Source organism: Somniosus microcephalus, chromosome 3 (genome assembly GCF_052327205.1).
Source record: "Somniosus microcephalus isolate GS21.2 chromosome 3, FLI_Smic_1.0, whole genome shotgun sequence".
NCBI classification, from domain to species: domain Eukaryota; kingdom Metazoa; phylum Chordata; class Chondrichthyes; order Squaliformes; family Somniosidae; genus Somniosus; species Somniosus microcephalus.
The window spans coordinates 79,292,024-79,364,112 of record NC_140989.1 but is presented as its reverse complement, the minus strand read 5'-3'; the positions used below and the strand labels follow the sequence as shown (position 1 = coordinate 79,364,112).

At 43.5% G+C, this 72,089-nt stretch overlaps 1 protein-coding gene across 1 annotated transcript; it reads left to right on the top strand.

The window, feature by feature from the left end:
• The first annotated feature begins 39,847 nt into the window (after positions 1–39,847).
• atf3 (activating transcription factor 3) lies at positions 39,848–70,335 on the top strand. Its single transcript, XM_085981261.1, has 4 exons — positions 39,848–39,985; positions 62,362–62,600; positions 62,777–62,884; positions 69,518–70,335. The coding sequence occupies exons 2-4, from the start codon at positions 62,370–62,372 to the stop codon at positions 69,713–69,715; spliced, it is 537 nt and encodes a 178-aa protein (XP_085837387.1). The 5' UTR covers positions 39,848–39,985; positions 62,362–62,369; the 3' UTR covers positions 69,716–70,335.
• Positions 70,336–72,089: the final 1,754 nt, after the last annotated feature.

Sequence of the window (72,089 nt, the reverse complement as noted above, 5' to 3'; positions counted from 1 at the left end):
AACGATACAATGGGGTGATCTGGAAGGCAGTTATGTTGGCTTTGACATCCCGGAACCTTAAGAATACACAGTGGGAAATGATACTGCCTGATGCCCTGCATTCCATTAGATCATTGCTTTCAACGGCTACTAATGTGACCCCCCATGAAAGGCTCTTCAACTATCCGCGGAGATCCTCTACGGGATATTCGGTACCTTCATGGCTTACTATGCAGGGACCTGTGCTGCTCCGACGCCATGTTAGACTGTCAAAGTATGATCCTTTAGTGGAGGAGGTGGAACTATTGGAGGCAAATTCCCAATATGCTCATATTCGATTCCAAGATGGGAAAGAAAGTACGGTTTCAGTTAAAGACTTAGCTCCTTGTGGTGGCCAGCCCTCTCCTGAGGACATTAACAATAGCCATAATTCAGATAATGTTGATGTCGTCACAGATACTATGAACATTTCCAATCCTATTGCAGACACTTACAATTCTCTCAGTCTGCCCCCGATGGATGTTCATGACCCTCCCAGTCTACCTTCTAATGGGACTTCCAATCCGGAAACCGTTGATAATCGGGATATTGATAGCCTCCCTGCAGAAGATATTTCTGTGTCTCCTGGTGTGGGAGGGCAAGGAACTCCACCAAGGCTAAGAAGGTCGACACAAACAAGATATCCGGTCGATCGATTAAAAATGGACTTTTAAAATAATTAATAATTTAATAGTAAAATTTTAAAATTGTTGAAGGCATTATACATGTATTGCTCTAGTCATAAATAACTAATTGTAAACTGTAAAGGCTACCTAGGTTGAAGTATATTTTAAAAGGAGGGGTGAATGTGGTGATTATTCTTGTTTTATAAGAAGCATTGTAATTGGTTGCCTGTTTTCCTGCCTTGAGATATATGCTGTAAGCTTATTGGTTAGTTGATTCCATGTGACCTGTGGTGGCCATCTTAAATTCAGTTCTCTACAGCTTGGTTGAGACTGGGTGCTTAACATGTACTGCTGGTTTTTTAAGGTTAATAAAGCCTAGCTTTTGAAAGGCAAGCTACTCTTTATTTCACAGGAACAAGGATGTCTTGCTGCAGTTGTACAGGGCCTTGGTGAGACCACATCTTGAGTATTGTGTGCAGTTTTGGTCGCCTTATCTGAGGAAGGATGTTCTTGCCATGGAAGGAGTTCAGTGAAGATTCACCAGGCTGATACCTGGGATGGCAGGAATGACGTATGAGGAGAGATTGGATCGATTGGGCTTGTACTCGCTGGAGTTTAGAAGAATGAGAGGGGATCTCATCGAAACTTATAAAATTCTAACAGAACTAGACAGACTAGATGCTGGAAGGATGTTCCCGATGGTCGGGGAGTCCAGAACCAGGGGTCACAGTCTAAGGATAAGGGGTAGGCCATTTAGGAGAAAAATGAGGAGGAATTTCTTCACCCAGAGAGTGGTAAACCTGTAAAATTCTCTACCACAGAAGGCAGTAGATGCCAATTCATTAAACATATTCAAGAAGGAGTTGGATATATTTCTCAAGGCTAAAGGGATAAGAACATAAGAACATAAGAAATAGGAGCAGGAGTAGGCCATACGGCCCCTCGGGCCTGCTCCGCCATTCAATAGGATCATGGCTGATCTGAACCTAGACTCACGTCCACTTCCCTGCCCTCTCCCCGTAACCCCTAATTCCCTTATCTGCTAGGAAAATGTCTCTCCATTTTAAATTTATTTAATGTTGCAGCTTCCACAGCTCTCTGGCGTAGCAAATTCCATAGATTTACTACCCTCTGAGTGAAGAAGTTTCTCCTCATCTTAGTTTTGAAAGGGCAGCCCCTTATTCTAAGATTATGCCCCCTAGTTCTAATCTCACCCATCAGTGGAAACATCCTCACCGCATCCACCCAATCAAGCCCCCTCACAATTTTATATGTTTCGATAAGATCGCCTCTCATTCTTCTGAACTCCAATGAGTAGAGTCCCAACCTACTCAACCTTTCCTCATACGTCAACCCCCTCATCTCTGGAATCAACCGAGTGAACCTTCTCTGAACCGCCTCGAGAGCAAGTATATCTTTTCTTAAATATGGAAACCAAAACTGCACGCAGTATTCCAGGTGTGGCCTCCCCAATACCTTGTATAACTGCAGCAAGTCTTCCCTGTTTTTATACTCCATCCCCCTTGCAATTCCTGATCACCTGCTGCACCTGCATACTAACTTTTTGTGTTTCATGCACCAGGACCCCCAGATCCCTTTGTACTGTAGCACTTTGCAGTTTCTCTCCATTTAGATAATAACTTGCTCTTTGATTTTTTCTGCCAAAGTGCATAACCTCACACTTTCCAACATTATATTGCATCTGCCAAATCTCTGCCCACTCACTTAGCCTGTCTATGTCCTTTTGCAGGTTTTTTATGTCCTCCTCACTCACTGCTTTCCCTCCCATCTTTGTATCGTCGGCAAACTTGGATATGTTGCACTCGGTCCCTTCCTCCAAATCGTTAATATAGATTGTAAAGAGTTGGGGTCCCAGCACTGACCCCTGCAGAACACCACTAGTTACTGATTGCCAGCCTGAGAACGAACCATTTATCCCAACTCTTTGTTTTCTGTTAGATAGCCAATCTTCCACCCATGCCAGTATATTACCCCCAATCCCGTGATTTTTTATCTTGATCAGTAATCTTTTGTGTGGAACCTTGTCAAATGCCTTTTGGAAGTCCAAATACACTACATCCACTGGTTCCCCTTTATCCACCCTGTATATTACATCCTCAAAGAATTCGAGCAAATTTGTCAAACATGACTTCCCCTTTGTAAAACTATGCTGACTCTGTCCTATTACATTATGTTTATCCAAATGCTCTGTTACTGTATCCTTAATAATGGACTCCAACATTTTGCCAACCGCAGATGTTAGGCTAACTGGTCTATAGTTTCCAGCTTTTTGTCTACTTCCCTTCTTAAATAAGGGTGTTACATTAGCAGTTTTCCAATCTGCTGGGACCTTTCGTGAGTCCAGGGAGTTCTGGAAAATGATCACCAATGCATCCACAATCCGTACCGCCACTTCTCTCAAGACCCTAGGATGTAGGCCATCAGGTCCAGGGGATTTATCCGCCTTAAGTCCCATTATTTTACTGAGTACCATCTCCTTAGTGATTTTAATCGTGTTTAGCTCCCTGTTTGTCCAGTTTTGGGATATTTTTAGTGTCCTCTACTGTAAAGACTGATACAAAATATTTGTTCAGCGTCTTTGCCATCTCCATGTTCCCCAGGGACCAGGTACTGAATTTGGATGATCAGCCATGATCGCATTGAATGGTGGAGCAGGCTCGAGGGGCCGAATGGCCTACTCCTGCTCCTATCTTCTATGTTTCTATGTAATCCCAATCAAATTGAAATATATTTTTTAGTTTCAGTATGATCCTAAAGCTCTATTAAAACAATGCTCCGATCTCACTAGAAAATCAACATGTTTGCGCTGGAGTGATTAATCTTACTAGCGGGTCATCTGATATTTCGTGGTTTCGGGGCTTATGTCAGTATCACGTGGAAACGCAAACACAGTGAGTCAGCAGCCTCTGATGCAATCTGCACAGTTAATACCGGTACACCTTTGGCAGACAATGATAGAGATGATCTGAGTCATGTTATATAGTTGTCACAATACTAATAGGTATTAATTTCCACATTCCAATTTTTATCTAAAAGTGGTCTCTGAATCCAATGGACACTGTTGCCTTACAAATGATAAATATGGACAAAGAATTGCAAATGTGGCAATAATGTGAATTCGACATTAAATGTGCATTGTTACTGACCAGTCTCGTTTAAACTTCTCCAATTTATTGACTTTCCTACCTCTGAATTTTCTCGGTATATTTGCAATAGTGCAGAGTGTCCGATTACAGTAAACACAGTCTGACTGCAGCACGTCATTTTTTTAATTGCATTTTAATGTTTTACTTGTTACTTTCCCTTCGATCCATGACAACACTCGTTCCCGGCCTTGTCTTGGGATCAATACAATTTATTATCTTTCAACAGGTCCTCGTGCCTTCACCGGAATAAATGACGTCAGCTTTTATCGGCTTTAACATTAAACAAGGTTCGGTATGAGTAATCGGTTTTACGAGAATCAACGCGGCGTATCGAAAGTGGAAAGAGTATTGTTGCCCTGCCTCACTGTACCTCCGAGCGCTGCCTGGATTCTTGTCAGTTTCATTACTTGTAAATATCCAATGGTGATTGCAGTGGCAATTTAATTAACATCTTAAATCCGGCCATTTAATGAGTTGGTAACAATTCCCCCAAACGAGCGAGCGCCTCCTGTTCCAGGAACACAAACGTGACGTGACGAACGATTGCGGGAGTTCATCATTTTCAGACCTTTAAATCACTGTTCATTTATTAGCAATCGGTTCGGAAAATACAGAAATTGAAAACAACATCATACCCTGAACTTGAACTGACTAACTTTATCACGTGGAGAGTTACAAACAAAGACATCCCAAGGTGCTTCAAACAAGAAATATTTGCAAATTCGCAGAATCGTCAGACCGTCTAAAGAGTGTAGTTTTTATCCTTACGCCTGTATGTTTCTGCTTTTTACAGTTGCTTTCAAAGCTACTCTTATAGTCACATAAGAGTTTAAACAAGACAATTTGCATTTATATAGCGGCCTTAACATATAGTGGCCAAGGCGCTTCAGGCAAAATTGCACCCAGAAGCAGAAATTAAGCGGGGTGACTGAAAGCATGGTCAGAGATGGGTTTCGAGGAGGGTCTTAAAGGAGGGAAGACGGTGGAGAGGCAGAGGGGTTTAAGGAAGGAATTCCAGACAATCGGAAAGGGGGAGGGGAGGTTGGATACATAAGAGGCCAGAGACTGAAGAATGAAGAGTTCTGGGGGTGGAGGTCTATGGAGAGTGGGATTTAAACACAAGGATAAGAATTTTAAATTGGAGGTATTGGGGGACCGGAAGCTGATGCCCGTCGGCAAGGACAGAAGTGATGGGTGAGAAAAACTTGGTGCAGGATAGGATACGGGCAACAGAAATTTGGATGAGCTGAATTTATAGAACACTAGCTGGGGGGGCCCGGCGTTGCCAAGGCTTTTTTGTAAAATGGCAGTTTACAGGGCCGCGCGGTTGACGGCCGGCCGCTGCCGCTCCCCCGCTCTGTGTCTCGGGCCGAGCGGTTGTCAGGCCCGGCCCGAGTGACCCCAACTCACCTCCCGCTCTGGCGGGCCGCCGCAGCTGCCCTGCTTGCTGTTGAGTAAAAGCAGTGAAAAAAATGGCGGCTATGTTTCGGGAGGCTGCAGGATTAGGTCCCGCCCACACAAGGAATGAAACGCCCTCCCGTGACGCACCGATTGGTCAACCATCAGGTCACTGAACTGTAGGATTGGTCAACCATCACGTCACTCAACGCTAATGAGCGGTAGGATTGGTCAACCGCTAATGAGCAGATTTTTGAACGTTTTTTGTATACTGTCCGAACAATTTTTGTCTGACCAAAAAGTAAATATGCCTATGAGACTCCCCTAATCATAAGCTTTCTTTTGATATAACATATGTGTAGATACGCTCTATAACTTTTGAGTGTATAGCGGACAGACAGACATACAGACAGACATACAGACAGACAGACATACATACAGACGGACGGATCCTTTTATATATATATAGATGGAGGATGGGAGGCCGGCCAGTAGAACATTAGAATAATCAAACCAGGAGGTGACAAAGACATGGATGGGGGTTTCCGCAGCAGATGGGCTATGGTCAGAGTGGAGGTGTACAGTGTTACGGATGTGAAAGTAGGCGGTCTTTGCGATTGGGAGGATATGGACTCGGAAGCTCAGCTCAGGGTCAAGTAGGATGCTGAACTTGCAAACAGTCTGGTTGAACTTGAGACAGCGGTTTTCTTTCTTACAATCAGAGTTTTGGATTCAACGATTTGAAACAGGAAGAACACCAAAGTGTACATTTCTAATATTACTTTGATGACTTACCCTGTAGCCTATTCCACTAACTGTTGTGGATGATGCATTTTTAGGACTCACTGCTGATTGTTTTAGTGATGTCACCGCAGTAATACTGCCAATAAGTTGACATTTTTCCCCATGTGTAACATATGATTCTTATCTACGCTGGTATGAATCACTGCTTTGACTGTGAGAAGACTATTAATCATAAAATGTGAATTAAAAGGATGAATGACCTGTTTCTGCTCTGTAACATTCTACTGTTTGTCGTGTCCTGACACCAGCTGTGGCTGCCTCAGTTGGTGCTGGAAAGAAACAACTTCCACAGATAGGTGCACATGACAACAAGAGGCTAGACTCGATTTTCATCTTTAGTAACAACACTGCAGCAATAATCATTTAAAGAATGGGGTGGAAAGACTACATTGACCTTTTTATCTCAGGGTTTGCTTTCAGTTCATGTGGCTATACCTCTTGACTTCATTGTTTTCTTGTAATCATTCATAGCCCGTCCACTGTTTTCCCTGTATATTTTAACTGGTTGGTGTTTCTATGGCATCACAAGTATCTTTTCACAGTTCTCAGGAATTAACTCTGTGGGAGGAATGATGACACAGTGTATCGGTGCTCCACTGTTCTGCACCATGGACCAAAGCAGGGACCTCTGATCTTCGCTCTGTCATCAAAAACAAGGAATGAGCAGAGGACGGGATTCCTGACCTTAAGGAAAGTTACACCATCTAAGTGAAAGGTTAAAGTTTACTTTAGGATGTATAAACAAAGCAGTGTCATGTGCGTTTGGTGTTTTTAGTCTGAGAGATTAGCTGAGTGGCAGCAAGAGGGAATGTATGAAATTAGCTTATCTCTGGTCCTTTCGAATAATCAGGGTCGACTGCAACCAATATGGTGGGTATGTTGTGTTTAATCAGAGTTTAAGACGGATATAACACACTAGTTATACAGCAAAAATATACGACCATGACAAGTAGTGGATACTGGTCCAGGTCGGATAGAATGGCTGGCATGCACGGACAGCCCTTCTCTCTCTCTCTCTTTGAACTACCCAAGAGTGTTAGACCAGAGTCAGCATGTATTCACCCTCAGGAACTCTCCACTCCACTGTCTGTGCTAGGGGTTTTTCAGGTCTTTTATACTCTTTTTAGGGGTGGACCTGGGGTAGAATATGGACAAGACCATTTATCCTATAGAGGTTCCCCTCAAAACAAGGTGCCCAATGGTATTTCAAATTCTTTGTTTAAGCCATGGAAAAAAGGCCAATCCTCATATTATCTTCCACCTGTCAGGGGTGCTTGCAGCCATTACACATGGTTTCTGTACCTAACCAATAATGGCCTTACAGTATGCTGAGAACTGTTTTCCCCTTACCTCATCCGGCCCTGTTCTCTCCAAAGCTAGAGTCTCTTATCTCATCCTGCCTTGTCCTTCCCAGTCTAGAGTCAGCAACTCAGACATACCAAGTTCAGCCTCAGACTTCCCCAGTCATTGTTCAAAGCTGTTCATGCAGCTAGCTGTGCAACTAACTATTTCAATTCATTATCAGACTATTGTACCATGAAATGAATCATTAAATTCCCAAAGATATCCTCTATTCTATTTTCACACACTGGTTAACTTACACATCTTAGCAAGCAGTTTTGTTCAACAAAGTTAAAATCCCAACTTAGTATTATAATATGGTTATTAGTGGTAATGGAAGAAACATAGACGTTGGGCCTTGGTTGGCCAAATTAAAGATACAGTTAGCAGCCTTCCTAGCACACAAACAGCAGACAGCTAGCCTGGGAAGCAAGGTCATATGTGACTGCCACTGTGTGGAAAGTTATAACATCTGCAGGGAATTGAAAACATAGGCAAAATTGGAAGCCTCTATCCAGCTACTCTAGTCCGAAGACACTTTATCTCAAGCTCTAATACAATCATCTAAACACAGTATTATCCACATCACAATTTCATTTGCGTAACCATATACATTTTAAGTACCCCTAACCTCTAGCAGGAGTTCTTCCTCTGCCTGTTGAAAAGAAGGCTTTGTGCTGCGCTATAAAATGTCATTGTTTAAAAAGAATCTTTTGTTTGACATTTACACCCATTCTCTTTATATCCCCCTAAGCCATTCTAGCAGGATGATCAGGCGGTCTGCTCCTTTGCCAGCCAGCTCTGAAATCAACCACTAAGATCTGCAATAGAGCCATCTGGGTGACTCAATTCACCTGTTTCTTTCCCCTTCCTTAAGGCCAGGAATCCTGTCCTCTGCTCATTCCTTCCTTTTGATGACAGAGCGAAGATCAGAGATCCCTGCTTTGGTCCATAGCACAGAACAGTGGAGCACCGATTCACTGAGTCATCATGCTTCCCACAGAGTTAATTCCTTACATTACAAAGTTTTATGCGTGGCTGAGTAAAACTCATTTTATATTGGTCTGATTTTAATTCAGATTCCAGGAGTCAGGCATTTTTGCGAACTAGCTCCTGGTTTTTACATTAAGAAATCCAGCTCCCTTAAAGCAGTGCACCCATGAAAAAAACGGTGTCTGTAAATCTGCCACTGGAATATGAAAAGTGTATTTAGCAATGTTAATTCTGGGAACTGCCTTAGGGAATCAAACACCCCAAACTGAATTGAAAAGGCCAATATAATAGCACTTTCAATCATTTCAAGTGGGATAATAGATTTACCATGAGACTATGGGAAACTGGCAGCAAAAGTCATCATTCTTTGCAGCACTTTGACAGCAATCATTAGAATACAAATGGTACAGTATCAGTGGAATTGAAATATATTAGTGAGCAATATCTTGATATCAGGTGCGCTGATTGATAGGGAATTAGGTGCAACAGCGGTTATATTACCGGACTAGTAATCCACAGGCCTGGACTAATGATCCTGACACTTGAGTTCAAATCCCACCACGGCAGCTGGGGAATTTAAATTCAGTTAATTAAATAAATCTGGAATAAAAAGCTAGTATCAGTAATGGTGACCATGAAACTATCGGATTGCCGTAAAAACCCATCTGGTTCATTAATGGACAAATGAACACTAAGGAAAATCTGCCGTCCTTACCTGGTCTGGCCTATATGTGACTCCAGACCCACAGCTATAGGGGAGTCAAGGGTTATGGGGAGCGGGCAGGAAAATGGAGTTGAGGCCAAGATCAGATCAGCCATGATCTTATTGAATGGCGAAGCAGGCTCGAGGGGCCAAATGGCCTACTCCTACTACTATTTCTTATGTTCAATGTGGTTGACTCTTAACTGCCCTCTGAAATGGCCTAGCAAGCCACTCAGTTGTAACAAACCGCTACGAAAAGCAATAATAAGAATAAAACTGGACGGACCACCCGGCATCAACCTAGGCATCGGCTTCGGACACGGCAACGACACACCCAGCCCAGTTGACCCTGCAAAGTTCTCCTCAGCAACATCTGGGGACTTGTGCCAAAATTGGGAGGGCTGTCCCACAGACTAGTCAAGCAACAGAATCATACCTTTCAGCCAATGTCCCAAACTCCTCCATCACCATTCCTGGGTAGGTCCTGTCCCACCAGCAGAATAGACCCACCAGAGGTAGTGGCACAATGGTATACAGTCGAGTGGGAGTGGCCCTGGGAGTCCTCAACATTGATTCCAGATCCCATGAAGTCTCATGGCATCAAGTCAAACATGGGCAAGGAAACCTCCCGCTGATTACCACCTACCACCGTCCCTCAGCTGATGAATCAGTACTCCTCCATGTTGAACTCCACTTGGAAGAAGCACTGAGAGTAGCAAGGACACAGAATGTACTCTGGGTGGGGGACTTCAATGTCCATCACCAAGAGTAGCTCGGCAGCACTATTACTGACCGAGCTGGCCAAGTCCTGAAGGACATAACTGCCAGTCTGGGCCTGCGACAGGTGGTGAGAGAACCAACAAGAGGGAAAAACCTACTTGACCTCGTCCTCACCAATCTACCTGTCACAGATGCATCTGTCCATGACAGCATTGGCAGCAGTGACCACCGCACAGTCCTTGTGAAGACTAAGTCCCGTCTTCACACTGAGGACACCCTCCATCGTGTTGTGTGGCACTGCCACCGTGCTAAATGGGATGGATTCAGAACAGATCTAGCAGCTAAAAACTGGGCATCCATGAGGCGCTGTGGGCCATCAGCAGCAGCAGAATTTTATTCCACCACAATCTGTAACCTCATGGCCCGGCATATCCCTCACTCTACCATTATCATCAAGCCAGGGGACCAAGCCTGGTTCAATCAGGAGTGCAGAAGAGCATGCCAGGAGCAGCACAAGGCATACCTAAAAATGCGGTGCCAACCTGGGGAAGCTGCAACACAGGACTACGTGCATGCTAAACAGTAAAAGCAGCATGCTACAGACAGGGCTAAGCGATCCCACAACCAACGGATAAGATCAAAGCTCTGCAGTCCTGCCACATCCAGTCGTGAATGGTGGTGGACAATTAAACAACTAAAGGGAGGAGGAGGCTCCAGGAATATCCCCATCCTCAATGATGGTGGAGCCCAGCACATGAGTGCAAAAGACAAGGCTGAAGCGTTTGCAGCCAGAAGTGTTGAGTGATTGATCCATATCGGCCCCCTCCTGATGTCCCCACCATCACAGAAGCCAATCTTCAGCCAATTCGATTCACTCCATGTGATAGCAAGAAACGGCTGAGCGCACTGGATACAGCAAAGCTATGGGCCCTGACAACATCCCGGTTGTCATGCTGAAGACTTGTGCTGGTGGAACAAGTACTAGGTGGTTCTTTTTTTATGCTTTATTTGGTGCATTTTTGAATAGTTTGGATTCTACAGTGAACAATGGCATTTCATTTAAAAAAATCTAAATAGGAAGGAATATTTGCATATTGTAAACTATTCTCTATTTGCCACTTGGGATTTTGATACCTTTCTTTGTTTTAAAATTTCTTTCAGCAGTAACAAATAATCTATTAAGGGGAGAACAAATGTTTAGTTAATTTTCTTTTTTCTTAAACTGCCTAAAAGCAACTAGGAGATTTTAACCAAATTTTATTGACCATAGGATCATTCAAGCGAGGGCAAGTTTGATCTGTATACGCTGGCCTGTGTAAGCTGGTGACTTTAAGGGGTCCTTGGTAAGCTTCATTGGAAGATTAAGAATTTTTACATTTAAAATGATGCAGTTCAGTGAATTCTGGACCCCTTTTTTAATGTATAATTGATAACATTTTAATTTAAGACAAATAGTAAAAGTAAGTGACATTTGGATTTTTAACAGACCAACCAGATTTACGCCCCCAAAATTTACCTCAACATTCACTCACCGCCTTCATAGAGGCTCCTGCTCCCTTTAACCTCCCCCCTTCCCACCATTTATAGACCATCCCTGTAAGCTCCTTGTTTTCATTCAGACACTCTCCCCATCCAATGCCCAACCCCCACAGGGGGGTTCACAGAGGCAATCTCTCTCTGAACATCCCACTAGTTCACTCTTTCCTCCAACTCATACAGTTTGTACTTGATTTCTTCTCCTCCTGCCCTCTGTTCATGCTGCCACTGTCCCACCCCCTCCCCAGTTAATACTGACATGCTCCTCATCTTCCTGCTCCCACTGGTTCGCTTGGAGTAGCTCTCTTTTCTTTTTCTCTTCCCTTTCTTCTCCTTGCCTTGCCCCCTTCTTTTCTTCACCTCCCCTTTTCTCAGCGCTACTCTTTCTCCCCCGAAGCAGCAGTTGGACTTCCTCCTTAGTGCTGCCCTGGGACTCCTACCTTCTGTTGTTGCAGCTGTTTCAACTGTGAACACTGCCGCACACTGTGGCAAGATCGCCTAATGTTGCAAGAGGTCCCAAGACAGTGTGCAGCAGTCTTCAAAATCAGAGCGGCAACAACAGAAGGTAAGAGCCCTGGAGAGCACTGAGGAAACAGCTCAAGAGTAATGAAGATTTTTGTCCACAAATGCAGATGTGCAGACAGTGCCTTTAAAACCCTGACTGTTCATGTCAAACATGGGCGGGTGTTCTGTATGAATCTAGTATCTGCAATCATTATTTCCCATTATTGTGTAGTAATTGCAGTTACTAGATTTGAACACAGGCTTTGCAAGACTACAGCATATGCAGAGGACTTGTAATGGGGGTCTGCACATGGACTATGAATTTAAGGGGTAATTCTGTGATCCCATGCTCTCGTGAGGAGGCTACGATAGGGCTACAACACCATAGCCCTGATGCTCTGATCCATGCTCCCTGCAAGTGCCACTCATTCTTTAATTCACTAGGAGAAATAGCAAATAATAGTGTCATCTTGTTATCAATTTCCCCACAGCTTCCTCCATGTCTCTGGTCCTGGCTTCTCCATATCTCTATGTCTGTAATTCCTCACTTTGCATCTAATCATCTGCCCTGTCAGATAAGTTCTCTAATTGGAGTTCAGAAGAATGAGAGGCGATCTTATTGAAACATATAAGATTGTGAAGGGGCTTGATCGGGTGGATGCGGTGAGGATGTTCCCAATGATGGGTGAAACTAGAACTAGGGGGCATAATCTTAAAATAAGGGGCTGCTCTTTCAAAACTGAGATGAGGAGAAACTTCTTCACTCAGAGGGTGGTAGGTTTGTGGAATTTGCTGCCCCAGAAAGCTGTGGAAGCTACATCATTAAATAAATTTAAAACAGAAATAGATAGTTTCCTAGAAGTAAAGGAATTAAGGGTTACGGGGAGCGGGCAGGAAATTGGACATGAGTCTAGGTTCGGAATGGTCATGGCCCTGTGGGTAGTGGAGCGGGCCCAGGGGCCATGTAGCCTGGTTCTGCTCCTGCTTCTTGTGTTCTAATTCTGTGTTAGATTTCAGGAGATGGTTTTATTCCTGTTCCTGGCTGGGGTGGAGATCGCCTTTACAGAAGGTAAGTACTGTAGAAAATATAGGGACAGAGTGATCTCCTGGAAGAGTTTCGATTGCCTAGATGGGTCGGAGAGGAATTTCCCAGATTTTTTCTCCCAAATTGGCCATTGGGTTTTTTATCTGGTTTTTCGCCTCTCCCGGGAGATCATATGGGTTCGGGTGGATGGAGAGTGATAGAAGATTTGAGGTTAGGATCAGATCAGCCATGATCTTATTGAATGGTGGAGCAGGCTCGGGGGTCCGATTGGCCTACTCCTGCTCCTAGTTCTTATGTTCTTATGTTCTAAATTATCCAAGTGGCTATTAACCCTGTTTGGGTGGATGGAACTTGGGGACAATTGAAAATGTTGAATTTGGCTTCTTTATATTCAATTCAACTAACTTTATATTTTATTATTACAAAAGCTAAATGGAGATAAATCACAGTTTTTCCTGGTATAGTTATTTAGATGTAAGTAAATGTATTAATGATTTTTAAAAAATTTGTGGGGTCAGTAAGAGCACTATTGAAGAATAAGAACTGCAAGCACATCAACAATGAAACACTCATGTTATCATCTTTGTTGCTTGCTTTTATACTATCTCGAGGAAAATTGTATCCTTCTTATGATTAGGCGACCACAACTACAAACAGTACTCCACATGGGGTGTGACCAGTGTTTGATACAGTAATAATATTGGGTGGTGAATTTCCGCCAGGATTCTCCTCATTCGCTGAGTCAAAATCCTGGAACTCCCTCCCTAACAGCACCGTGGGAGTACCTTCACCACACGGACTGCAGTGGTTCAAGAAGGCGGTTCACCACCACCTTCTCAAGAGGCAGTTAGGGATGGGCAATAAATGCTGGCCTTGCCAGTGACGCCCACATCCCATACACGAATAAAAAAGTACTTCGGTGGAAGAGCTGCAGAACTCCCAGAAACAGCAATGCAAACATTTCTGCCACTTTTCTGCGATTTCCGTGGTTCTTCCACCAAAGTGACAGCAGACAAGCGGGTGAATTACTGCAGAAATTTACCACCAACTTCCTTTGATTTGTACTTTATCCCCCTTGATAATGCACCCCACCACCTTATTTGTGTTTTTACTACAGCTAAGCACTGGGCTCACAGTTTTGTAGATATATCCACCATAATCCCTACATCTCTTTTCTGATTAAATGCTGTACCACTGTTACAATTAACATATACTCCCTCTTTTTGATTCCTTCTCCCATGCTAATTATTTTACAGTTGTCAACATTGAATTGCAGTATAGCTAAGTGTGAGTTGGTGCATTTTGGTAGGAGAAATAAGGAGGTCACATACTCCTTGGAAAATAAGAATCTAAATGGAGTAGAGGAGCAAAGAGATCTAGGGGTACAGATTCACAAATCATTAAAAGTAGGAACACAGGTTAACAAGGTCATAGAAAATACAAACAAAGCACTGGGGTTCAATTCTAGAGGAATAGAATTGAAAAGCTTTGTTAAACTTGTATAGAACCTTGGCTAAACCACACTTAGAGTACTGTGTACAGTTCTGGTCTCCATATTCTAAAAATAATATAGAGGCACTGGAGAAGGTGCAATAAGGATGATACCAGATCTGAGAGTCTATAACTATCAGGAAAGACTGAACAAGCTGGGGCATTTTTCTTTAGAAAAGAGTGGCTGAGAATTATGAAGGGGATTGACAGGGTAGATGTAGAGAAAATGTTTTTGATTGTGGGGGAATCCTAAACTAGGGGTCATAAATATAAGATAGTCACTAAAAAATCCAATAAGGAATTCAGGAAAAACTTCTTTAACCAGAGAGTGGTTAGAATGTGGAACTTGCTACCACATGGAATAGTTCAGATGATAGCATAAATGCATTTAAGGGGAAGCTAGATAAGTATATGAGGAAGAAAGGAATAGAATGTTATTTTTTTTAATTCATTCATGGGATGTGGACATCGTTGGCAAGGCCAGCATTTATTGCCCATCTTTGGTTGCCCTGATGGTGAGCTGCCTTCTTGAACTGCTGCAGTCCGTGTGGTGAAGGTAATCCCACGGTGCTGTTAGGGAGGGAGTTCCAGGATTTTGACCCAGCAATGATGAAGAAACAGCGATATATTTGCATGTCAGGATGGTAGGTGACTTGGAGGGGAACTTGGAGGTGATGGTGTTCCCATGCACCTGCTGCCCTTGTCCTTCTAAATAGTAGAGGTCGCGGGTTTGGGAGCTACTGTCAAAGAAGCCTTGGTGAGTTGCTGCAGTGTATCTTGTAGATGGTACACATTGCAGCCACGGTGCGCTAGTGGTGGAGGGAGTGAATGTTTAAGATGTTGGATCAGGTGCCAATTAAGTGGGATGCTTTGTCCTGGATGGTGTTGAACTTCTTGAGTGTTGTTGGAGCTGCACTCATCCAGGCAAGTGGAGAGTATTCCATCACACTCATGACTTGTGCCATGTAGATGGTGAAAAGGCTTTGGGGAGTCAGGAGGTGAGTCACTCGCCACAGAATGCCCAGCCTCTGACCTGCTCTTGTTTCCACATTTATGTGGCTGGTCCAGTTAAGTTTCTGGTTAATGGTGACCCCCAGGATGTTGATGGTGGGGGATTCGACAATGGTAATGTCGTTGAATGTCAAGGGGCGGTGGTTAGACTTTCTCTTGTTGGAGATGGTCATTGCCTGGCACTTGTGTGGTGCAAATGTTACTTGTCAATTATCAGCCTAAGCCTGAATGTTATCCAGGTCTTGCTGCATGCGGGCACGGACTGCTTCATTATCTGAGGAGTTGCGAATGGTACTGAACACTGTGCACTCATCAGCGAACATCCCCACTTCTGACCTTATGATGGAGGAAAGGCCATTGATGAAGCAGCTGAAGATGGTTGGGCCTGGGACACTGCCCTGAGGAACTCCTGCAGTGATGTCCTGGGGCTGAGCTGATTGGCTTCCAATAACTACAACCATTTTCCTATGTGCTCTGTACAACTCCAGCCAGTGGAGTGTTTTCCCCCCAATTCCCATTGACTTCAGTTTTACTAGGGCTCCTTGATGCCACACTTGGTCAAATGCTGCCTTGATGTCAAGGGCAGTCACTCTCACCTCACCTCTGGAATTCAGCTCTTTAGTCCATATTTTGACCGAGGCTGTAATAAAGTCTGGTGCCGAGTATTCCATGCAGAACCCAAACTGAGCATTGGTGAGCAGTTTATTGGTGAGTAAGTGATGCTTGATAGCACTATCGACGAACCCTTCCATCACTTTGCTGATGATTGCGAGTAGGCTGATGGGGTGGTAATTGGCCAGATTGGGTTTGTCCTGCTTTTTGTGGACAGGACATACTTGGGCAATTTCCACTTTGTTGGGTAGATGCTAGTGTTGTAGCTGTACTGGAACAGCTTGGCTAGAGGCGCAGCTAGTTCTGGAGCACAAGTCCTCAGCACGATAGCCAGGATGTTGTCGGGGCCCATAGCCTTTGCTGTATCCAGTGTGCTCAACCATTTCTTGCTATCACGTGGAGTGAATCAAATTGGCTGAAGATGGTTGCAATATCCACTCAGCACTTCTGGCTGAAGATGGTTGCAAACGCTTCAGCCTTGTCTTTTGCACTCATGTGCTGGGCTCCACCATCATTGATGATGGGGATGTTCATGGAGCCTCCTCCTCCCGTTAGTTGTTTAATTGTCCACCACCATTCACGATTGGATGTGGCAGGACTGCAGAGCTTTGATCTGATCCGTTGGTTGTGGAATTGTTTATCTTTGTCTATAGCATGCTGCTTCCGCTGTGTAGCATGCATGCATATGTTGTAGCTTCATCAGGTTGGCACCTCATTTTTAGCTACACCTGGTGCTGCTCCTGGCATGAATTTCTACACTCCTCATTGAACCAGGGTTAGCCCCCTGGCTTGATGGTAATGGTAGAGTGAGGGATATGCCAGGCCATGAGGTTACAGATTGTGGTGGAATACAATTCTGCTGCTGCTGATGGCCCACAGCGCCTTATGTTTGCCCAGTTTTGAGCTGCTAGATTTGTTCTGAATCTATTCCATTTAGCATGGCCATGGTACCACACAACACGATGGAGGGTGTCCTCAATGTGAAGATGGGACTTCATCGCCACAAGGACTGTGCGGTGGTCACTCCTACCAATACTGTCTTTGACAGATGCATCTGTGACAGATTGGTGAGGACGAGGTCAAGTAGGTTTTTTCCTCGTGTTGGTTCTCTCACTAACTGCCGCAGGCCCAGACTGGCAGCTATGTCCTTCAGGACTCAGCCAGCTCAGTCAGTAGTGGTGCTACTGAGCCACTCTTAGTGATGGACATTGAAGTCTCCAACCCAGAGTAAATTCTGTGCCTTTGCTACCCTCAGTGTTTCTACCAAGTGGTGTTCAACATGGAGGAGTACTGTTTCATCTGCTGAGGGATGGCAGTAATCAGCAGGCGGTTTCCTTGCCCATGTTTGACCCTGAAGCCATGAGACTTCACGGGGTCCGGAGTCAATGTTGAGGATTTCCAGGGCCACTCTCTTCCGACTGCATACCATCCTGCCACCACCTCTGGTGGGTCTGTCCTGCCAGTTATGCTGATAGGGTTAGATGAAGTAGGGTGGAAGAAGGCTCATGTGGAGCATAAACACCGGCATAGACCTGCTGGACCGAATGGCCTGTTTCTGTGCTGTAAATGCAATGTAATTCTATGAGTTGTGTCTGACATTTGTTGGTTCAGTTACCCAAAGAGTCTGGTTCATTGTTCTGCATTACTTGTACTGTTTTCTATTTTGGTGTCATATTATTTGGTTTACATTAACATTATTTATGATTCATAAAGAACTGGTTATTCTGAATCATTGAATATTGACAGCTATCTTCTGATAAATTACTCAGCTCTGACTAATATGAAAGAAAGCCAGTATATAAATGTTGTACTATAAATTTAAGGATCATTTAATTGTAATGTAGTTATTTAAGTCTTCCTTTTCCTACTACAGGAAATAGAAACCACATTAAAAAAAATACAGTGGCTCCCCGATGGGTCAGTGTGTTACTGAGATATATAGAAAAGTAGGGTTCCAGTTTCAATCCTTGTGTTGAGGTAGCTGACCTTCTCTATGGTAGTTACACTAAAACTGGTCTCAGTAGCCCTGAGTTACGTAGGTGAAAAGTCAGCTAGAGTTTCCGCTCATGAATGCTTTCTGGCAACTCCTACAGGTTAGGTACATGCGGGCAATGTGGGTGAGGACAGGATTGGTTGGCCGTGATATTCAGTGCTGTAATGTAGCCTGGTGAAACACATGGTCATGGTTCAGAAATCAATAATAGTCACTTGGGTAAAGTACTTGAGGTACCTGTGAAACTGTCCCCTCGGAAGGACTTAACAACTCAAGGAGAGGTGATGAGGGAGAGGAAGAAAGTTGCAGAGTAATTTTGGCAAAGTAAAATAAGACAATGAAAATAATTTTCCTTAATGTTCATACTTTGATTTGCTGAAAGTGAATGCCCTCCCACAAAGTCTGGAACTTAGAATCGTTGCTCCCAAAGCAACACCACTTTTCCTTTCCTCATAACAGAGTTAATAACCCACCATGCAAATAATTGTTTTTCTTAGTCTTTTTCCTTCATCACCAGATATTTTAGTCATCAAATATATTTCACAATGGAAGCCTTTTTTGTGGTATAATTCAAAAAGTCATCGTACAATGTGTGGATCAACGGCATCTAAAAACTGGTGGCCAAAAAGTATTAGTTTAAAACTATTCCTATAGTTAGCCCAAAATATTTTTTCACGTGCGAATCTCGTTGGCACTAGTTCTTTGTGGCTTTCTAAGTGGTGGTGGCCAGGAGTATTGATGTGGTGAATATATGAGCCAGCAGCAAAGCTTTAGACTGACCCCATCATCCAATCATCATGTTGGACTCTTCACACAGCTCAGCCCACAAACCACAGCTGTAAAATTCACAACCCCCTGCCCCCCATCAATTGATTCATCTTAAACACTTGATTTAAAAAAAAAAAGAATTTTGCTCACTGACTCATTTTCAAAAGTGTCCTGTTTCTGATAACTCAACTGAAAGTTATGGGGCGGTTGGAAATGCTTCCTGTTGACGAATTTAGTGAAAAGGTCATTAATTTTTAAACTTTTATTCCAAGTATCAGATTCTTGGGTTTGTTCAGATTTATAAGCCCACTTTATTATTTGTAATATAGTTGCATAATTGAGATAGAGGAGCAGATATGCAGGCAAATCTCAGAGAAGTGCAGAAATAATAGGGTAATAATAGTAGGGGGTTTCAACTTCCCCAATATTAACTGGGATAGTCAGAGTGTGAAAGGCTTAGAGGGTGCGGAATTCTTAAAGTGCATCCAGGAGAGCTTTTTGAGCCAGCATGTAGAAAGTCCTACATGAGAGGGGGCGGTACTGGACCTAATTCTAGGGAATGTAGCCGGGCAAGTGGTAGAAGTGTCAGAAGAAGAGCATTTTGGTGACAGTGACCATAATTCGGTGAGATTTAAGGTAGTCACGGAAAAGGACAAAGATGGACCGGAAATAAAGGTTCTAAATTGGGGGAAGGCCGATTTTAATATGATAAGGCAGGATCTGGCCAAAGTGGACTGGGATCAGCTATTTGTAGGAAAATCCACATCAGAGCAGTGGGAGTCTTTCAGGAAGGAAATAGAGAGAGTACAACGCCAACATGTTCCCGTAAAGGTCAAGGGTGTGACCAACAAACCCAGGGAACCCTGGATGTCAAGGGATATACAAGAATGGATTAGGAAAAAAGGGAGGCTTTTGGCAGATACAAAGGACTAAAAACAGTTGAAGCCCTAGAGGAGTATAGAAAATGCAGGGGGGTACTTAAAAAAGAAATTAGGAGAGCGAAGAGGGGGCATGAAAAAACACCGGCGGGCAAAATAAAGGAAAATCCCAAGGTGTTTTATAAGTATATTAAGGGCAAGAGGATAACCAGGGAAAGAGTAGGGCCCATTAGGGACCAAAGTGGCAAACTGTGTGTGGAGCCGGAAGATGTAGGTGAGGTTTTAAATGAATATTTTGCATCTGTGTTCACTATGGAGAAGGACGATGTAGGCATAGAAATCAGGCAAGGGGATTGTGATATACTTGAACAAATTAGTACTGAGAGGGAGGAGATACTAGCAGTTTTAGCGGGCTTAAAAGTGGATAAATTCCCAGGCCCTGACAAGATGTATCTCAGGCTGCTGTGTGAGGCAAGGGAGGAGATTGCAGGGATAACAACAGAAAATGCTGGAAAAACTCAGCAAGTCAGGCAACATCCGTGGAGAGAAATTTGAGTTGACGTTTCGGGTTTGACCCTTCTTCAAAACTGGAGAGAAAAGGAACTAGATCGAAGGCAGGGCTGCGATCGGACAAAAGAATTAAAGAACCAAAAGAAGTAAAAGAGATTAGAAGCTAGACGAGATGGTAATAGGCTGTGATTAGGTGTAAAGTGTACTGGCAGGGCAAAAGATAGCTGCCAGGTGTGAGAGAGAAACAAAAGGAAAGGGGGGGGGGGAAAGGAAAGGAGTGGAAAAATATAAGTGAAAATGAAATAGGGGCCGAGGTTATGATCTGAAATTGTTGAACTCGATATTGAGACCGGAAGGCTGCAGACTGCCTAATCGGAAGATGAGGTGCTGTTCCTCGAGTTTACGTTGAGCTTCCGTGGAACAGTACAAGAGGCCAAGGACGGTGAGGTCCGAGTGGGAATGGAGCGGTGAATTGCAATGACAGGCGACCGGAAGCTCGGGGTCACCCTTACGGACTGAACGGAGGTGTTCCGCAAAGCGGTCACCCAATCTGCGTTTGGTCTCCCCAATGTAGAGGAGACCGCATCGTGAGCAGCGAATACAGTATACTAGATTGCGAGAAGTACAAGTAAATCGCTGTTTCACCTGGAAGGGGTGTTTGGGGCCCTGGACAGTGGGGAGGGGATGGTATAGGGGCAGGTGTTACATCTCCTCCGCTTGCACGGGAAGGTGCCAGGCGAAGGGGAAGGGCTGTTTGGGGTGATAGAGGAGTGGACTAGGGTGTCTCGGAGAGAGCGGTCCCTGCGGAATGCTGAAAGGGGAGGGGAGGGGAAGATACGTTTGGTGGTGGGATCACTTTGGAGGTAGCGGAAATGCCGGAGGATGATCCGTTGAATGTGGAGGCTGGTGGGGTGAAAGGTGAGGACAAGGGGAACCCTATCGTGGTTCCGGGAGGGAGGGGCAGGGGTGAGGGCAGAGGTGCGGGAGATAGAACTGACACGGTCGAGGGCAGTGTCAACCACGGTAGAGGGGAATCCTCGGTTGTGGAAAAAGGAAGACATGTCTGAAGCACTGGTGTGGAAGGTGGCATCGTCGGAGCAGATACGGCGGAGGCGGAGAAACTGGGAGAATGGAATAGAGTCCTTACAGGAAGCGGGGTGGGAGGAAGTGTAGTCCAGGTAGCTGTGGGAGTCAGTGGGCTTGTAGTGCAGGGGCTCTGACACAAATTTTCAGAACCTCTCTGGTCACAGGGAAGGTGCCAGAGGACTGGAGGACAGCTAACGTAGTACCATTATTCAAGAAGGGTAGTAGGGATAAACCAGGGAATTACAGGCCAGTGAGCCTAACATCAGTGGTAGGGAAATTATTGGAAAAAATTCTGAGGGACAGAATTAGTCTCCACTTGGAGAGGCAAGGATTAATCAAGGATAGTCAACATGGCTTTGTCAGGGGGAGATCATGTCTAACCAATTTGATTGAATTTTTCGAGGGGGTGACTAGGTGTGTGGATGAGGGTAGTGCAGTTGATGTAGTCTACATGGACTTCAGTAAGGCTTTTGACAAAGTCCCACATGGGAGACTGGTCAAGAAGGGATCCAGGGCAATTTGGCACATTGGATCCAAAATTGGCTTAGTGGCAGGAGGCAGAGGGTGATGGTCGAAGGTTGTTTTTGTGACTGGAAGCCTGTGTCCAGTGGTGTACCGCAGGGATCGGTGCTGGGTCCTTTGCTGTTTGTGGTGTACATTAATGATTTAGATATGAATGTAGGAGGTATGATCAGTAAGTTCGCAGATGACACGAAAATTGGTGGAGTGGTAAATAGTGAGGAGGGAAGCCCCAGGCTACAGGACGATATAGACGGGTTGGTTAGATGGGCAGAACAATGGCAAATGGAATTTAACCCTGAAAAGTGTGAGGTGATGCATTTTGGGAGGACTAACAAGGCAAGGGAATACATAATGAATGGTGGGACCCTAGGAAGGACAGATGATCAGAGGGACCTTGGTGTGCATGTACATAGATCCCTGAAGGCAGCAGGACAGGTAGATAAGGTGGGTAAAAAGGCATATGGGATACTTGCCTTCATTAGCCGAGGCATAGAATATAAGAGCAGGGAGGTTATGATGGAGCTGCACAAAACACTAGTTAGGCCACAACTGGAATATTGTGTGCAGTTCTGGTCACCACACTATAGGAGGGATACGATTGCATTGGAGAGGGTGCAGAGGAGATTCACCAGGATGTTACCTGGGCTGGAGTGCTTCAGCTTTGAAGAGAGACTGGACAGGCTGGGGTTGTTTTCCTTAGAACAGAGAAGGCTGAGGGGGGACCTGATTGAGGTGCACAAAATTATGAGGGGCATAGATAGGGTAGATAGAAAGGAACTTTTCCCCTTAGTAGAGGGGTCAATAACTAGGGGGCATAGTTTCAAGGTAAGGGGCAGAAGGTTTAGAGGGGATTTGAGGAAAAACTTCTTCACCCAGAGGGTGGTTGGAATCTGGAACTCACTGCCTGAAAGGGTGGTAGAGGCAGGAACCCTCACAACATTCAAGAAGCATTTGAATGAGCACTTGAAACGCCATAGCATACAAGGCTACGGACCAAGTGCTGGAAAATGGGATTAGAATAGACAGGGCTTGATGGCTGGCATGGACACAATGGGCCGAAGGGCCTCTTTCTGTGCTGTATAACTCTATGACTTTATGACTCTAATTCCACCTCCCCATAGCTAGCAGTAATAACCATTAAATGTTAAATATAGGTAACAATAGATGTGTTTAAAGCTTCCAATATGGACAAATAGGTTTTGCACTTTATGTTGTGGTACTGAGCTGTACAGGTAAGTTAGGCCCTTGGTTCAATCCCTAAATTAGGTTATCACAGCCATGCAGTAGTGGGGTACTTGGTGTCCCCAGGCTAAGGAGGGGAAAATTCAGCAGAATTCCCCACTCTTGACCACTATCCAAAAATGCCTGCTAGCATGTATCTATCATGTGGGACCTTGTGGAGGACATGATTGATCTGAACTGTGAAAGTCTTCATGGTCAAATAGCTTACCACCACTCACTGGGGGTGGGGGGAGGGTTTTCAACTGCCAGCCACCTGCTTCTTGCCTGAAAAACAGGTGACCATCAGAGAAAAATCTGGTGGGGATTCTTGAAAACCATTTGTCCACCTGATTCAATCTTCAGGCCGGCCTTTAAATGGACACCCAGCACTCTCGCCCAAAACAGGCGGGAGGCTGTTTAAGTGCGCAAATCGGGACCTTAAGCACTTTTCTTGGAGAAAGTGCAGAGCATCCAAATCCAATTTCCCGAGGGATTGAATGACCTAAAACCCGAATCAGCTGAAAAGCTGATTACACGGTTTATCAGGAGTATCCGCTGAAGATGTGGCAGCCGATTGGGAGAACCCCTGAGGAAATTCCTTGAGTTAGTGTCTATATGTCTGTTTTTGTAGTATATTCTATCAATAAACATGATGTCCAAGTTCACCAGTGGCTCAGCAGGTAAAGGCAGTGAGTATCAGAGCCCTATAGATTAGGTTTAATCCCTGATTTGTCCCGAGTTAGCTGAGCATTAGAAGCATTACAACTGGCTTCAGTAATTCTGGGTTAATGGAAAGAAAATCAGGCAGGGTTTCCACTCCTGATCACAATCCAGTGACCCTGATAGAAAATGTACATGTGTGGATGTTGATGGAGTCAGGAACAGCTTCAGTTGTGACAGGCCCTCTCCAGTTAAATAGCCTGCCAACACTCACTGTCTGTCTTGACACAAGACAGCTCATTTGGGAGAAGTACCGGAGGGAAACCAGCATGGCATTGTAACCTAGTAAGGAATCAACACCTTCAGGAACGAAGAAAGGGAGGGAATCAAATTGTCAGAAAAAGGAGATAGGAAAAAATGCCTCCATAATTTATTCCTGACGTAACTTGCTGAATAAAATCCTAGGTATAAACACTTAAGGGAATAAAATTGGTCTTTGCTAGTAGCACAAATAAGGCAATAGCGAATCATCAGCCCGATTTAAACCCTGCCCAATTTTCTTTTCCATTCACTATCACCCATTTTTTTTATCTGTTCATGGGATGTGGGCATCGCTGGCAAGGCCAGCATTTATTGCCCATCCCTAATTGCCACCTTCTTGAACCGCTGCAGTCCGTGTGGTGATGGTACTCCCACAGTGCTGTTAGGGAGGGAGTTTCAGGATTTTGACCCAGCGACGATGAAGGATTGGCGATATACTTCTAAGTCAGGATGGTGAGTGACTTGGAGGGAAACTTGGAGGTGGTGGTGTTCCCATGCGCCTGCTGCCCTTGTCCTTCTAGGTGGAAGGGGTCGCGGGTTTGTGAGGTGTTGCCGAAGAAGCCTTGGTGAGTTGCTGCAGTGCATCTTGTAGATGGTACACACTGCAGCCACGGTACGCCAGTGGTGGAGGGAGTGAATGTTTAAGGTGGTGGATGGGGTGCCAATCAAGTGGGCTGTTTTGTCCTGGATGGTGTCAAGCTTCTTGAGTGTTGTTGGAGCTGCACTCATCCAGGCAAGTGGAGAGTATTCCATCACACTCCTTACTTGTGCTTGTAGATAGTGAAAAGGCTTTGGGGAGTCAGGAGGAGAGACACTCACCGCAGAATACCTATCCTCTGACATGCTCTTGTTGCCACAGTATTTATGTGGCTGGCCCAGTTAAGTTTCTGGTCAATGGTGACCCCAGGATGTTGATATTGGGGGATTCGGCAATGGTAATGCCGTTAAATGTCAAGGGGCAGTGGTTAGACTCTCGCTTGTTGGAGATAGTCATTGCCTGGCACTTCTGTCGTCCAGGTCTTGTTGCATGCGGTCATGGACTGCTTCATTATCTGAGGAGTTGTGAATGGCACTGAACACTGTGCAGTCGTCAACAAACATCCCCATTTCTGACCTTATGTTGGAGGGAAGGTCATTGATGAAGCAGTTGAAGATGGTTGGGCCTAGGATACTGTCCTGAGGAACTCCTGCAGCGATGTCCTGGGGCTGTGATGATTTGTGCTACCTAAGTAGTATCTTTTTATTTGCACTCATTAAGGTGAGGGATGGTAATACTGGGTGATGGAACACCTAGCGTCAGACTGAAGCAGCTCCCAGGTCTAGTGGTGCAGCACGGTTAGGTGTACAGTTACGATCTCTCTACTCTTTCCCAACAATGCGCCGTACCACAACCTCAGAAGAGCACCCCTACTGTGCCAGCCATCTTGTGGCCTCTCTCTGTGAGAGTGCCAAATTACTGTGCTACAGGCAGATTTGTGCTATGGGTTGCCTACTAGGAACTGGATTGATGACTGCCCAAACCATTTTATTTAGGACGGATGGAAGGTTTGAAATAATAACTTACACTTATATAGCACCTTTAATGTAGCAAAATGTTACACGGTGCTTCACATAGGAGCAGATGGGACACGGAGCTTGAATTGGGAGAAGAATTCCAGAGTGCAGGAGCACAATTGCTGAATGCTCAACCATTAATAGTGGAGTGGAGAGAAGGGAGACACAATAATCCAAAATCTAAAACATAATAAATGCAAGCTGTGACATAGGCCATCAGTGAGTGGAATCAGGTCACAGAGGGAATTGTAAATCACAATGAGGATTTTTAAATCAATGCAGTGGGGGATGGCAGCCAATGGAGATCAGTGGGGACTGAGGCGACAAGTGAGTGGGACTTAGTCCGGGGATAGGATACGGGTGTTGGAGTTCTGGATCAGTTGGAGTTTGTTTTGGGTGGAACTCAGGAGAGTGGCTAGGAGGGCATTGGAAAAATCAAGCTTGGAGGTGGCAAATATATGGATGAAGATTTTAACAGCGGTTGGGTATGAGGTAGGTATGGAGACAGACAATGTTTCACAGGTAGAAATAGGCAGTCCTGGTGATGAAGTGGATGTGGGGTCTGAACATCAGCTCAGAATTGAACAGGACATTGATATCTCATACTGCTGAAGATGATTGTAAAAGTTGGTAGAAGACTGGGAATCCTGAAGGAAAGCTTAACATGCCACTGTTGGCAATGTCAGTGTTCAACAGAAGCTATATCTACCTAGAGATGGAAAATGGAGATCTGTTTGGCAGGCTAAAGAAAAAAAATCTTGTGCTCCACGACACTGTACAGTCCAAAGCCATACAAACCAAGGGCTTTGCTGCACAGGCTGGGAGGAAAAAGAGCGGAAGAGCTATAGTGATAGGGGACTCAATTGTAAGGGGAATAGATCGGCATTTTTGCGGCCGCAATCAAGACTCCAGGATGGTGTGTTGCCTCCCTGGTGCAAGGGTCAAGGATGTCTCGGAGCGGCTGCAGAACATTTTGGAGGGGGAGGGTGAACAGCCAGTTGTCGTGGTGCACATAGGCACCAACGATATAGGTAAAAAATGGGATGAGGTCCTAAAAGCAGAATATAGGGAGTTAGGGGGTAAATTAAAAAATGGGACCTCAAAGGTAGTAATCTCAGGATTGCTACCAGTGCCACGTGCTAGTCAGAGTAGAAATAGGAGGATATTTCAAATGAATACGTAGCTAGAGGAATGGTGCAAGGGGGAGTGATTCAAATTCCTTGGACATTGGTACCGGTTCTGGGAGAGGTGGGACCAGTACAAACGGGACGGTTTGCACCTGGACAGGGCCGGGACCGATGTCCTAGGGGGAGTGTTTGCTAGTGCTGTTGGGGAGGGTTTAAACTAAAGTGGCAGGGGGTTGGGAACCTGAGCAAGGAGACAGAGGAAAGGGAAACAAGGAAAAAAGCAAAAGACAGGAAGGAGAAAAACAAAATTAGAAGGCAAAGAATTCAACGGTTTAAATCAAACATGGGCACAGAATATAATAATTTATATAGGTCTGAGAGCATTAAAAAAACAAGCCTGAAGGCTTTGTGTCTTAATGCAAGGAGCATTCGGAACAAGGTGGATGAATTAGCTGTGCAAATAGAGGTAAACGAATATGATTTGATTGGGATTACAGAAACATGGCTCCAGGGTGGCCAAGGCTGGGAACTCAACATCCAGGGGTATTCAATATTTAGGAAGGATAGGCAAAAAAGAAAGGGAGGTGGTGTATCATTGCTGGTTAAAGAGGGGATTAACACAATTGAAAGGAAGGATATTAACTCTGATGATGCGGAATCTGTATGGGTAGAACTGAGAAATATCAAGGGGCAGAAAACGTTAGTGGGAGTGGTATATAGACCTCCAAACAGTAATACGGAGGTTGGGGATGGCATTAAAAAGGAAATTAGAAAAGCATGCAGTAAGGGCACAGCAGTCATCATGGGTGACTTTAATTTACATATAGATTGGGCTAACCAAATTAGTAAAAATACTGTGGAGGAGGAATTCCTAGAATGTCTACGGGATGGCTTTCTGGAACAATATGTCGAGGAACCAACCAGAGATCAGGCCATCTTAGACTGGGTATTATGTAATGAGAGAGGATTAATTAGCAATCTTGTTGTACAAGACCCCTTGGGTCAGAGCGATCATAATATGATAGAATTCTTCATTAGGATGGAGAGTGAAGTAGTTGACTCGGAGACTAGGGTCCTGAATTTAAATAAAGGAAACTACGATGGTATGAGGCGCGAATTGGGTAGGATTGATTGGGGAATGTCACTCAAAGGGTTGACGGTGGATAGGCAATGGCAAACATTCAAAGACAGCATGGATGAACTACAGAAGTTGTTCATCCCAGTTTGGGATAAGAATAAAACAAAAAGGGTGACTCAACCGTGGCTAACAAGGGAAATTAGGGATAGCATAAGATCCAAGGAGAGGGCATATAAATTGGCCAGAAAAAGCAGTAACCCTGAGGATTGGGAGCAGTTTAGGACTCAACAAAGGAGGACAAAGGGATTAATTAAGAAGGGGAAAATAGAATATGAAAGTAAGCTTGCAGGGAACATAAAAACTGACTGTAAGAGCTTTTATAGATATGTGAAGAGAAAAAGATTAGTGAAATCAAGTGTAGGTCCCTTGCAGTCAGAAGCAGGGGAAAATATAATGGGGAACAAAGAAATGGCAGACCAATTAAATGCATATTTTGGTTCTGTCTTCACAAAGGAGGACACAAATAACCTTCCAGAGATGTTGGAGAACATAGGGTCTGATGAGAGGGAGGAACTGAAAGAAATCAGTATTTGTAGGGAAATGGTGTTAGGGAAATTGACGGGATTGAAGGCCGATAAATCCCCAGGGCCTGATAATCTACATCCTAGGGTACTTAAGGGGGTGGCCCTAGAAATAGTAGATGCATTGCTGATCATCTTCCAAAATTCGCTGGAATCTGGAACTGTACCCATGGATTGGAGGGTAGCTAATGTTACCCCACTGTTCAAAAAGGGTGGTAGAGAGAAAGCGGGGAATTACAGACCGGTAAGCCTGACATCGGTAGTGGGGAAAATGCTAGAGTCCATTATAAAGGATGTAACAGCTGAGCACTTGGAAAACAGTGACAGGATCGGACAAAGTCAACATGGATTTACAAAAGGTAAATCGTGCTTGACTAATCTACTGGAATTTTTTGAGGATGTAACTGGGAAAATAGATAAGGGAGAACCAGTAGATGTGGTGTATTTGGACTTTGAAAAGGCTTTCGATAAGGTCCCGCATAAGAGGTTAACGTGTAAAGTTAAGGCACATGGGATTGGGGGCAAGGTATTGACTTGGATAGAGAACTGGCTGGCGGACAGAAAGCAGAGAGTAGGAATTAACGGGTCTTTTTCCGAGTGGCAGGCAGTGACTAGTAGGGTACCGCAGGGATCGGTCCTTGGACCCCAGCTATTCACAATATATATTAATGATCTAGATAAGGGAACTAGATGTAATATCTCCAAGTTTGCAGACGACACAAAGCTGGGTGGGCGTGTGTGCTGCGAGGAGAATACCGAGAAACTCCAGGATGATTTGGACAGGTTGGGTGATTGGGCAGAAGCGTGGCAGATGCAATATAACGTGGATAAATGCAAGGTTATCCACTTTGGTGTCAAAAACAGAAAGGCAGACTATTATCTGAATGGCAATAGATTGGGAGAAGGGGAAGTGCAACGAGACCTGGGTGTCCTTGTGCACCAGTCGCTGAAGGTAAGCATGCAGGTGCAGCAGGCAGTGAAGAAGGCAAATGGTATGTTGGCCTTCATAGCGAAAGGGTTTGAGTACAGGAGCAAGGATGTCCTGCTGCAGTTGTACAGGGCCTTGGTGAGACCACACCTTGAGTACTGTGTGCAGTTTTGGTCGCCTTATCTGAGGAAGGATGTTCTTGCCATGGAAGGAGTTCAGCGAAGATTCACAAGGCTGATCCCTGGGATGGCAGGAATGATGTATGAGGAGAGATTGGGTCGATTAGGCTTATACTCGCTGGAGTTTAGAAGAATGAGAGGGGATCTCATCGAAACTTATAAAATTCTGACAGTTCTGGACAAACTAGATGCAGGTAGAATGTTCCCGATGGTCGGAGAGTCCAGAACCAGGGGTCATAGTCTAAGGATAAGGGGTAAGCCATTTAGGACAGAGATGAGGAAGAATTTCTTCACCCAGAGAGTGGTGAACCTGTGGAATCCTCTACCACAGAAGGCGGTTGAGGCCAAGTCTTTAAATATATTCAAGAAGGAGTTAGATATATTTCTTAGAGCTAAAGGTATCAAGGGATATGGGGAGAAGGCAGGTACGGGGTACTGAGTTTGGATGATCAGCCATGATCTCAGCGAATGGCGGAGCAGGCTCGAGGGGCCGAATGGCCTACTCCTGCTCCTATCTTCTATGTTTCTATGTTTCTATTTGATGAATCCTTCCTCTCTAACATCAAAGAAGTCCACTGGAGATCACTTGAAACACCACCACAGCAGTTGGTAGTGTTAAATCATACTTCTGTACTTATGACAGAAATACAAAAGCTGCTGCATTTGTGTTATTCTCCTCGGGACACCAAGAGTACAGTGTGTTAGATCAGGAATAAAATGATGGATGGAGACAGGATCACAGTTAGTGGTACATGAACTTTATATAAATACACACTGATACTTTCTCTCTGCATAACTAAACCCCTGCCGATATACAACATTACAATACAGTCCTTTGGGAGGGAAGAGCTTTATTGTTGTTGTTTCAATTTATATTTTGTAATTGCACAAGAAATTCAGTTCTGAATGCTACAGGGTTTCATGGGAGCTTTCTTTTTCCTTGCACCCTATCTAAATTGTTTTATGAACTACATAATGAACATATATATAGACATGTTATTGCTGTTATTGATTAATGTTTCTGCTATGATGTCTTGTATTGTTCTGTATAGGATAGCTTATGGTTTGTATCGTGCTCCAAATTATGTGTATATAGAAATACTCTTCAATAAAATTGCAATTACTAAAAAAAACATTTTTATAAAGTCTCTACAGAATGCCAGAAGTGAAACAGCATGGCATACACACACATTTCCTGCCTGTGGAACTCTCAGACTGTGGCACTGTCTGGAACTCTCTTGTATAAGAACATAAGAAATAGGAGCAGGAGTAGGCCAATCGGCCCCTCGAGCCTGCTCCGCCATTCAATAAGATCATGGCTGATCTGATCCTAACCGCCAATCTACTATCACAGAACCATCTCCTGAATCTAACAGAATTAGACACACGAAATAGGAGCAGGATCAGGCTACACGGCCCCTGGGCCCGCTCCGCTACCCACAGGGCCATGTCCGATCCGAACCTAGATTCATGTCCAAATTCCTGCCCGCTCCCCGTAACCCTTAATTCCCTTTACTTCTAGGAAACTGTCTATTTCTGTTTTAAACTTATGTAATGATGTAGCTTCTACAGCTTTTTGGGGCAGCATATTCCATGGACCTACCACCCTCTGAGTGAAGTAGTTCCTCCTCATCTCAGTTTTGAAAGAGCAGCCCCTTATTCTAAGACTATGCCCCCGAGTTCTAGTTTCACCCATCATCGGGAACATCCTCCCCGCATCCACCCGATCCAACCCCTTCACAATCTTATATGTTTCAATAAGATCGCCTCTCATTCTTCTGAACTCCAATGAGTAGAGTCCCAATCTACTCAACCTCTCCTCATATGTCCATCCCCTCATCCCCGGGATTAACCGAGTGAACCTTCTTTGTACTGACTCGAGAGCAAGTATGTCTTTTCTTAAGTATGGACACCAAGACTGTATGCAGTATTCCAGGTGCGGTCTCACCAATACCTGCAGAAGTTCTAATGTAAAATTAACCATTATTTGCTAAACCAGGGTTTCAATAGCATGCATTAGGTTGTGCGAAATCTCTGATTTGTTTGTTGGTACCTCAATACAAATTCTCCAAGTATTTTTGTGCTCTCAACAAAGGTCCAAATTGGAGAGATATTTCTCCAATTTATAGCTGTCTCCAGCTGAGCCTTTTTGTCTCCTCCGAAATCTGGAAGTTTATGGGAAAACAACCTGAAGAAGAGATTCTGGTTCCCCATGTATAACCATATAATAAAGCTGAAGACAGCAACTGATTTTTATTAGCCCAGGCCTATTTAATGGGTTGGATTATTCTGTGTACTAAACCCTAGTGAAACAACAAAACCCAGAGCCCCAAATCTGGTGGCTATACAATATTGACTTCACAAGGTACTTAAACTGAAATTCTTACAAAGATTGTAGCAACCTTTTTGTTACAAATTTGGGTCTGCTCAGGTTCAGTGGTGTCAGTCACTCCCATAAGTGGGCTGAGCATCTTACTTTTATGGGAGTTAACTCACATTGCCCGATATCGACTTGTGCAGTCGTGAAACCTAGGGGTGCAATAATGAAACCCACTCATAATCTGGACCAGATATTTCTTCAATCTCTCTGAAAGTGAGACTGATGCAACACTGGATCAGTTGAGATTTGGTTCTAATCATTTAGCTGCTTTGTTCCACAGTAAGGCAAATGTACACAGCAATAGCTATGATCAAATTTGCTTAATTCAATTGAAACAATGGGGGGAGTTTTTCAGGGGGTCAGCAGGCATGATTGGTGGCAGGTCGGGTGGGTAAGGAACCCGCTGTCAACCCACCTCCACGCTAGTCTCCCAGATGTCAGGTCTGTCAGCGCTGAACAGACCCGACACCAAGTGGTGGGGGGAGGCAATTTAGATCATTAAGAGATTGTTAAGAGGCACTTAAATACTATTTTAAGCTTACCTTTCAATTTTACGAGTTCCTCCACGGGTTATATGCTACTCGGGGATCACTTCAGCTCAGCAGGTCAGGGGTTGTGTCAGCATTGAATTATCTGGTTACTTGACAGCTGCAAAAGTGGTATAAAAGCACCCATCTCACAGCTGTTCACTTTTCAAGCTCAGAAACTGTTGCTTATTGCATTTGGAAGACAGATTGAGCTTTATGCAGCTTGCAATTGTTTGGAGCCAACTCTCTATCCAGTGCCACCTCATTGGAACAACCTCTCTGACCATTGATAGATTTGTTTCTGTCATCCCAACTTCACCTGACATCTATTCCATCAGCATCGGTGACCTTGAAACTATCTCACTTTGGTCCTCAGAATCCCACCACGATCAGGCCCAACACCAGCAGCACCAGGCACACCAGTAGCACCAACAATAACAACAACAACAATCAACTGATGCTGCATAGGACACATAGGGAATCATCACCCGACCACATTGCTGCCCGGGACGCCAGGGATGGCCTCACCATGGCCACATTTACTTCACTTGATGCTGTAAACCCTGGCTGCCACATGATGTTCCAAGTTGGCACCACCCCACACCAGCACCATAAAGCATCCCTACAATGCCCAAGCCATTCCTTTCACACTCATCACCATTGCGGGGGTTACTGTTATGTCTCACCATTCACTGCAACTCATTAAGCCACTTCCAAAGGTGCACACAAATCTGTCCAAGAATGCAAAGTGTTGAAAATAAAGATTTCAATGTTTGACAGCACATTAACAGAAACTTCACATGAACATTGGCTAAAACACCCAAGTGCCTACCCTTGTGTGTTATTAGTTGGTATGATTGGACGAGGATGAGGGTGAGTGTAAGGGGTGGCTAGTGGCTAGTGAGATGGGGAAGTAATAATATGGACAGAGAGGGATGGGTGGAGGTGCAAGGTAAGTTGGTGTGAGTAAGGATGTGCAGGACTAGGGTAGGGAAGGCAAAGTGATGGGGATGTGATGAGTGGCACAGCAGGATGAGGTTGAGTGTGGCTTTGCAGTAACATTTCATGATCTACTGAGATAATTGAAAGGTTTGTGCCACTGCAGCCTGGTCCTCCTGACAACATCCCTGCTTGTGTCCTCCTGTGCAATGTGCAACCAGACTGCCTTAGTCTCCTGGGAAGTTCTCTTCTGCCCATAGGAAGGGAAAAGGACCTCCCTGCGTGCTGTGACTCCCCCCATAAGCATATGGAGGGTGTCATGGGAGAGCCTGGGTGCAGCCATGCACCTTTGTGCAGTGATTGTCAGTGTTTGCAGCACCTCAATGCTGTAGAACACTGACAGCAGAACTGTCAAAATGAATTTGCGCAAGGTCCCTTTAAGGAAACCGGCTGATGACGCGTCATCAAATGATGTCATCAGACCTGCTTCCTTCAATTGGTCGGGAAATGCGCTGGGCGGGCTTAACAAGCCCAATCAACATAAGATCACTCTACAGAGTGGGCTGGAGCCAGCAGTGGGGTCAGGACCCGCCATCAACCCCGGCCGCACCGGACCTGCCTCGGTAGGCAAAATCGCGGCCAACTTATCTCTGAGTGATCACATGAAAATAACGAACGTGCTACACTACTCCACCTCAGTGGGTGGTCTTACTTAACGAATAAGTTAAGTAATAATCTATAATCTATCCTACATTCCAACACAGAACCTCCGCTCCCTCCAGTCTCCTGCCTTTTGCAGCCTTTTATTCCCTGACTGCTTGTTTAGGCATGCTCTTGCAAAGGTCTCTCTCTCTCTCTGCCAAAATGTCTGTCTCTTTTCTACTCTCCCTCTCACAGACAGTCATTCCAATTACTCATGCAAGCTAACAAATCGCTTATTGTTTAGACTTTGGGAAAAACAACTTCCAATTAGTATATTCACCTCCTTTCATTTGACTTCTGATCCGCACCCCATGGGTCTATCCCGATAAATGAATCTCTTTGAAGAAAGCTTTAACTTAAAGCACATTTTAAAATATCTAAGTATTTTCTGTTTAAAAATAGTCAAGAAATCCTGAAATGTGACAACCCTATTACTTCATAAAACAGCAACAAACTTATTCTCTAAAATTATTGGAAACATAACTATTAATTTACTAACTTGAAAGTAGATGAATGTTGATATTGCAAGCCTTTCCAATAATCATTGTAACCTCTATAATATGACTTCTATAGCTCTCTGTTCACAATGTAATACTACACTGGAGGAAATAAGGGACAATTCTGCTTTGCCAAATCTATTCACAGTTGCTAATATTGATAACCTGATCACCTAATACCTTCTGCAAATAGTGTTGGAAAGTCCCTGGCTCAGTGAATTCTTATAGAACTTTTTTTTCTCAAAAAATCCCACTGGAAATTTTGCTGTAGAAATGATAAAAATCTCTGATAGGTCAGTAGCTCTAATAACACTAGGGGTGATGCAAAATTGATTGCAAAATATGGAAAACCCTGGGTATTTCAATTCAAGTGAGTCAGAATCAAATGCTGCCTTTCAAAGTTTTATACTGGGGGTCTGGTTCACCTCCAGAAACTGAGATTAAGACCAAATTAATGGGTTGAAAGTCTCCTCTATTTGCTTGCTGAAATTATTCAATATAAAATCAATTGTAGCTGTATGCTGGAACCCCTAATAATACTAGGATGTATAAGTTCTTACTCTAAGTTGGCAACTTTTCAGAATTCAAGGATTAATCCTTTTAGTTTTCTGAGAATGTCTGAGGACGGCCAGTTTTCCTGCATCTACTCATGATCTCCTCACATGTGAAATGGCATTCAACTGCTCTGTCATCTCTTTCCGGGCCGCATGGACAGTAGGCTTCATGATCCCAGTATACAGTAGGTACAAAGCCGCCTCTGGAGGTCTCCTGCTCCCACCCCCACACTTGGCAGGTATATGCACAACTGTGGAAAATTGGAAAATTTCCCCGTAGAAAATTTTGATCAGAAAGGTCACAAGGGTGGATGGTGGATGAAGTAAAAATAGCACACTTTTGCAAGTATACCATGACTTAGATGTAATGGTAGATTTTCTGAGTCCATACCCATTGAAAAGTACATCATCCATCATCAACACTTATTTGAAAATTGTGGGCAACATGGCCATGATTTTGTGATACATACTATACAAATGTCACAGTGGAAGGGTAGCTCACAGAGGAGAGGACTCAGATAATCTATCCTGTAGACTGAGACCCCACTATTCTAACAGAAAAGCACAGAGGTGCGTATGTAACTCTTAACATGACATATTCCCCCCATCGAGGCAATGTCAAAAAATGATTTATAATCCTGTAACTTATAGGAGATGTTTGTAGTTTTATTTTCCCTTCCTGTAGAGATCTGTCAGTTTAGGTCACCCCTTTCAACAGGAAGTTACTTTATTGGAATGACCTATGAGATTATCATCAAGTTTGATTGGAAAGCCCATAAACTAACATCTTTTCCAAGCTATCAATTGTGGGACATTTGGGTCAAATCAATTTAGTGCTGGCGAGGTTTGAGTACACGCTAAGCTGATACTGAATTTTCTTTGTGCAAGGGTCTCCCTATGTGCATCCAGAAAAGGTATAGATTTATGAGATTTCCAATGTAGCTGCTCACTGATGGTCCCATACAGATGTGTAAAGTAGCTTCCTGCTGAGGGGAAGATCCAAAATGATGTTTACAGGGAAGAAAAATACCAAAATTTTAATATATCCTACAAGTAGAAATGTTTTAGCCAGTATTTACATTACCTAGAATGGAGTTTTGGGGGGAATTTTAAGCTAACTTGCCAGGCAGGAAACCCACAGGGTCGGTGGAGTGCCAGTTTTACACCCTGTCCAATATTAGTCTCCTTTGACTTCAATGGAGTGTAAAATCAAACGGGGTGTAAAACTAATGTTGCACCCAATCCCATCTGTCTCCCAACGGATGGGTTGGGTTAAAATTGTCCCAAAATTTCATATTGAAAATATTTCTTCGCCTTTACTTAACTGTCCAATAGGGAAGTGTTAAACATTGACCTAGAACTCTACACTGTCCAGTATGAATCTTTTAGCAGTGTAATTCTCATGACATAAAACTACCTAATTTAACGTGGAAGGTGCATAACTGTATTTTTTGGTAAGCAGCTGTATTTAGGTAACATCACCCAAGAATTCCCTTGAAGCACACCAATTATCCAGCATTAGTGTATGTTTGGTCTGTAATGAATCTAAACTTGGACCTCAGGCAATTTGCATAACCCTAGGTAACATGCATTGTAACTGTTTGTGGATGTCTCATTTATTGAAAAAACACCCAAAACCATTTAGAATGCATAGCTATAACATGTCTCTTCTTTTAACACACACTGGCTCCAAAAGACATAACATTGCAGTGTAATACATACCGTACATTATCATTACATTGAGGGTCTACTATAGGTAATCATGCCCCTCAGTGAACTTTTAGTCAACATGATTAGCCTCCACAAAAGGATATAAGCCTTCAGAATGGATCACCTATTATTCTATACACATTAATTGTAATATTAACGTTCTGACAATGTGAGTGTAAGGAACTCTACATATAAATTAAATGAAACCAACCTGAGTGGGCTCATTAGACACAAGCATTTGATTGACAACCCATTGACTACTGAATAATGTATATCATACCCAACAACATAGAACATAGATTCTGCCACTTGTATTTGTGGAAAGGGCTTTCTAACATGGATTTCGTTTTTTGGAGTCCTTAAGAAATTCTGTCATAAAGACAAACGATGTAAAGTCTTTACAACAACAATTTACATTTATTTAGTGCTGCTCACATAACGAAACTTCTTAGAACTGCTTGCCCTGGGAACATTGAGAAAGGTACAATCAAAAATATAGGTTTTAAAAAGACTTGTGAAAGCATATAGAGGAAACAAAGCAAAGTAGTCTTGGAAGATTGTTTCAGAAGACCTGTGTTGTGGCTGAAAGTTTGTGCTCTCGTGGTGGAGTGGAAGAGGTAGGGGACAGGGAGAAATCAGAGTCAGAGGAATGGGTGGTTACGATATATGCTTGGAGAACATTACCCATATGGAGTAAGGTATGATTGTGATAGGATTTGAAAATTGGGGATGAAGATCAAATCATTTTGTTGGGGAACAAAACGATTGTGAAACTAGGCGAGGATTAGAATGATTCATGTGCAGCACTTTGCCTAGAAGAACATTCAAGCCACTCAGCTATGGATTAGCTGAAGCTTGTGAAGGTGGAGAGTTACTTGTGTTGTGAAACCCTCCAATTTATCATTCCACATCATTTGTTTTTGCTTTTATCACGGACTCTGTGACAAAGTCCACCTGATGTAAATGTCAAAGGATCTCTATAGCTAGAAAGCATAGTGACATTTCGTTTAATATATGCATGATCTACTATACACTGAGGACTCCTTAATCCAATCTGCTCCAAAACATTTAGATATTGTTGTTTATCTTGATTAGGAAACCAACCTATTGAACTTCTCCTCTGCCGTATATTCAACTGTACATCGATGAACCAAGAACTTACGTTATCTTGCTACTGGACACAAATACATTTTAAAAAGTTGTATTCCATCGTCATGTACGTTAAAAACAAACATTTAAGACATTATTTTAAACAGGCTTAAATAGGAAAAGAACAACATTTTACTACTGGGAAGCACCAATCAGAATGTGGACTGTTCTAGAGTCTATCAGCCTGGCGTTATTGCCTTCAACGTCGTTGCCCTATGTGAACTAAAATAAAACCTCTATTTATAACCTCTGCCGTTTAAAGTCAAATTTACACCAGGAAAATTTGAACTGTGGTTAAGGATTGTAACCATGCCTTTTAGAAAATATAAATTGAAAATACCATACAAAATGTATATAAAGGAGTCACTAAAGTTCAGGACGGTCGATGACCTACTGTAAGTTAGTAACAAACGAATCAAGAACCGAACGTACAATAGCCCCGAAAGGTGAAAGTTTCGAGTTCCCTTTCCCTTTTTTAAGCATCTCTTACGTAGCTCCAAGACGTCAATGGCCAGTTTCGTCGAGTTTGGGTAAGATTTCTCGAACTTGAGATGGGGAACTTCAAAGTGTGCTGTTCACATCCACATAAAGACAATGAAACATTACCTACCGCCCTCACAGCATCCAGATAACCAAATACCTTCTCAGCTTTGTTGGTCCACGTAGAAGAACTGAGACCTCGCTAGTCCTAACCAAGAGTCTGGTGAATTTATTGAGGGACTCGGATCTACCCGCTGAATAAATGTACTAATAAAGGGCAGTGATTGAGGGGATGACACCGTGGAAACAAATTCCTTTATTTGTAGTCATCAAAAACAAGTCAATTCAGTGATGGCATAATAGGTTACTGACCATCAGATGCCAGTTACCTACAGTCATCTGGCTGTTTTTAAATATTTTGGCATGTTTTAAAGTGTATGAATAAGAGGGTAAGGAGGTTCGAATCAGCATAAAGGTCAAAACCCAGCGATACTCGGTGATTATCGTTGGACGATCGTTTATGAAAGTCTACTTTTACCTCGCGCCTCCACGAAGCGCCTGGAGATATACGTGTACGTTAACGGTGTTGTTAAATGAAGTATTGAATGACATCGTCAGTTGTTATATTTAAGAAATCATTATTTCAAGTTGGGTGTTTGAAAAAAATTGAAACAACTTTTGAGAACGATGTTGGTCTTTTGATCAATGCCATATGAGCAAGATGTTTTCAGTGTAGTCAAGAATCGAAACCATCCGATTATAGGCTATAAATAATATACTTTAAAGGCTTGATTTAATATTAATAATGTAATAATTCTTAAGCGGTGTTCATGTTATTTAAACGTGAGAGATATTCGGCTACGAAGTTTTTAAAGTGTTGTTCCACACTTTCAGTAACAGTTCGTTACTTCCTAAGAATAAACATCACGGTTAGATCTTTGTGACCTTTAGGACTAATTGTAATTTTAAAGTCGAGGTAGACTTTTCATTTTGTTTCTCTCAATTTGCCGGAGTTTTCTATTGGAATGATAAAACCAGCGTGCCCCGGAATACCTGTTTCTACAGCGGGCTGTCAGGCTTCGATTTGTCTAACTCCATAGAGTTAGAATTATAATCTTTATTAGATACACTTTTTGTAAAAAAGAGTATCAATGTAAAAGAAAACCCGCGCAGTCAGCACGAATAAATCTATTGTTATTTGTGGTTCACAGAATGAGATACATATTTTCGAAAACAATGTTGTTGTCCTGAAAGCGTCTTGTCTATTTTAAACAAACAGCCTAAACGTCAAAGTTCAGCTCCTTTCTCATCAGATGCCTGCTATCTACGGTCATTTCGCTGTTCGGGGGCACATTTCCTCATTACTATGCCGTCCCTGGGTTTAATCAAACTGATATGGTCCTCTTATGGTGCGTGGAGCTCAGTTCCCTTGGATTGGGGCTGGTTGCATCATCACAAAGAAAGCTTCCCCGCTCTATATATAGAATGACGTCAGTTGACTGGGCTTGTAAATACCAGAGCTCACACTCACTATATAAAGGCAGTGATGCAACCTCGAGCGGTGTTCCGCAAGTTTTCGAAAAACTGGAGCGGCCGGGCTGCTGAGCACAGAAAGTGTCGCTTCTTTACTGGCTTTTATCCCCCCCGAGGGCTGAGCGAATCAACACAAGAGGTAGGTCCAGTCATTTAGCTCGAACCTTTCGGGTCTTTGAGCCTCTTTCTCCCGAGGCCAGTTCGAGCGAGCTGGGGGAAGCCTGTATTACATTTGATAAGTTGGAATGGTCACGCTTCTTTTCGCTGCCCAGTTCCAAAGATGGTAACCGTAAAACACCGAGCGCCGCCGATCCTCCTGTAACCCCAGCTCGCTCTGGGACAAGGACGGTTCATTCATCCTGGACCAGAGCGAGTTTACTACCTGGGATCCGCCACAACTCACGGGCTGCTGTAACTCGGGGGGGGGGGGGGGTGTAAGGAGGAGGCTGTTGTAAACATTGCTGTGATGCGTAAGATCTGTCTGAATCGCCACAACTTTTTAATTTTGCCGGTTGAGTTCATTGAATGAAACTGATCACGGTGACCCTTCGCTGTGACAGTTCACTCAGCGCCAGGTTGTCAGCGGGCTTTTCATTTGCTTTCACCCGATTAATAACAAGTCATCATTTTAAACCGGAGTCAGCGGCTTCAGGCCGCCGAGTTGTTATTGTGCGGATTATTGTGAGCAGATCCCCCCCAGTACAAAGTAACCAGCGGCCCCAGATCTGCTTAGTCAGAGCAGCGAGCAGCGGCGTCACTGGTCAGATGACACGGAGGAGTTTCCTGGAAAAAAAGCTGAAGTTTCCCAATCGCTGTCTTGCTGCAGTTAGTTCCAAAGTTCACAAGTTGCAGTACCTGCATTTGCACACATGATGGAAACACTGAGAATATCAGATCTGATGTTATCTGAAGGCGTTAGACGTGCACGGGGTTAAAGAATTGACGCCTTCTTGTCCCAGTTGTTGGTTATGTTCCATTTTTTCACTTAGCTTGTTACCGGAGTGGTTTTGAGTGTGTTCGTTTTGTATCAGAGCCAGTGACATTAAACTGTCAGAACAGAGTTATACTGCAGGCTCTATATTGCCGCTGTAATCAGCAGTCATTAAAGTGGAATTTGTTATAAAGGGAAACTTGTATACCTTTGACCCTGACTTTGCAATGGACCCCTGAATTCCTTGACCACGGGGAGCAGCAGCAATATCAACAGGGTAGTTTCATGAAATATATTGGTCTCCCTACAAGATCCTCACCTCCCTCGCCCAGGTCCTTTTGAATCCATATAGTACAGAGTCTTCCTCATTTAAGATAAATACTCCCCTTTGATCAAATAAAGTCCCCTGAAATACATTTGTAATAGCTCTCAGGCAGTGGTGTAGTGGCAAATGTAGAAGTGGATATACTGTACATCATGTGTGGAATTTCCTTTCCATAGAGGTTACAAAGCTGAGACAGCGTGAGAATACATCCTAGAGATGCTTTCCTCATTTTCTGCTCAAATTCAGTTGTGACACTGCACCTGAGTTACTTTACAGACTTTGCATCAATACAAAACTGAAACTGCTTTGTATCAGCACAGTGCATTGCATAACTGGCCTATATAGTTTTAATTCTGTATATGACAGGACTTGGAATTCTGAGTGAATGCAGAACTCACAGCTGCCATGGAAAACAAGAATAGTGGTGTACCTGTACCAAGTTATCCCATCCATGTAACTGAGTCTCTTCACAAAGATGGGGCTGGTGACTTTGGTTAGCTGATAGATACTGAATTCTGATTTGATTATCTGTGAGCACTCCCAACATTTAGGGTTAATGTTGCCTCTGGACCGATTGTGTTTTTTCACACAATCAGTAGTCCTGGGTATTGTCATTGGAAACTCCCAGTGGTGACACCATATGTGTTTGTGCTATGGAGAATTTAACAGATAGTCCAAAAGTTTCCATGCCAAAGCCATGGTGCATAAAGAGAGCAACTATAAGGGAAAGACATTCACTAAAGAAAGGAACATTAATAACATTTCTGAATGTTTGAGTTCAGATATGAATGGCTCAAATAATTAATTTAAGTGATTTGAAGATGAGATCCCAGTGGGAAAGGGAAATGGAGGTTTCACTTTGAATGGTGAATGGGCTGGAATGCTAAGGAACAATTTTGCTTTTGCTTAAGAACCAGAAGAATGTTCCACAGTGTTCCAGAGACCACTTTCCATTTCTGCTGGTAATGCTCCACATCCTCTGAATCAGACACCAATATTTCTAAGTAGAGATTTGGTGATTGTGTCTTACTGTTTCTTGTTTTTTAGACAAGAGGCAGAGAGCTTCCACCATGACAACAGTAACAGTGGTATTAGTAGGATGAATAACTGGAGCATTCTGTGTACTTCACAAGGCAAAACTGGACTTTAAACTGAATTCGGCATTACTTTCTAGTGTGTAGACAGTTAAATACTGAAAACAATAACAATAGTTTTATAGTTTTCTAACTTTCCTACCCCACTTAATTTACAGTACTTTGTAATGTCACTTATCCATTGTGGTATTGTACATGTATAAATCTGTTTGTGATGTCGTATACATTTATAAATATGAAATAATCATGCACGATACCGTAATGGAAAAGTAACATTACAAAGTACTTTGATAACATACCTGTATCCCATAATTGTTAAGCCCACACTCTTGGTATAATAAATCATTTTGTGCTTAATATCCGACAAAATAGTATCTGGTTTATATTTGGAATACTATTTGAATTTTATTTCTGTTGGATTTAATGTCACACCAAAGTTTGAAAATTTGAATGTAGAAACGAATGCTTGTAAAAATTGTAAAACTTCAATAGAAACATGGAAAAATAGGAGCAGGAGTAGGCCATTCGGCCCTTCGAGCCTGCTCCGCCATTCAGTATGATCATGGCTGATCCTCTATCTCAATACCATATTCCTGCTCTCTCCCCATACCCCTTGATGCCTTTTGTGTCTAGAAATCTATCTATCTCCTTCTTAAATATATTCAGTGACTTGGCCTCCACAGCCTTCTGTGGTCGAGAATCCCACAGGTTCACCACCCTCTGAGTGAAGAAATTTCTCCTTATCTCAGTCCTAAATGTCCTACCCCGTATCCTGAGACTGTGACCCCTCGTTCTAGTGACCCCGCATTCTAATTGTATATATTGAGACCAGTAAATGTATTTTCCAAGCGATTTTTGCAGGTGAATGATAACTTGCATCTTGCAAAGATGTTATCGATGCCACTGATGATATTTTCAGTGCATCTATTCAAGTACAACCAAAGTCTTCCCATACAATCTTTTGATGGCTATGGCATCCCTTTAATTGTAGTCTTGTATTTCCTCACTATCATCTGGTACTTGTTGAAGATAAATGGGCCAATAATACTTGAATGATCACATTGGCTGGGCTATCTGAGAATCTCTGAGACGCTACTGTGCCTTTGGTATTGCAGAATAATTACATCACATATTTCAGAGAAAGTTATAAACAAGGGATTTTCTTGTGCCAGTTATAGGGGAATATTGTAAAGTAAACGCCTAGGGAACCAAGAGCCTAATATAATATGCAAAATACAATGAAACCTGTTTTAAAGATCACCAGAATAGAAAAAAATATATAGCCATAATAATCATCTAATGGCATTATCAATAAGGCATTCATTCTAAATAACAACAGAAAATGCTGGAAAAACTCAGCAGGTCAGGCAACATCCGTGGAGAGAAATTTGAGTTGACGTTTCGGGTTGGACCCTTCTTCAAAACTGAAAAGAAAAGAAACTAGATCGGAGGCAGGGCTGCGATCAGACAAAAGAATAAAAGAAACAAAAGAAGTAAAAGAGATTAGAAGCTAGACGAGATAGTAATAGGCTGGGATTAGGTGTAAAGTGTACTGGCAGGGCAAGAGATAGCTGCCAGGTGTGAGAGAGAAACAAAAGGAAAGGGGGGGGGGGGGGAAAGGAGTGGAACAATTACAAGAGAAAATGAAATGGGGGCCGAGGTTATGATCTGAAATTATTGAACTCGATATTGAGTCCGGAAGGCTGCAGACTGCCTAATCGGAAGATGAGGTGCTGTTCCTCGAGTTTACGTTGAGCTTCCGTGGAACAATACAAGAGGCCAAGGACGGTGAGGTCCGAGTGGGAATGGAGCGGTGAATTAAAATGACAGGCGACCGGAAGCTCGGGGTCACCCTTACGGACTGAACGGAGGTGTTCCGCAAAGCGGTCACCCAATCTGCGTTTGGTCTCCCCAATGTAGAGGAGACCGCATCGTGAGCAGCGAATACAGTATACTAGATTGCGAGAAGTACAAGTAAATCGCTGTTTCACCTGGAAGGGGTGTTTGGGGCCCTGGACAGTGGGAAGGGGGGAGGTATAGGGGCAGGTGTTACATCTCCTCCGCTTGCACGGGAAGGTGCCAGGCGAAGAGGAAGGGCTGTTTGGGGTGATAGAGGAGTGGACTAGGGTGTCTCGGAGGGAGCGGTCCCTGCGAAATGCTGAAAGGGGAGGGGAGGGGAAGATACGTTTGGTGGTGGGATCACTTTGGAGGTAGCGGAAATGCCAGAGGATGATCCGTTGAATGTGGAGGCTGGTGGGGTGAAAGGTGAGGACAAGGGGAACCCTATCGTGGTTCCGGGAGGGAGGGGCAGGGGTGAGGGCAGAAGTGCGGGAGATAGAACTTCTTTTGTTTCTTTTATTCTTTTGTCCGATCGCAGCCCTGCCTCCGATCTAGTTTCTTTTCTTTTCAGTTTTGAAGAAGGGTCCAACCCGAAACGTCAACTCAAATTTCTCTCCACGGATGTTGCCTGACCTGCTGAGTTTTTCCAGCATTTTCTGTTGTTATTTCGGATTTCCAACATCTGCAGTATTTTGCTATCGTACTGGCATTCATTCTAGTTTGAATCTCCATTATGGGACTATTTGCATACAAAAATCACAAAGCTGGTTGTTCTAGTGCATTATTGTTGGAGTGGGGCTCTCAACAAAGTTGATCTTAGGGTAAGTTTCCTTTAAGTTAAATATGATCTTAAAAGGGATTAATATTAGTGCCTCTGCTACTACCAACATTTTACATTGCTGATGTGTTCAGACAGGAAATTCCACAAAATGTAGTCATTAACTTTTTATGAGTAAAAGTGGGAGGGGAAAAACACAATCTGCTGAGTCATTGTTAATTAGTAACACTGAATTTGAAAGTGAAAAATGAACTTTATGATAGTAATTTAAATTAGCTAGTTACAGTGCCTTATTTTCCTCTTTTGGGATTTGGTGAAACCTGCTGTATACCTGCCAAACATGTTCCACAAATTAAAGTTTATATTTCACTTGTGATTAAGTTTAAAAACTGTCACAGCCACATCACCCTCACTGCCAAAGTTTCTCCTGACAGCTTGTGCCGAAGGGGTGCTGGTGGTGTGCGTGTGTGTGTGATAGATGAAAATGAGAGAAGGAATGTGATTACTGCAGCCACCTGGAATATTTGTGATGCTACAATAAGCCTATGGCATTAAAATAAAAATAAAATCCACAAATACTGGAAATCGGAAGAAAAATTAAATAATGCACAGAAGGTCATTCAGTATCTCAGGGAGATATATAGGTTAGCATTTTAGATTGTACCCTTCATGAGAACACTTACCACTTTTTGCCTGAAACTGACCTGCCCTGCCTCTTGACTTTGCACTTGAGGAAATATGCTGTTTGCTTGTGCTGGCTTGCCCTGCCAGACATGCAGTCTTATGCAAAGGTTTAAAACAGCATTGAACGTTGCAGTATAGATTCAGATAAGACAAAATATAGAGGGAAAAAAATAGAGTATAACATAGCTACATTTTTTTTAAATGCAGAAAGAAACTAAATGGGAAATTTACCATGGAAGATCACATGGACAAAGAGAATGCAGGAAAAACATAAGTAGGAGGTCTAGAATTTTTTTTGGAGACAAGAGGCAGTTCAGTGATATGGTCTGAGCATTTTCATAATGCTTTTAATGAACTAGTGCTGAGATTTGAGTTTTATAAATAAGGTCATAATACATATGAATTAGGAGCAGGAGTAGGCCATATGGCTCTTTGAGCCCACTCCGCCATTCAATAAGATTATGGCTAATCTTCGACCTCAACACTTTCCCGTCCGATCCCCATATCCCTTGATTTCTCTAGAGTCCAAAAATCTATATATCTTAGCCTTGAATATACTCAACGATTCAGCACCACAGCCCATTGGGGTAGAGAATTCCAAAGATTCACAACCCTCTGAGTGAAGAAATTCCTCCTCATCTCGGTCTTAAATGGCCGACCCCTTATCCTGAGACTATGCCCCCTAGTTCTAGACACTCCAGCCAGGGGAAACAACCTCTCAGCATCTACCCTGGCAATCCCCCTCAGTATCTTGTGTGTTTCAATGAGATCACCTCTCATTCTTCTAAACTCCAGAGAGTATAGGCCCAATCTACTCAATATAGGCCCAATCTACTCAATGAGTACAAGAGCAAAGAAATAATACATTTGTATAAGGCAATAGTTAGGCTATAGTTATAGCACTGTTTGTAGTTTTGGGAACCCTATGGTGGAAAGGACATTAAAGCCATTAAAACGTAGCTCTGCTGGATGACACCAAGGAGTAGAAACTATAGTTATGAAGAGAGGCTGGAGATATTGGGAATATTTCCACTGCAGCAGAGAAGGTAAGAGGAGATTCCATAAAGGTTTATAATTTTATGGAGGGTTTCAATTGGATGAACAGAGAAAGATTAGTTCCTCTAGTTGGAGAGTCACTGACAAGGGGCCATTAATTTGAAATGGTCACGGAGAGTGAGGAGAGAGGTTATGAGAAATTACCTTAATCAGAGAGTTGTTGGAGCATGGAATGCTTTGCCACAGGGAGTAACTGAAGCAAAGACTAACCAGTGGATAAACAGGGATTCGGGAAGAGATTAGGGCAGTGGGAATAGTTTTGAATCTAACAAAGAGGCCATACAGACAATGGGCAGAAGGGCCTTTTCTGTGCTGTAAACTTATATGGTTCTATTTGTATTATATTTAGTACCAACAGCATCATTTGTGTTCCATCCACAGCACTACAAGTTGAGGGCATGTAAGTGGTGAGGCAATGGTGGAACAATGCAATGACATCAACACACGGTGACATTACATAACACTGTTTAATAATGCAACTTGTTTGCTTATGAGCAAGAAAATGAACAACGCAGGGACTTTAAATCCCTGGCCACATAATAAATTGATGTAAATGCCCAGTGATATATTTGCAGCTGTAATAAAAGGAATGTTGCAGTACCAGAGAAAGACTACATAGAATGTACTGCACAGAGACAGGCCATTTGGTCAACAGGCCTATGCCAATGTTTATGCTCCACATGAGCGCCTCCCACCTTACTTTTTCTCACCTATCAACATATCCTTCTATTCCTTTCTCCCTCACTTACCTAATTTCCCTTTAAATGCACCTCTCTGTGTAACGAAGTTTCTCCTGAATTCCTTATTGAATTTATTAGTGATTATCTTATATTTATGGCCCCTAGTTTTGGACTCCCCATATGTGGAAACATCGGGCTAGAAATTCAGTAGGCGTTGCGCCCAGTTTTCGCCCAAAGAGGGCTTTTGCGCCACTTGATGAGGTTGCGCCGATATTCAGCGCTGCGGTAATGGCGGCGTTAGCCAGTAGCGCTGCGCCGCCGCCGATGACGTCATCGGCGTGCGCAGTGCCCCGCTACCGCCCCGATACCAGCCCGACCGCCATATTGAGTAGCGGCCGCCTCTTCCGTAGCGGCCGCAAACAACGTTCAGAGACCGGGGCCGTACTGCAGCCTTAGTGGGGCGAGTTAAGGTGGAGGTGCGGCCGGCCGCTTTTTCGGCGGTCACCTGCCCGCACCTCCTTCCCCGGCCTCCTCCACCCCCCGCGGCATTGCCGGCTGTTTTCCGGAAGCCCGGCACTTCTCCGTGGTGCCGGGCTCATTTGCCGGCACTAGCGAGCGGCGATCTCGCTGTTGCAGGCACCTCCCCCTTAAGAGAGGGAGGAAGGCCTGCAGTACCGCAGCCTGCCGCTCCGCAGCGGGTGGCGCTGCGGCAACTAACGGGCCGAAATTCAGTTTCAGCGCCCCAAGCGGGGGCGGCCACACCCTTGAACAGCGGCCGTCTTCGACTTGGGGCGCTGAAACTGAATATCCGACGGGCGCGAGTGGCTCCGCGCCCAGCGGTAACTTCTGGGCGCAAGCGAGCTGGCGGGGCCTAACTGAATTTCTGGCCCATCATCTTTATGTCTACCCTACCAAAACCCGTCATAATTTTAAAGGCCTCTATCAGGCACCTCCTTTTTTAGAGAAAAGAGCCCAGCTGGTTCAGTCTTTCCTGATAGTTGTGCCCGCTCAGTTATGGTATCATCCTTGTAAATCTCTTTTTGCACTTTCTCCAGTGTTTCTATATCCATTTTGTAATATGGAGACCAGAACTGTGCACAGTACTTTAAAGGTGGTCCTGTAGGAACGGAGGTTCCTATCGAAAAGATTGAGTTCGACTCAGGCAATCAAAACAATGAACTTTAATGGAACAAAACAGGTTTTAACTAGAAACTGCTGGAATATATCGAATACAGGTCTGCTCTCCTTGAAGGCTCCACGAGGACTGATCCTCTGGTCTGAAAGCTGACGTCATGACGGCATCACGTTCTTCCCGCCATTGGGGGATCACGTGACTAACGGCATGACGTCATCACGTTGAAACCGCGCTGTAAAGGTAACTAGACATTGTACAGTCAAACAGTGTAATTAAAGGTACAGACACAGACAGTAACTACATTGCTGTTAAAGGAATTATGTACAACCGCCCTGAGTCCTTTGGTGGCTCCGCCACAGTCCAACCAATGTTCTATAGATTTAACATCTAATATCCACAGCTGAAGTAAACTCAGTTACTCCCTGAAATACCAACTTGTGATAGCAAACTTAAGGTTAATAAAGTTCAAAGAATAAACAGTTCGACTCATGTAGCCTAGCTAAATACAATGTTGTTAATGTCTACAGCAGGAAAAGAAATGAATCATGCCAATTGTCTGTTAAAACTGTTTTTAGATGGTTTAAAAGATTTATTTTTCTGGGAATTGATATTGTATGAGATTCCAGCAATTTTGCAAGCAGAATGCTAAAGTCAAACAATAAAAGAGTGGCTGAAGGAGGAGGGAAGATCTACTTTAAACTTCATGGAAATGGAATCCACCATGAGTTCCAGAAAAAAATTGTTAATCAGGGGTTATTTCAGAATATTTGTATTCAACAAATACATCAGTCATAACATTTCTCTTTTGTTATCCGTCCACACATTGGGAAGAGGCATTGTTACGAACACACTTGTCTCAGATTCCACAGCGTTTGTGAACAGTATACATAACTGAAGATTTTAACTTTGGCCATAAAATAATTCCTGGAAATACTTCAAGCTTGAAAATCTGTTTATTAAATACTATGGGGCCAAAATTCCTCGGTCTCAATGTGCTTCAATGGCAGAAGTCAGGCTTTAGAGGCCTGACAGAGTCAGGATTTCTTGCGGAAACTAGGGGCACTGGGTCTGTGCTTGTAATCCCACTGGCCTCCAACTTGTACGGGGTCTGGAGCAGGTGGCGCTTCCATCTGTCCCAGACATGAGAGGGGCGGGGCCAATGTGAGACAATTCCCAGGCCAGGAATTTTCTTAGATCTGGCCTCCTTGCTGCCGAGCAATTTAGGCGCTGGGATGAACCTGGCAGGCAAGTTAGCTCAGCAGCGCAAGTGGGGAAAAGCTAATGGTGCAGGCCTGGGACCAAGGTTTCGACCCTTGTATAAATGCTGTCTTTGTTATTGATGGTGACCCCTTTATGAATGGGGGACAATTGGGCTGATTGCTAAAAAAAAACATTCCTGGCTGATGGTACTGGTCAATGCATCAGTGGGTTGCTAGCACTGCATTTGCTGTCTTTCACTCCAATGGGAACCAAAGTTGCGCCCATAGTGGCGCAGGCACCCACACATAGTAGTTATGTGACCCCAGATATTCCACTGGGATTAGGAGTGGAGGTTACTAGCACACATTCAGTGCACCTTTGCTGGCTAAGTGGGGCCAAAGATTTTTAACGTCTATATCTGGAATTCATGGGGGAAAAATTCAGTATCGCCCCATTTGGGGCGCCATTATCGGCTGTACGCAAAGTTTAGTGCCTGGCGCTAATTATCACCTCCGACGGCAAACTTGGCTTTTATCGCCCTTGGAGGTGATTGGAACACTAAATCAGGCACTTCACACCTGTTAAGGCGCAAAGGCCGAGGAGCAAGGTGCTACCTCAGAGTGCTGGCGAAGCTCATGTGATGTCAGTCAGCAATGGAACACAGACACACTGGCGCCGGCCAGTTCTTAAAGGGGATTGGGTCGATCTTGCCCTCCATCCACATCCTGCTCATTGCAGCCTTGAATCTCGGCCTGGAGAGACCTGTACATCAAATCTGCTGGAAAGAACAATGGAGAGACCCAGGGAAAGAGCTCAGCATGCAGCCCCAGTCTCTTCTAAATTGATACAAGGAAGGTCAAATCAGAATGAACCTGCAAAGTGCTGCTCAGTACCCAAAACTCTTTCACACAGTGTTGAATCTCTCCAGAAGTCTCTCTCTCTCTCTCTCTCTCTCTCTCTCAGAATGCATGTTGCAAAAATGTCACCAACAAAAAAAGGCAGGAAGCGGTTGCCTTTAAATCGCGCTCCCCCAGTCCCTTCCTGACTGCAAAATGCTCCCCTCGACCTGTCGTTGCTAGCGGCAGGCGGTAAGAGGGGGCACCACTCAATATCCAGTCTGGGGCGCTACCGGGACGTTGCGCACTCGACTGACGTCACGATCTGCCGGCGCAGGAGATCATGGCGGTAGTGTTAAGCGCCGCCGCAACATGTCTAGTTAATTTCGCGAGTGGTGCAAACATCGCCTCGCCTGGGCGCTAGTTGCTTTGCGCCCCATTAGCGCCCTCTTAAGGCGCTAACGGGAGGCACAAACCAACTGAATTTTTCCCCCCATGTAACTTGTCGACAGAACTTAACAACTTTACTCAGTTCTAAAACATTTTCAGACAATCTAACCTGAAAATAAATAAGCCTTTAATTACATTTAATTACTAACCTGCATTAATTTAATACCAATTGTGTTTTTCTAGAGCTGTCCACCAGCCATCTAGACATTACGATCAAAGACTCCAGACGTTCAGCCTGTGTATTTTGTCCCACCCACATTGCTGACTGATTAGCTCTGAATCTTACTTTTATATTACTTTATCTCAGTAGTTAAAGTAAATTAAAGGCTCTTTCCCCAAAGTTAGTGGTATTTGAAAGGAAAGTGCTTTAGAACTGAATAATGAAATTGTGAGATCAAACATCTTCAAAAGTATAAACCCTGTCGCTTTCAGTTTAAGTCTTGCTTCTAGCCTCAGTAATTCCAGATCAGAGAAAAGGAAATTTAAAAGGTTACTTGTTCCAGTTTGTCATCTTATTAAACATAATTTATGCAAGCATTGGCTAGTTCCAACTAGCCTTACACCTATACCTGTTAGTAACTGATTGGATTTTTTTTAGTATTAATGTGCTGGAAGGCCCTGGTGAGAGCTTTACTCTTCCTGATTTCTGCAATTTAACATTTTAATTCTCCATTATAGTGCATAATGTAAATTGTAAAGCATGTAGTAAAATGTCAGAATCGTAATAAATTAATTTATTTTGTCTGCAATTATTGCACAATTGTAACACACATTTTAATTGTATTTGCAAACAAGCCATGATGGGATGCATTTGCATTATTTGTCCTCCTATCTGCCCAAGCCCAGGTATTTCAGGGCAGCCAGCTGCACAACAATAGGAATTGCTAAAGTGGTTTGAAAAAAATATCATCCATGTGAGAACCATGCTGGAACTGTAATAACTGTTAATTGATAGATCCTGGGGGTTATTTTGGCCAAAGGGTGAAAACGGCACTAAATGAGTGCAGTGCTAATAAGATGAGCCTGTTTGAAAGTCTAGATTTAGCACACAATTTTGGTCCTAATTGCTGATTACCATAATTTGAACTTGCCTGGAGGTGCTCGACCAGTATTCGGTGAAAATCGCCTCCCCCCTCCCCCAGTGTCTTACTGCATTTGTTTCTGGATGTCACTAATCTCCTGAATTTGAAGTAAATTGTTATGTGTCAGGCAGAACACAAACCTAGAAGCTCTCTGGTATTTCTGATAAGCCCTAGTTGGAGCCACAATATTTTCTCCACTTGGAATAACACCTTGTTCCATTATTTATTCCATTCCTAACAATGATGACCACTCCACTGCTCCCCCTGCCATATCTACGCTATCCTTTCTAAACAACACATGTTGAGATATGTGAAATTTGGGCCCAGCCGTATTTGGCGAGGGCTATCAGCTCAAGGATTTCAGTTGCAGTATACAGTTATAGTTCTGTCAATTTATTTCTAAAGCTTCCAGTATTTGTATAGAAGCATTTAATAAAATACCCTGACAATTTGATGCGATTTTTGTCCCCTGATTCCATTCTTTTGTGGCGGGTCCAACTGGACGGGTGAGCTAATGCTGACATTGTTTTAAATTATGCTGTCTTTGTTTGGAATCACACTGCTATTTTATTTTGCTCCCCCACCGACCTGATGAGGTTAAAGGAACCCTGAGTGTTTCCTCCGCATTAGCAGTGAAAAGTTTCAGTTACCTTGCTCAGGTGAATCTCATCTTTATTGAAAAGCCTCAGTCTTCCAACTAACTGACTTCAGTTCCCAGTGAACAGTATCTTCTTCCTCTTTGCCTTGCTTTGTAGTATGGTGTTGAAATTCGTAATTCTGCTGTTCCGTTCGGTAGCATCCTACTTGGCCTGTAGGAGAGCTGAAACAATAACCTCAACACCATGCTCTTTAAAGTTATGCACCACCTTTCTATGCCTATGTTTCATGAGTTTGGACCTTTTGTTCCATTGTATCATTCGTCCCCACATGGATATCAACAGTAGCTCCCTTAGGCACCCCCTTTAATACACAATCTACCCCACTATCCATGTCAGTTATCCTAGAATAGCGAAGAATTGCACAGTAGCATTTAACTCTTTCTTCCTGCAATGTTCTCTGTTTATAAATCTAATACAGGAAACACTCTTTTTACCGGCACCTAAATAACCGGAAATCTCTCTTAACCGGCAAAAATCAGGAGTAGGTTCAGGTAAGTTTTACTTCATATTAGTGGCCGTGTAACCAGGGTTCCTGGATCTGTGGCCGTGTAGCCGGGGTTCCTGCACCTGTTGCCATGCAACAGGGACGCCTGGATTTGTGGCCGTGTACGGGGCTCTCGTATCTTAGTAAGTATACCTCTCTGTAATCTGGACTTTTTGATCAACCAGCAGCACGCCGGTCCCATCGGTGCCGGATAAAAAAGAGTTTCGTGTAATGGAGTCCCTGACAAATAAGGTGATTCCATTTAACCTTTGCATTCTGGGACTGCCTGCTCTGTCTCACCTGCTTTGTATTTGAAGATGTGATGATGTTTGAATTTGGAGCCAGCTACTTTGTCTCCTTGCTATTTCTGCTTTTCTTCTGGGTATTAAAAGAAGCCCTGTTTATTTTTATGCAGTTATAGTTTACAGCAGTCAAATATATCATTATTTTAAAGTTGATGTTCATGATTATTCTGTTGAGGACTTGTATGTCATTAAGAACAGTTTTTATAGAGCCAGTGATAGCAAGACTGCTTCCCTGCCTATATGGAAGCGTTGGGAAGCAGTTCTCTTGGCCTGAGTGCCATGTTATTTGGTGGTTTCTTCCTGTGACAGTAGTGGGAATTAATGCTTGCATTGGCGGTTAATGTAATGCTGCCATCAGAAGTATAGCCAAAACCCATCACCTCCACTGTAATAGCTATGTTTAAATCTGTAGTTTGCCAAAGACCACAGCAGTGCAATTGACACAAATTCCCAATATAAATGGAGTGTAAGGCTTTTTAATGAGAGAAAAACTACAGACTTGACCTTTCACAAGTACTTTTACTGTGCCGCTGTAATGAAGGTGCTGCACGGCCGTGTTGGAAGCCCAGAAGCTGTGAGTCTATCATCAGAAAGATTTCACGCCTGCATTTTAAAGTGAGGTCATAGGCATTAGCCCAAACCATCAGTTTAAACCAGATTATGTAATAAACTCAATCTTTGGTATTTCAACTTTTAAACTACTAGGCATCTGTTGAAGAGTTGTTCTATATTATACTGTAAGGGATGTGTTTCAGTCTACAGTATTATAGACTGCTACAGGGCTCATTTCTATCAATCTTGGTTCTGAATGCCAAGCCCAATATAGGACAACAGTCTTCTAAATGAATGGCTGTTGATTTCACACCCCTTTAATGGTAGACATTTTAATTAACTGTCACTCACATTATGTACATGCTTGAAGTTGTCACCTTCCTGTTGTTGGATCTTGACTAGCGCTACAAGACCTACAGCCGTTGACCCATTGCTGTGTGAGTGCCTGTGGGCAAACCTAATAGCACAGTTTGCAAATGGATCCTTGCAGTAAGTGTATGTAATTTGTTTGTATGTCTTCTCTAGTGTGTGCTGGGATATTTGCACTGCTACTGCTGAATATCTGGTACAGTGTGAAGGTTCGCAGTGTTTTATTTGTTCTGTCTTTGCTTTTACAGGAAGTTAGTACATTGGTTGGGGTAAACTCAGTCAGTGACCGGGTGATGTGATTACATCAGCAACCTGTTACTGTAGGCACGCATCTATTTAAAGCCCTGGCCCCTCCATGGTGCTTTACAAGATGATAATGCATCTCATAAAGAGGAGTGGAAGTTTGGATATTTGTTGTGTTCTGTGCTCATGACAACAAAGTAATGGCTAGTGCAGAAGAACCGTAGGGCCATGATTTTAACCCTACCCACCCTGCTAGCAAGTGAACGGTTAAAACAGCAGAAACTCCCTGATCGTGAATTTAACCACGTCACGGACTGAGGTTGGAAACGCATCCATCAGGAACAGGCAGGTGCTGAATGAATAAATTCAAATCAGGGTTGCATGATGTCATTGGGATCTCTTGTACTCCTACAGTACTGCACTGAAGTGTCAGCCTAGATTATGTGCTCAAGTCTCTCTCGAGTGGGGCTTGGGCCCACAACCTCTGACTCAGAGTACTGATACCAAGCCAAGGCCGACATATACACATGCTGAGAATTTCCTCTGGGTTCTCCAGATTGGCCGTTGGAACATCGGCGGAAACTCTGCATAGATAGATAAATGGGGTTTCCGCTGATCTTCCGATGAAGGTATGCCGGTTGATCGGGTGAACTTCTGAAGAAGTTGCTGCAAGAGATACATACTTCTGGAAACAAGACTATACAAATTGGTCACATTAAAAAAAAATTAAAACTGCAGTGCCTGATTTCCATGACTCTATGGCCTCGATTTTAACTCTGGGTGGGGTCGGGGCCTGAATGGGTGACAAACTCGCATGTCGATGTCCAGAGAGATTTTATTTCCATGATCATGAAAAAAAAAATTCATATTCAGGATCTGACTCCCGCCTGAACCAGGGATGAATCACTACCTGGCCAGCGGGTGGGAGCGGGAATTCAGGAGGCCTCCAACCTCAAAATGCAGGCCTACAAATTTTCATGGCTTGCTGCTCCAGCTCGCTCACGATCATGAGGTTGGCTGGTCCTCCCTTGGTCTTGCTCCTCTCACGATTATTGTACTGCAAAAGGGAAAGTGACAGTAAGTGAGTGGCTACTGAAAAGGAAAGTGCAGATGTGTGGGGCTTATGCTGGTAGTGCATATGCTGAGACAAAGAAGAAACAAGATGCAAGCAGGATGAGGAGGTGTTGACTGGGAAAGTAGCATGGGGAGTGTAAAGTGAGGAACGAGGCCTGAGAGGAGTTGGTGATTGTGCAAAGGCGACCATGTGAGAGGAGAATGATGTAGTGGTTTCTGTGAAGGGAGCAAGGAAGAGGTGAGTGTGTGTTTGTAATGAGAATAAGAGGTGGTGTAGCGTGACCTTGTGCTGGGTGGTGAAGGATGTGGTGGAGGATGGGAATTGTTCAGTATTGGAGCAGGAAGGTGAAGGGCTGCTACTATGTGTTCCAGAGAGAGAGGGATAAATGAAGAGCAGTACTCTACTTCCCTACATTCACGCGCTGCCGGCACTGTTTCCAGGACTTGGGGGTGACACTCCTGGAGCTGACGATTCTCCAAACTCTCTCCATGCCCAGTGAATGTGTTTGGCAACCCTCCTGGGATTGCGGGGGAACAGGAGTTCCCTCCTCACCCTCACCTCTTCCAGAAGCTCCTGCAGAGAGGCTTCTGTGAACCTTAGCACCTACCTCCTACTCGTTCATCATCAGCCACAATGGAATGCAACCCCGCTTTAAGAGGTGAATTCCCAATGTGAATAGGCCTCTGGTTGACCCACCAAAAATCCTGTCCCAGAAGGGTCAGCCAATTCAGTAGGAAACCCTCCGGTGGGATTATAATGAGGAGCAGTAGTGCTCCTCCTGGCTGCACAAGAAAGCTTGGGCCTCCTCTGCCCGGCACCCTCCTCCCTTCCTCACCTTTGCCGACGACATTTCCATGGGTCTCTGGTGGCAGCCTGCCCCTCCCCCCCCCCCCCCAATCGCCCCACCACGATTTCCCACTCCCACCTGCCGGGTATGGGTGGGAGCCAGCCTTTACATATGTAAGATATTTGTATTTTCATAGACCAGTTGGGCTGAATGGCCTGTTTCTGTGCTGTAAATTCTATGTAATTCTATGTAATGCCACTGATTATTCAGGTACAGCCCAATCAAATGAGCTGATTTTAATTACCAACAACAATAACAACTTGCATTTATATAGTCTCATTAACATAGTAAAACGGCCCAAGGCACTTCACAGGGGTTTAATCAAACAAAAATTGACACCGAGCCAAAAGTTGATGATGTAATCAGAAACCCAAAATGTTTTGCGGTTTCTTCCGCTCACTCAGCCCGATACTTGTGTTTTTGTAACAATCCATCTCTGTTCCTGACTACTGAAGCACTCAATCATAAAGGTATCTTCCTGATCCACTGCTTTTCCTCAAACTGTTAATCAGTAGCTGGAACACACCTTCTACTTGGTAAGAAATTAATATCACAAAAAAAATTATACTATACAGTTTATATCACATAAAATAATGAACAGCGAATAAGAGGCAGTAATTTCATCAAAGGATCTTAATATTGACAACCCACATAAGCTACACACTTACAGTTAATGGTAGGCCTCCCTCCTTTCATGGAATTTTCTTCAATTCCCCATTTTCTGATCTCCGTGCACCATCAGCATTGTAATGGCCCATAATTTCCGATAGGAGGCTTCCTGCGTGCGGAATATATGAATGGAGATCACCCCAAAAAGACACAAACATTAAATAAATTTTAAAAAATCCATCATGTTTTTAAAATGAGTTAAAATTACATAAAATTTAATTTTTGTTTAAAATATTTAATTTATTGACAAAAATAATTAAAGTTTTTTACGGGGCTAAAAATAAACTTACCTTTTTTAAAAGTATTTTAAAATTATAAATGAATGAAAATTTAAAAAAAAAAAAACCTTTTTTCAACTCTTATGCTGGTAAAAGCAGGCCTTGCGCCTGCTTTTACCAGGCGTAAGATTTCAAAGAGTTTTCAGTGGACAGAGGTTCTGCAAAAAGCGGAACTCTCCCCCCGCAGAGGCCCTTCTCCAGGGCAGCCGTCCGATCTGTCAAGAGCATTCTTGACAGATCAGAAATGCCGGTTTTCAGCGCATGCCTGAAACCGGCATTTCCGATGTCTCTACAGGTGTGTACACAGCCTGTACACACCCGTAGGCATCGGAAAATACAGGCCAAGGTTTCTGGTGACACACTACAGAAATTATGAATGTATACCGATATAGCCTATACCTGAAATAACAACAGAAAATGCTGGAAAAACTCAGCAAGTCAGGCAACATCCGTGGAGAGAAATTTGAGTTGACGTTTCGGGTTTGACCCTTCTTCAAAACTGGAGAGAAAAGGAACTAGATCGAAGGCAGGGCTGCGATCGGACAAAAGAATAAAAGAACCAAAAGAAGTAAAAGAGATTAGAAGCTAGACGAGATGGTAATAGGCTGTGATTAGGTGTAAAGTGTACTGGCAGGGCAAAAGATAGCTGCCAGGTGTGAGAGAGAAACAAAAGGAAAGGGGGGGGGAAAAGGAAAGGAGTGGAAAAATATAAGTGAAAATGAAATAGGGGCCGAGGTTATGATCTGAAATTGTTGAACTCGATATTGAGACCGGAAGGCTGCAGACTGCCTAATCGGAAGATGAGGTGCTGTTCCTCGAGTTTACGTTGAGCTTCCGTGGAACAGTACAAGAGGCCAAGGACGGTGAGGTCCGAGTGGGAATGGAGCGGTGAATTGAAATGACAGGCGACCGGAAGCTCGGGGTCACCCTTACGGACTGAACGGAGGTGTTCCGCAAAGCGGTCACCCAATCTGCGTTTGGTCTCCCCAATGTAGAGGAGACCGCATCGTGAGCAGCGAATACAGTATACTAGATTGCGAGAAGTACAAGTAAATCGCTGTTTCACCTGGAAGGGGTGTTTGGGGCCCTGGACAGTGGGGAGGGGGGAGGTATAGGGGCAGGTGTTACATCTCCTCCGCTTGCACAGGAAGGTGCCAGGCGAAGGGGAAGGGCTGTTTGGGGTGATAGAGGAGTGGACTAGGGTGTCTCGGAGAGAGCGGTCCCTGCGGAATGCTGAAAGGGGAGGGGAGGGGAAGATACGTTTGGTGGGTATTTTGCTATCGTACTAGCCTATACCTGATTGGGCTGTACTGCTACTTTGAAATAAACAGTGAGCAAATGCGCAAGGGCACTCGAGGGATGACTTTTCCTTCTTTTTCCCTTTCTTTTTTTCCAGTATCCGCGCTTCCACTCACTGCCTGTCAGTGAGGTCAAGAGCTTAGCATATGGGGGATAGCTGACACATACCCATAGCATACTCAAACTCAAATATGCCTTTGCATCATACTGTCCTAACTACGAAAAAAAAAATTCCTAATGGTGGGAATTGTTAGGAATGAAGGCGGAAGTGTTATGTACAGAATGGAACCCTGAGATCTAACATAAAGCATTCCTAGTTGCTTATGTAACAGTAATAAATAATTGATCACTGAGGTGATGACAGGGCTACACTGAGCAAGTGTTCATGCTGAGCAGTCAAGGAACAGCTGTCTCCTCATCTCATAGCTATATCAGATCTTCTTAAAAGCACTTGTGGTATGACGTCACATCCATACATTGACATCTCCCTGTTGCCTGGATATGTACAACATTCTTCAGAATTGGCCTTGAAGTGATTCTGGGTAGTTTTACATGGTGCCAATTCCAGATTCATTCTTGAGTTACACCACCTGCAGGAGAAGGACGTTCATTCACTTGTGAATAAAGGGTAGCCAACTCTGCCATGTTTACACAGGGATTTTTAATGCAGAGTATTACACAAGTTTCACAATAAGAGCAGACTCTATGGAAGGTTTGCTTGACACAGTGGGTTAGAACACTTTCATTTCATCTCCAGAAACGGAGTTTGAATTTAGTCAAGATGTACTGAATAGCTCTCTGATAAGGGCCCTAAGTGAGGTGCGGGGGGACGGGGGGGCGGGATGACGGTATAGAACCAGTTCACAACATGAAAATCATTTCATACTTTTTTCCATCTTTGCACCAGTTTCATTGTTTCAGTGTCAGCCTGTTGTTTGAGATTACTGTATCTAATAAGCAGCTGAGTCATAGAAACCAGGGTTGGTCCTCAGTCTGTGAGGAGTTAGCTGATTTTAACCAGTGCAGTGAAAGAGGTGCAACAATTGGCCTCAGTCACCTAGGTTATAGAAGGCAAAATCATCATACTTATAAAGGTGAGTGACCTTTAAAGTTAAGGCTCACACTTGATAATAGAGGCTGAGAATATTTTTTTAAAAGCCCAGCCTAGGGCTGATTTTAACATTGTTGCTTGATTGGCGGATAAATAATCCAAACACCAAGATCTGTTTTTCTCAACATTTTAAGATATGTATGCAAATTAATGGCAATATGGCTTTATTCATTATAGGGCCAATTTACAAATATGCACTTCTGATGGGCAGCCTCACTCAATGAAAGCACAAGACTGAAAACTGCCCAACTGTGTTCATTTTAATGGATGGAAAGTCATTGATTTCCCAACATGCTCTCCTGGTGGATGAGGCTTCCTGCCAGAAGTGCACATTCCTAAATCGGCACTTGGATGTGGCCCCTGAGGCTCTGTGGTATGCGGCCTGTAAAGATAAAAGCTTGGAAACCCAAGGACATAGGTGAGGGCAGTTTGGTCATAAATCTCCTCCTCTTCTCTTTCCTCACTCCCTGCCCAATGGAGAGAGTTTGATGCCAGGCCTTTGCACAACAGCATGGCTGAGATTGTAAACTCAATAAAGTGAAGGATTGAACCTGTGCCCCATTTTCTTGGTAATTTCACCAAACTGTACAAATCTTGCAAAATTCTCCAAATCCTCTTTACTTAAACAACAACAGAAACACTCAGCAGGCCAGGCAGCATCGTGGAGAGAGAAACCGAGTGAACGCTTCAAGTCGATGACCCTTTGTCAGAACTGGAAAAAGTTGGAGAAGTAACAGATATTTTAAGCAAGTGTGGGGCAGGGAAAGGGGGAGAGGAGGAAAGAGCAAAGGGAAGGTCTGTGATAGGATGGAAGGCAGGAGAGATTGAAAGACAGAAGGGATGATGGTGCAAGGCTAAAAGAGATGGTAATGGGACAAGTTAAAAAACAAAAGATGACTCTAGATGAGGTGTAAATGGCAATAGCAGAATCATCAGCAGCTGCCATGTGAGAGAACATAGGGGTAGAGGTGATAGTCTGAAATTGTTGAATTCGATGTTGAGTCCAGAAGGCTGTAAAGTTCCTAATCGAAAGATGAGGTGTTGTTGCTCGAGCTTGCGTTGAGCTTCGTTAGAACAGTGTAAGAGGCCGAGGATGGAGAGGTCAGAGTGGGAGTGGAGCAGAGAATTAAAGTGACAGGCGACCGGAAGCTCAGGGTCACGCTTACGGACTGAACGGAGGTGTTTCGCAAAGTGATCACCCCATCTGCGTTTGGTCTCACCAATGTAGAGGAGACTGCATCGTGAGCAGTGAATACCGTATACTAAATTGCAAGTAGTACATGCAAATCACTGTTTCACCTGGAAGGAGTGTTTGGGGCCCTGGACAGTGGGAAGGAATGAGTCCTCTATACTTAAATTCAGTAGAAAAAACAGGAGTTGCACCATCACATAGACCAGGGACAAATCTGCCAGCTGTGTTACCGTTACTCAACTTTGTGCAAGTGGGATACCAGTGGGCCATTTATCCCACTGGTTTTGACATCATCCTATCACTTGGATTATAAATGAGATAAAGGCCGCAGAATGTGTATTGCTGCTAAGAGATTAGCAGCTAAGTGGCACATCAATCAAGTCATTTGTCTTCTGAATCTAAGGTCAAGAAACAGGTTGAAGTTATTGAGCTATTTAACATTTGAATCAATGACCCTATTTACATGAAGTTAGGTAGTAACAAACTGCTGACTGTTTGAGCAGAGATGTTAATCTGTTCAAAATAAATGGGTTAAGATCATCTCAAAATAGTAGAGTTAGGAATTTCAGTATTCCATCGCAATATATCAAGGCCAGAGAAACCAGCATTATCAACCAACCCAAGCCATTGTAATGAATCTCAATAGTTCTTGTTCAGACCACTGGATGAAGCATCCTCTGAAGAAGAGTGTCCCACCTTGAGTAGGGAAGAATCTGTCATTGCTCCTCTTACTTGAAGTGAGCAAATCTCCTATTGGCTGAACATGGAGTGACGTTAATAGGCATGGCTATGCCAAGGTCTTAAAGTCACTACAGACTCAGCAGTCAGGCTAATAAACTGACCGTGCTGCTATGTGGAGGAGTCTAAGGGCCTGTGGGAGGAGAGTAGTATGGATTAGAACACATCAGAGTGGAGATATATCCTGGGAAGACCAATGAATTAAAGATGCCATACACTTGCCAATTACCAACCACTTGTATATTGGAAATAGCTGTGTAAGCTTTATGTAGTAATTCAAAAAAAAAATTAAGTTACCAAAAATAGAAGTGCCGCACCATGGAGTGGAATCTAGGTTCGGAGTTTTCCATTTCAACTGGGTTTTTGGGATGGATTGAGATGAGGCACTTACCCACAGGGAGGGGGAGCGAGAATCAATCTAGACTACACTTGGATATTTCCTAGTGGCATATTCTAAATTGACTGATAAATGGCATGTGGTATGTGTGGGCGCCGGGGAGAGGGGATAGCGTAACCAAAGAAAAGGGTGAGAAACAAATATCTGAAACTTTAATTTTAATTTAATTACCTGAAATAATTTCATGTTCATTGTTCTTCTGAACAGACAGCACCATGATGCTCCAACACATAGGACAAGGATCTGCATCAGATGTCAGTACAGCAGCAGTTGTTCCATGTATCTCGCCCTCGATGACTCTGGTATTTGATGAGTTTACAAACATTACCCCTTTGGTCAAAGAAGAGCTGCGATTTGCCATTCAAAGCAAACGGATATCAAATGGAGCATCAACCATGGAATATTTAATAGGAACTGAGAGCTCGAACGAGACAGTAGAAAGATGGGTACGTTAAACACACATATATCTTGGAATACTAAAACTATACCATAGTGCGAACACTCTGAACCTAAAACATCACAATAGTACAAACAAATGATGGTTTTGTTTTATTTTTGATTTTGAGGCACTACTGCCATCTTACAATTCCAAGAAAGTGAGTTTAGATATTTATTCTTACAGGTGACACCACAAGAAGATGAGAGGAGAAGACGGAGAAGGGAAAGAAATAAAATAGCAGCAGCTAAATGTCGAAATAAGAAGAAGGAAAGGACAGACATATTGCAAAAAGTAAGTACATGTGTACAATAAGCACACCATTTCTTTGTCCTGAGGTATGGATACTTACGGAAGCTTCATTGCTCTGATTTGGTAGAAATTGGCTTGTATCGGCTACATGGCCACCGACAGTCAAAATTGTTTATGGTAAAAAAAGAACTGTGTTCTTTTGTATGTTTTAGTTTTCAAAACAATAATAATGGCCTGCAATTTGCGATGGGTAATGACAGCGAACTATCAGTGTTCACCGTCATTACCCCTCTGAAACTGACCACAACTTTAGGGTTTACATAGGATTACATAGGATATACGACACAGAAACAGGCCATTTGGCCCAACCAGTCCATGCCGGCGTTTATGCTCCACTCGAGCCTCCTCCCGTCTTTCCTCATTTAAATCTATCAGCATAACCCTCTATTCCCTTCTCCCTCAGATGTTTGTCCAGGCTCCCCTTCAATGCATCTACACTATTCGCTTCAACCACTCCCTGTGGTAGTGAGTTCCACATTCCACATTTTCACCACTCTTTATTGGATTTCTTGGTGACTAACTTATATTGATGGCCTCTAGTTATGCTCTTCCCCACAAGTGGAAACATTCTCTCTGTATCCACTCTGACAAAACCTTTCATAATTTTATAGACCTCTATTAGGTCACCCCTCAGCCTTCTTTTTTCAAGAGAAAAGAGACCCAGCCTGTTCATCTTTTCCTGATATGTATAACCTCGCATTTCTGGTATCATCCTTGTAAATCTTCTCTGCACCCTCTACAGTGCCTCTATATCCTTTTTATAATATGGCGATCAGAACTGCACGCGGTACTCTTAAGTGTGGTCTAACCAAGGTTCGATTCAGGTTTAGCATAACTTCCCTACTTTTCAATTCTATCCCTCTAGAAATAAACCCTGGTGCTTAGTTTGCATTTTCAATGGCCTAGCTAACCTGTGGCGCAACATTTAGTGATTTGTGTATTTGTACTCCGAAATCCCTTTGTCCCTCTACCCCACCTAGACTCGCACCCTCCAAGTAATAAGTGACCTCCCCATTCTTCCTACCTCACATTTGTCTGTGTTCAACTTCATTTGCCAATTATTTGCCTATTCTGCAAGTTTATTAAGGTCCTCCTGTAATTTGTTGTGGTCCTCCTCAGTATTGACTATCCCCCCATTTTGGTATCATCTGCAAATTTAGAAATTGTGTTTTTGATTCCAATATCTAAATCGTTAAAGTAAATTGTGAACAGCAGTGGTCCCAGCGCTGATCCTTATGGAACACCACTTCTGACCTTCTGCCACTGTGAATAGCTACCCTTTTACTCCCGCTCTCTGCTTTCTGTCTTGAAGCCAGCTAGCAATCCATTCTGCTACTTGTCCCTTGACTCTGCACTCTCTGACCTTATTCATTAATCTATTATGGGGTACCTTATCAAAGACCTTTTGAAAATCTAGATAAATTACATCTACTGCATTACCCTTGTCTACTCTGTTACCTCTTCAAAAAATTCAATAAGGTTGGTCAAGCAAGATTTTCCCTTTTGAAATCCATGCTGACTATTCATTATTATATTTTTCATTTCTAGACGTTCTTCTATTCTCTCCTTTAGTAAGGATTGCATTATTTTTCCCACCACCGATGTTAAGCTGACTGATCTATAATTCCATCGACATGTTCTGTCCCCCTTAAATATAGGTATTACATTAGCTATCTGCCAGTCCTCTGGCACTACACCTTTTTCTAACGAATTATTAAATATGTGTAGTAATGCCTCTGCTATCTCTTCCCCAGATTATTTTAAAATGCGTGGATGCAATCCATTCAGACCAAGGGTTTTATCCTCTGAGTTTGATTAGTTTATTTAATATATCCCCTTTTTTATTATTTTAAATGCATTTATCTCATTACTCATCTCATCATCCAATGTCATGTCTACCTGTTCTATTTCCTTGGTAAATACCGAAGCAAAATAATGATTTAATATTTCTGCCATCTCCCTATCATTACCTGTGGTTTAGCGCATGCGCATCTAAACGCAGAAATCCTGAAGTTGCGGCCAGTCATTCACTGCCCCGACACTGGCTACGCTGTGGACACTGCCTCCCTCCCCACGACCCCCACCATAGCTGGCAATCAGTGTAATCAGTGAAACTGATGAAAACTTGGGCTTTTCTGCAGTAATATCGCTGTTACCCCATTAAATGTTAAGCCTTGTTAAAATAGGTGTATTTGGTGGTTTAACAGTGTATTAACTGGTAAGCAAATGTTCTGGTCCTGAAAAAGTAATTTTTTATATTTGTGGAGTGTCAAATTTCTCCATTATAATAAAAATTACAATTAAAAATTTTTTTTAAATAATTTTTTTTGAAATTTGTTCATGATATTTCAGCTGCTACCTTCTCCCCATGTGAAAGTCCCAATCTTTATTTCATTCTCTAACATTTTTAAAAAGTCCGGATAAAAGCAGCGACTTATTTCCTGGTTTCTTGTCTGTGAGAATTCTTCAATGTGATTGGCTGCTTGGACAGCTTGTTGACATCACAGCAGCATCGCATTAGGAATCCCCATGACACAGCGCTGCAATCAATTGAACGTCGAAAAAGGCAAACTTATCGCCACAGAGATCTCTGTGGGCAGCTTTCTTTGGGGCCAGCGGCGAGCGCCTTTGCTTCGCCACTGATCGCAAATTACGGGCCAATGTTTGGTCAGGCAGTCTAATTGTTGGCCATGTCTGTAAGGGTGGGTGAAGCCTGAAAGCTGATCCTTAGTTAGAGATGTGTTATTCCTCACAGTAGACTGACCTTGTTCCCACGCTCACAGTCTCTCGGCATCAGACATAGTATGCAAACTATTCGACATTGAACTTCACACATCTGTGGTCTCAGGTTGTAACTGATTGAGGCAGAACTGAGGGAATATATAAGAATTAAATAATTAGTTACTTGTGGGTGAACTTTTTAGTAAAAAGAAATTATGAAAAAGAAAGTGAAGAGGAGAAAGACCATTTGGGGATTTACAGGAGTTGATAATGGAGCATAAATGTTCCAATGAGTTAGACTGAGGCCCAGTCTGCGGACTCAGGTTATCTTCGTCACTCAGAGGTGTTAATGCCACTACAGTTAACTCCCAGTTATGTTACTGCAGCTGTCCAGAAAGTGGCGCCACAATGTAAATATGCAGTGAATGATCTAAAACAAAATACTATTGTATGGACTGAGTATTTGCATGTAGAATACTTGCCCCTCTTTGTGGGTGCTCCAATACAGAGATGCTTAAACATGACCAATTCTTTTCTAGTTATCTCCTGCTGAAGAGGCTTTTTCTTAACCAAGCCAATTCAGTACAGTTAAAGTTTATCATGTTCCAAGACAATACTTACCTCGGCCACCTCGCCTTTAATCATCGCCGCCAAAGCAGCCGGACACCCGATGCACGCCTCCTGCAGCTGTCGGCGTTTTCGCCCGGTGCTGCTGCAGGGGGCGGAAGTCAATTTTGTGTCCGGGGTGCTACCAGGGCAATGCACACGGCGATGATGTCACGATCTCCGGGCGAAGGAGATCGGGGCACAATGTCATAGCGCTGCCGCAAAACTCCCACCAAATATGGCAGGAGTTGATATCAATGCCGCGCCCGGTCGCAAAGCTATTTGCGTCCCATTAGTGCCTCCCCGGGGTGCAAAGGCACCCAGTTTCACCCCCTCACCTACCACCCCACTAAAAGCCATGTAAACTTCCCTTGAACACTTGATATTCCTCTGTGTTTCACAATACCCTATTTCAGGATAGCATCTTAATATTTTACCTGAGACAGAGATCGGGCTTACTGAACTGTAATTACAGGACAATCCATTTGCTCTCTTTTTAAAATACATTCCTTTTTCTCCAATCCTTTGATACAACTCCTGATTCTAATGGTTCCCTAAAGATCCCACTGGAACCAATGTTCCCTTTAATTTTTTTTTGGGTGCGTGGCCCCTTTAACAGGCTGCGCGGCCCATTCAAATTTCCGCGCATGTGCGGCCTTTCCTACTGTAAAGCCACCAACTGTCCTGTGCGGACCTCCAGACAGCTGCGCGGCCATGCAGCTTAATGGGAGCATTGACTAGAACATGACCATTTCCTTATGTACCCTTCTTTGTAGGTCCCTGTCAGTAATTTCTAGTGTCCTTTTCAATTTCCTGGAAAATAACCTTTTTTTCCCGGAGTCAATGATTTCTTCCATGAACACTAATACCGAAAAATAGTTCGGGCTAACTGCCTTTTCAGATTGACTGAAACCATCTCCCTATAAGCATCTTTCAAAGGCACAGCTACTCTGACTCTATTTACTCTGAATGTACTCAGAGTCCTTTGACCAGCCATGATCGCATTGAATGGCGGGGCAGGCTCAAGGGGCCGAATGGCCTACTCCTGCTCCTATCTTCTATGTTTCTATGTTTTTTGTATTGCTTTTTTGTTCTTTGCATTCCAAATCTCATTCTTTATTTTTGCCTGTTTAACCAGTTTTCTAACAGTCCTCAACCAATCCTTGTACTCCTGCCTGTCTACCACTGAAGCCGAGGATCGATATTTGCAGAACACCCTTTTTTTTACTCTTGTTGCTTGCATCACTTCCTTTGTCGTTTACATAGGTTTCATTTATTGCTATTGTCTTTCTTTTCCAGTGCCATAATTTGACTTTGTAAGCACTGCATTGTGTGTTTATAAGTATACCACTTCTGCAAGCTTTGTCCTTCTAACAATCTATTTCTGTTCAGCTACGTTAACTGATTTCTCAATCCCCCAAAGTTCACCTTCCTAAGGGCTGGATTTTGCCAATGGGGGTGCGTTGGGGGCGGGACTGCTTGTTTTCGAATTTTAGTCCCACCCTCAACGATGTCCAGCCAACCCACGCTACTTTCCCTTGATTGACCTTGTTAAGCCCGCCCTGCAAGCTTACCGGCCAATTAAGGGAAAGCTGGTGACAGAGGACGTCAGCGTATGACATTTCATCTGTCAAAAAATTTTGACAGATGAATTGTCAGTGTTTGACAGCTTAGAGAAACTGTCAAACACTGACGATCTCTGTTCTAAGGTGAGTCCTTGTACTGAAGACTCACCAAACCTCTTTCCTCAGCAGAAATCAGATGGCTGCTGCATCTGAGAATGCATCAGCCATTCTGTCATCTCTGCCGTTGAGATGAGGCACCTCCGGATTCCCAAGGGTTGAAGCCTGCAGGAAGAAACAAAGGTAAGTAAACTTTTTCTAACTCTTTACACTCACCTCTCATACTTACCTCTTCACACTTGCACCCATCACTCACCTCCACAGTGCATTTTTTGATCCCTCTCACTCCCGCAGGCCCACTGCTCGCCTCGCTGACCCTGGTGAGGTTCGCAGCCGTCGGGAAGCCCGCACTTGCAGGGGTAAAATGGCTGTAATCCCCGCCTCGAGGAGACGGATCCTTGTGTGACTCAGGGACCCGCCACCCGGGAAGATGGCATAGAGGCGGGTTGGGAGCGGGTTTGGTACCTGCTCCCTGTTTCTGCCATTTTCCCGGCAGTCCCGCCTCCATACCCAGGGCTGGCAAAATTCCCCCTGAGTCTCTGTTGTACTGTCCTTACCCATGGCAAGTGTGACGCCAAACTCAATTATGTTATAGTAACTGTTTCCAAGATGTTTGAACAAGTTAAAGTTGGGAATCATCATTGGCTTGTTACACAAAACCAGACTCAGCATCACCTCCCCCCACGCCCCTTACCCCGCCATCTCCCTTGATCATTTGGATCAAAAAATAGACCATTACCATAACTCAGTGTGAACTAGACTTAAATGAAGATTTTAGCTCTCTGTCTCTAAGCTCAACACTAATTAAGCTTTAAAGGTATTTCTAACTCCCTTAAGATAAGAATGAGCAAACTCTTTAGAATTTTTTGTTACATAGAGTAGGTGCCAGAACTCTTATTTATTAGCATTTAGATTTAAATAAGTCAACAAAGAAATTAACATTATTGGCTGTTAAATATTGCAATGAGAAAAAAGGACAGGTGTGTGGGAATGTACAACAATATGCCTACTTATATATTCTGAGGGAAAAGACACACCAATAACTTTTTAGGCATGCAAGGGAAAAATACACTTCAACATGTTCTTGCGTGTTTGGGACATCAATAGAATTGTTTGAACAGCTTCGAGTAGGTGAGGCCACTGTCATGGGGACAGTGTTTGTAGGCCTGTCATACAGATATATCAGTAAACCAATCACAAATGGGCACTACATATCTCTGAAATAACACAATGTTATAAGCACTTATTGGCAATTTTGGGGAGTTTGAGTTGAAAAAAGATAAAGTGGAGCATCACCTGAAAAGTTAAAACTATTAAAATGGAGAATAATATTCCAATTAACGCCCTAAAGATCAAATTTTGCACGTACAGAATTTTGTGTGTGTTAATAGCTTGCCGTTTTATGTAATGATCTAGTAATATAAAATGTCAAGGTAAAATAAATTCCCAGTTTAATGGAGACAAGCATAAAACGTGAGGAAAATGTTTTACAGTATCTTGGTGTATAGTCATTGCACTCAAAATGTATAGTGCTTTTTAAAAAAAATCATAACTCATTAGATCAGGAGAATTGACAAATGTACTTAATGTGATATCTTACCTCTAGGAGTCAGAAAAACTGGAATCTCTGAACGCAGAGCTGAAAGCACAAATAGAAGAACTGAAAAATGAGAAACAGCAGCTGATTTACATGCTGAATCTGCACAGGCCTACATGTATAGTCCGGGCTCAGAATGGGAGGACTCCAGAGGATGAGAAAAATCTTTTCATCCAACAGATCAAAGAAGGAACACTACAGAATTAAACCATAAAGGAAATGAATCCTGGATCCACAGAGTCCGTCTCCCAGGAGACGCCCAGAACAGAAGTAGTTCCACGTTAGTACATTACTAACCTGCTAGGGAAAGACTGTTCATTAACCAGAAGAGCTTGCACTTTCAGCGTAATGGATTTCTTCTGTTTCACTATTACCTGTTGAACCTGGAAAAGTGCTGCATTTAAACCTCATGCAAACGGGGGGGAAAAAAACACTTACTTACTCTCTGCCTTGACATTAGGCTGCACAATTATTTTTTATTAGTGACGCAGGCGTCATGCCTTTTATTGTCTTTTGTTGCTGTTGATGCCCAGTTCATGTACCAGCATGCCAGCCGTGTTTATGGTATTGTTACTTTGAGACTGTGTGGCACTTATACCTTGTAGCTTTTACTCGGGTCTGTAGCATTTACACCAGTTGTATAGGATATTATTGCGAGCGTGTTACATAAGTTTTGGAAGGAGAAGCAATGTTACGACAGAATCTAAGCATGTATCTACAAGTACTAAAGAGTTATTAATGGAGTGCTCTAATATAAAAAAATTTCTACACTGTGATAGTTGAGGTTTGCATTTGATACATTTAATAATAAAAATATTGTCATATCATTTAGTTTGGTCAATCTTCTAAAAGAAATTTCTTAATTTCAGTTATGTTTTGAAAGAATAATAGTTATAATTATGATTATATAATTTTGAGCCGTAAAAAGGGTCTGCTGATAATCTGTTATAACTGGGATGTATTAGGCCCTTTGTCAAATAATGTTAAGTTTATTCCACCAGGTTTTCCTTGTTTTTTCAACCTCTCAGTTCACAGCCATTCCGCATTCAAGCTGCCGCATTCCCAGAAACTGGGCAGTCGGCAAGCTGCTGGATCTCCTGCGCTTTCTCCACCCACCATCTGTTCTTTAGGTCACGAGTTTTTGTTGGACCTCGGCCTTCAGGTGTCTGTAGAGCTGCTTTCTTGCTCTCGAGTTCTGTTGCTGTTTCCAGATCAGGAATGCCTTGCGCTTGCGGCTTATTAGCTCCTGGATCTCCTGGTCGTTCTCGTTGAACCAGTCTTGGTGTTTCCTGGTCGAGTGACCGAGCGTCTCTTCACAGGTGCTGATTATGGAGGCCTTGAGTGCAGACCAGGCGCTGTGGGCACTCTGTGGGCTCGATTTTGCCAGGCCCGAGGAGGCGGGATTGGAGGTGTGTGAGGTGGTAAAATCTCAAAAAATGGCGGGCGGGCCCGATCCCGCCTCCATCCCGCCTCCGAGCAATTTTCCCAAATGTGTGGTTTCTGATCCCGTCTCCGTCCTGCCTCCAAGAGGCGGGATAGGCCCTTATGGCCCTTAACAACCACTAAATTGCCTCTACAATCCCATTTTGAGAGGCCTTTCCCATTTTAGCATGTTTCCCATGTGATTCACGTCTCCTCTGAAACACGACGGTGAAACCTGGCGGGAGCACAATTGGATTGCTGACTATCAGCTGCAGCTCCACCATTAAATAGGAGATTTGATCAGTCATCATTCGCAGGTGGCAGGACTTTGTTGTCTCAGGTCTGGGGGAACCTTTAGCAGGCATAACCATAGCTGTGGAAGTTTGGAGCCTGACACCCATCTCCAGTGTGACCTCCTGGGAAACCCCTCTCCCCACCTTGACTGAGCGCTTCCTCAACTGAGGCATATACCAGAAGCATGGGAACCATTTATTTCCTTTCCTCCTGGACATCAGATGAGGACGAAGACCAGCCGTGGCAGCAGCAGAACCATGAACAACAGCACCACCAACAGCAGCAGCAACAACAGGAGCACCAAGCTGCTGCTCACCCACCTGAAGCTGCACAGGCCAGAAGGTGCCAGCGTGCGACCACATTGCTGCCCGGGATGCAAGGAACGCAATCATCTTGGCCAGATTTGCTTAGCCTAGCCAATCAAGCACTTTGGTCTCACAGCTTCTTACCAGAGCATCGACAATGGCCAAGAACCAGCGGATTCCTAGCACTCTGACCGCCATACTGACAATTGCAAGTAATCCTAAGCCCTCAATGTGGAAGTCCCATTTGTGAAATGACACATGCCACAACTGCAACAGTTGCCATCAGAATTTTTATTTACAATAATCATCTGATGGCATTTTAAAAATAAACACATTTCACCCAAGTGACTACCCTTGTGATTTTTGTGCAGTATCTTTCTCTTACACGTGCTCCTACGTAGTGCTTCCCCTGTGGCTTCAGCAGATGTGGAGGCCCGTTGCTCACTTTCTTGCTGCTCCTGTCTCAACACCTTTGGCGGGCGTCCTCTGGGGTTGCGAACCTATGAGGGCTCATCAGCAGTCTGCCGCTCCTGCGGCTGTGCAGGGGTTGAGACGCCGAT

Bases quoted from the DNA above. Each gene is read 5' to 3' on its own strand.
- atf3 (XM_085981261.1), top strand. From the start codon at position 62,370: ATGATGCTCCAACACATAGGACAAGGATCTGCATCAGATGTCAGTACA. The intron at 62,601-62,776 runs GTACGTTAAACA...TTATTCTTACAG, and splicing joins ACGAGACAGTAGAAAGATGG to GTGACACCACAAGAAGATGA. The intron at 62,885-69,517 runs GTAAGTACATGT...TCTTACCTCTAG, and splicing joins GGACAGACATATTGCAAAAA to GAGTCAGAAAAACTGGAATC.